General features: G+C 35.7%; 1 protein-coding gene across 1 annotated transcript; it reads right to left on the bottom strand.

Moving 5' to 3' along the window:
• Positions 1 to 39,604: 39,604 nt before the first annotated feature.
• On the bottom strand, positions 39,605 to 44,866 carry LOC148956235 (serine/threonine-protein kinase pim-3-like). The gene is made up of 4 exons (XM_089100109.1): positions 44,599 to 44,866; positions 43,161 to 43,372; positions 41,606 to 41,969; positions 39,605 to 40,541 (listed from the first exon to the last, which is right to left on the bottom strand). The coding sequence occupies exons 1-4, from the start codon at positions 44,666 to 44,668 to the stop codon at positions 40,003 to 40,005; spliced, it is 1,185 nt and encodes a 394-aa protein (XP_088956235.1). The 5' UTR covers positions 44,669 to 44,866; the 3' UTR covers positions 39,605 to 40,002.
• Between the last annotated feature and the right edge of the window lie 27,223 nt (positions 44,867 to 72,089).

The raw sequence follows: 72,089 nt of genomic DNA, 5'->3' as shown, positions 1-72,089 counted from the left end.
CCTCCTCTTTGCACTCTCCCAATAAGTTTCTATTTCCCTTAAATCGTTGCTGACGACATCCCCCCACCCCATCCGGGAATGACCCGCTTTTTGTTTGGCCTAGACGGTTGGCCGACATACAACAGACGGATTTGAAGATATATATATATATATATATATATATATATATATATATATATATATATATATATATATATATATATATATATATATATATATATATATATATATATATATATATATATATATATATATATAAAGTGGTCCAAACCTGTCAAGGAAAATTACACACTATCATAGGATTCTCGCGGTAGAAAATCAAATTATTTTTTCACAAAATCGAAAAGCTGAAGTTTTCAAGATTTCTCGGATGATGCTATTCAAATTTTCCGAAATCTCTGCATCCCCTACGGCCTTGTAGCTCATGTCTAATAACCACCATTTGCCTGTGTGAGTAAAGAGAAACACCAGAACCTTGTGCCACCACCACAGACCACATTAAGACTGTCTATTAGACTATCTGTTTAATTTTTATTTTTTTTTTTTAGTACGAAATTTGCATATGGCAATGCTGCGAAGATGACTGAACTACGGGTGCGTAATTTTAGCAAGCTTTTACTATGTTTTTATCTTTAGCCACCTTTTATACTATCGCATTTAAAACGTCCGATACATAAAGCAGCCGGTACGTTTTTGCGGGAAGTCAGAGTCCTGATTGACTTTTATTCATGGACATGATTTAACCAGACTGGAATGCAATGGACAAGCCAAAATAAAGGTTTTGGTTTACGACTGGTTGTCCACTCAAATTTGATCTTATATGAATGAACAGTAACGTTCAAAAAGGAGTTAGGAGCTCAAACTCATCTTCAGTGATCGTCACTGTCGATAAAGAAATTTTCAAAAATTGTGCAGAATTTTTTTTTTAGTTTTACTTATTTTAAAAGCCTGGTTAATTTTAAATATAAATATGCCCAAAAACGCAGGCAAGATGCATGTGCAGGAATTTGCTTCAAGCGGAGTACAACTTCGAAAAATAATTCAGAAGAAGCGAACTACACAGAAAATGTAAGATATGAATAAGAGAGATTGTAAAAATATCAATTTTTCGGGGGTAGGGCAAATACTTTCACTTTTTACATGCTTGCTGTAGACAACAGTAGAGGTAATATACAGTAGCGAAATGTTTCTCTAAACATAACACATTTCAATGCGCGCAATTTGGGATGTTTCCCAAACCGTCAGAGCCATAGTTTCATTTGCTACTTGGTTTTCAATTGGAAACATTTGTCATTGCGCAAGCGCGAAGGCGGGGTCATGACGCTTGTGTGGTTTCAGATATGAGTAAAAAATCTTCAATCGGAAGTACAGCACTTTTCGTTACTGTATATTACTGTGCTGTAGACGCACGGGAATGACTAGCCTAAATGATATGTATATTTGTATATAGTACTTTAGCCTACCTTAAAACTGCTGAGCAAAATCACGTCCGAAGACCCTTTGTCAGATGTCGAGTCTATGAGCGATTTCTGAAAATCCTCTATAACGTATATCAAATTTTTCTGTAATAATCTTAATAGCGAACATGATCTTACGGCTGAAGATACCTTGAAGACGCGTTCCCATGCCTGTTACTATTTTTAGCTAGCCATCATGACTTTTGACCAATGAGAACTACAAACGACAGGTTTAAACACCACATTATCATATTGAGCAGTTATCATTAAATTAGTAGTTATTTTTGTATTTTCAACATTCAAGCCCATTTTTGTGCCACTAAGCCGCTTTATTCTAACGACTTAATTACAAAGTAATATCGGTAAAAGAAAACGGGCTTCAAAAAATATCTGTATGTGTTTTCAAACAGATTAACGAACTTAAAAACCAAAGCCATATCGAGGATTTTGTTCGGGGGGGGGGTATTTTTTCGGGTAGATTTTACAAAAAAAACTTTAAAACTCATAAAAATTTGTTTATTTGCATTTTTGTCTCGTTTTTACAAGCCAGACTAAACATTTTGGGGCGGTTCAAACCCCCCACTGAATACAGCCTTTCTAAGAACAAAAGGAACCGTATACATTTTGGACCACTATTCTAATATCCTCAATCTGAACAAAAAAAAAATTAGGAACACTCTATTTAGACTCAAGCAGGAAAATGAAACGAGTCTAAAACACAAACGAATAAAATGCAGCAACAATTAAATCCTTTTTCTAGAACTATAATTCTATTTTAAATTCTCAAATAAGTTGGTACTTGGCCATTCATTCTGGTTTTAAGTTGGCTTTAAATGGATGCTAACTAGTAATGTCCCAAGTCTTCATTGTGCGTCCCAAGTCTTCATTGTGCGTCCCAGGTCTTCATAGTGCGTCCCAGGTCTTCATAGTGCGTCCCAAGTCTTCATTGTGCATCCCAAGTCTTCATTTCTTTGATCCCTTGTTTGATTTGAGGGGTCCCCAACTTCGAAAAACCTTATGCACCAGGTGGTACGCACTACACAGAGCACAGGTCTGCTAAGTATGAGACTAAGTGTAAAATAGGTGGCGTTTCATGGTTGGAGTATACCACGCGTGGCAGAACAGGTGGCGATCCAAGATGTACAGAAGGTGCTCGCCCCCAGTTTTATCTACCTTAACCCCCTATTTACAAGATCAAGGATGTTATTGTCATCAAGATTGGCCAATTTATCTTGAAAATTGTCTTAGAAAAAGGACTTAAAAGGAGGTGGGAATTATCTACAAGAGCCCTTTTTGTTCTCACGCATTATGGTCGAATTCTTCAGACATTCTTCAATTTCGCAGCTCTGGAAGTCGCGACACTCGCCAAAATTCCAGCCCATTTCACCCAAATAAAGATATAAAAAAAAGGAGAAAATTGACTGCGTATCGGTTTTGCGGTGTGGGGATAAAAAGGTTTTGCACTTTCTCAGAGATTAAGACTTTCTCAGGCATCATGTCTGCGGCCTCTAGAAAGAATAACAAGCTTTAAAGTTGTAGCTCCTGTCAGAGAATTTCTTCTTTCATTTTACGCAGTTAGATAATATATTTCGCAATTTTTCCACAGCTGTTGGCAAATTTCAGGATAGCGAATGTGGCCGACTTTGGGAAAGTAAGGGGGACAAAAACAATTCCAAAATACGTTTGTAGTCGCTTAATTATGGCCGTCGTCGCTTCTACACCTTGCGCATAAAACTATCAACTTTTCGGGAGAAGGAGGAAACTAAATTTAGAACTTGTTCTGTTGGTTTTTAAGCATAAATTAACCAAAAATTAGTTTTTAAGAAAATCATAAATGTATCAGCATTAATAGTGATATAGGCTACGTATAAAGTATACGGTTTGTAATAGATTTGACGAAGTCATAAAATTAGAAAATAAGATTATACAGACCGATTGAGTATAATTTATTGTTGCATAATTTATTTTTTTTCTGACATCACATAATTTCTACTCTTCAAGTTTTGAAAGTACAAATTTTTACGACTGTATAAATGCATTATTGTCAAAAAGGACGAAGCCGACTCCCAAATTAAGAGAGTTTTAAAAATATTTAGTTTTTCTTGGCTGCAGAAAAAAAACACATTTTACTTTTCAGTACATTGGGAAATAAATTTGGTTTTAAAAAAATTGCTTCTAGCATTTAATTTTTTTTTCTTTTAGTCTTTGGTAATGTTTGGGACAGAAAAGTAACTATTTTCATAGTTCATCCTAAGCTTAATACTTTATGCTATCAAACTTTACTTGTAAAAGTTCATGTCTAGACCACACCTGCCTCTCCTTCAAGCAATCAATGGCCACAGGATCAATTATATATATGATGAATTTTTTACCTTTAGGCAGCTATTTGATTTCCTGAAAATTGAGTGTTTGAAGAATTGGTGCTCTAAACAGATGAAATTAAATAGCATCGTAAAAGGCAAAGATCTTCCAGAGCAAAGGGCAACGGCGCATGGGTTGCATGGTGTATCAGAGCATGGGGGTGCAAAGGGCATCGAATCAGTGATTCAGTTGCTGGGTATTTTCCTGATGGCAAAGTTAAGTGCCCATAATTTCTTACATGTTCAATATAATGACCTTTTAGTAGCACAGCAGATACCCTGTCATAGCACTGTGAATTGACTTTGCTTGGCAACACGGGCCCGAGGGTGGATTTTCGCTTCTTCAAGGCTGGACGACCGGCCTGCTACCTGTACCTGTAAAAATACCCAACAACTGAAATATCGATTCGACGCCCTGTGAGCCATCAATGGCTATGGCGAATCTTCGTCTTCTATTTTTTTTTAGCTCAGTAGATTAATTTCTGCTTGTCGATACGGTGCCCAGGGATCAATCCCAGCCCAGCTACCCAAAAGTTGAGAAGTAGAATTGAGTGGGATTATTGTCAGTTGTCGAACCCGATGCACCGTTAGTGCCTCTAGAGCTTTTTTATCTTTTTTCATTGTATCCGTTCAATTCGTCTATTTATGGTGTTTTTCTTTGTTTTTTTTTTAAGTTCTGTCAAATGTCTGGAGCAAACTTGTGCGTATGTGCCTGTTGAAGCCAGAAGGTGTGCCATAAGGAACTTGATTTTTTTACGGGTGGTAAGCAATGGCGTATATATTCAGCATTTAGAAAGGGGTAATTCTGCTGTTTTTTTTTCAATTCTTCAATGACAATACTAAAAGAACAACAACTTTTCAAAGAAAACACCAAAAAGAATTATTTTTCAAAATATAGGAAGAAATCTTGGGGGGATAAGTGCCCCCCTCCAATTAATGCCACTGGTTGTAAGAATAAAATTCACTTCTTATAATAAAATCATTACATTTTTTCGCCGAAAACTAGTTTCATCATTAAGAATCTTTAAAGATTTTATACAAACAAAGCATTATCTAAAAATAAAATTACTTTATAAAGAGCTAATGCACTTAAAACGTAGTTTGGTTAAAAATTAACTACAGCACGTGTGCAAATAGCAGCGTAAGTGTGGTCCCCTTACCTAAATGAGAGTTACAAATTGGTTTCCTGTGACAAAACTAACCTAAAACTTAAAAGGAAAAGACAACAATTTTATTCGTAAGCTGTGGGATATGACAATTTTAAAGGGAGAATTTAAAAAGAATACTTCTTCTATGAATGTACACGTCGATCCTTAAAATTTAAAATTCAGATCATATTGCTAAAACTGGATGAGGTGTGCATGCGACGACCCATTATCATAGGCAGCGCAATCGCGCTGCCCAAGTAAAGAACGATGTTGGCACAATGTATTATTTATTTATTTTTTTTTCTTTAGAACAGGGCACTTAGTATCGAAGGAGTTGTCGTAAAAACTTCAAAAAGCGCTCATTCGATTGGAAATTGGAATGGCTAGTGCACTTTTTAATAGCCGAAAATGACTGGAAGGCAACTAACACCCCTTCCACGCCCATCAGTTCCCCAAAAACATCCAATCAAAATTTTGAGATCGCCATTTTGTTCAGCGTAATTGATTTCCAGATAGCAATTATGTTTTCGATGAGGACATTCCCCCACAGCCCTTAGGACAAGGGTTGAAAATTATGCCCTGGGGGCATATAAGATTTTTATAGAAAAAATTTTCGTAGAAACTTAAGAAATGGCTCAGTCGATTGAAAATTGAAAGTGCTAGTGCCCTTTTAAATAGGCGAAAGTGATGGGAGGGCAACTAACCCCCCTCTCACGCCCTCCTTATCCCCAAACACATTCAATCAAAATTTTTAGATTGTCATTTTGTTCAACGTAGTTAAAAGATTTAGAAATTAGGTCTTTGAGGATGACTCCCCCCCAGAGTCCTCAGGGCAAGGGTTATAAGTTATGCCCTGGGGGCACATAAGGTTTTTAAAGAAAGTGTTGTCATCGAAACTTCAAAAAGGCTTATTTGATTGGAAATTGAAATGGCTAGTACCCTTTTTAATAGTCCAAAGTGATAGGAGGATAACTAACACCCCTCTCAAACCCACCATTTCCCCAAACGTATCCAATCAAAATTGTCAGACAGCCATCGTATTTGAAGTTGTTAAAAAGTCTGGAGATCATGTTTTTGAAGATGATACTTGCCCCACTGGCCTCTGGGCAAGGAATTTAAGTTATCCCTTTGGGGCATATAAGGTTTTTTTTTATAGAAAGCGTTGTCGTAGAAACTTCAAAAAATGCTTTATTCGATTGGAAATTCAAAGGGCTAGTGTCCTTTTTAATAGTCGATAGTGATTGGAGGGCAACTAACCCCCTCTCACCCCCAACATGTCCCCGAACACATTCGATAAAAGTTTGTAGATTTCCTTATTGTTAATGTAGTTGAAAGTTCCGAAAAAAAGGTCTTTGAGAATGACAACCCCCTCACAGCCCTCGGGGCAAGGGTTGTAATTTGTGCCCTGGGGCATATAAGGTTCTTAAAGAAAGCGTTGTCCTAGAAACTTCAAAAAGGGCTCATTCGATTGGAAATGAGAAAGGCTAGTGCCTTTTTTAATGGTCAGAAGTGATTGGAGGGCAACTAACCCCTCTCTCACGCCTACCTTTTCCCCAAACACATCCAATCAAAATTTTGAAATAGCAATTTTGTTCAATGTAGTTGAAAGTTCTGGAAATTAGGTCTTTGAGGATAACACCCCCCTCCCCCCCCAGCCCTCAGGGCAAGGGTTGTAAATTATGCCCTCGAGGCATATAAGGTTTTTATTGAAAGCTTTGTCGTAGAAACTTCAAAAGGGCTCATTCAATTGGAAATTGAACAGGCTAGTGCCTTTTTTAATAGTTGAAAGTGATTGGAGAGCAACTAACGCCCTTCTCACGACCACCATTTCCCCAAATTTATCCGATCAAAATTTTGAGATAGCCATTTTGTTTAACGTAGTTGACAGTTCTTGAAATTAGGTCTCTTAGGATGACAAACCCCTCAGGGCAAGGGTTGTAATTTATACCCTGGGGGCATATAAGGTTGTCGTAGAAACTCAAAGCGTTGCCGTAGAAACTCAAAAAGGGATCATTCGATTTGAAATTGAAAGGGCTAGTACCCTTTTTAATAGTCGAAAGTGATCGGAGGGCAACTAATCCCACGCCCACCCTCCCATTTGCCCATTATGCTTAAAAACTAAATTTTGCCTTAAGATTAAATCAAAATGCACTGTGTTAATGCTAATTCGCAATAAGGCATATAAGCAGTATCCCAAGAAGGACTGAGGGTATTATGTTTAAACTTTCGGAGCTACTTCTGCTCTTAAAATTTAACCAAATCAAAACAGAGTAAGTGTGTCCAAGCTATCAAAGAAAGTAAACTTTTTTTTGCGAATGGTATCAAGTTTTCTATTTCAGGTCAACTAAAGGAGGTGTGCAGCTAAATTAAACACTACTATTTGTGTCCAGATTTTTAAAAGGGTGTATATTGTTAAAAATTGCCGAAAATTTTTCTCCAGCTTACAAATAGCAGGCCAAACTATAAAGTCTTAAAAAACGAAAAGATTTAAAGTATTATTTTCTTTTTCCCTGAAAAGGCAATAAAAAAAGAACAGAAATTCATTTAAAAAAACTTTTTACACAAATAAGTTTTTCAAAGAAAAGTAAAGAACTCCATTAAACCGAAAATGAGCAAAAATAAAATCAAATAATCTACCAAGCGTGAAACTACACAAATCAGCATCGATAAATGAATGAAACCCAAAATAAGCAGAAATTACAATAAATAACCGAGTCAAACTTAAAACGAGCAGAAATTAACATGAGTAGGGCTCAAAAGCCCCATGCCATCCCAAGGCCAGAACATAATTTGCACTTTACTGAAAAAAATACAAATGAATGTGCACTGTCAGTTTAATATGTACATATACTGATATTTAGTAATCAAAATGTTAATATTATTTGATTTATTAAAGTTATAAAAGTAAAAACATTTATATTTTTTTTTCAGTAAAGTGTAAATTATATTCTGGCCTTGGGAAGGTATAGGGGTTTTGCGCCCAATTTATGTTAATTTCTGGTCGTTTTGATTTTTACTCGGTTATTTAATGTAATTTCTGTTCGTTTTGGGTTTCATTTATTTATAGATGCTGATTTGTGGTAGTTTAACGCTTGGTAGATTATTTGATTTTATTTTTGTTCATTTTTTGTTTAATGGAGTTCTTTACTTTTCTTTGAAAAAATTTATTTTGTGAAAAAAGTTTTTTTAATTAATGACACAAAAACGCTTGCCGTAGCAAAAATATTTGATCTTGAGAAATCACTTGATTACTAGATTTTGGTTTTTACTTTTTGTTCAAACATTCTTTGATTCCAGACGTCTGGAATAGAAGTCCCAAGACTCGTCAAAATTCCAGTCCTTCTTACAAAAAAAGAAAAAAAAAGTTATTGCGCATTGCTGTTGCAATTTGTGAACATGTAGGTTTTTCACGTGCTCATTCATTATGGCACTCTGCCTACATCCTTTTGAGAAAATAGTAAACTTGAAAATTAAGGTCGCGGTTATCTGAAAGAATGTAGTGGTTTACTTTCGCCGTTTAACAGATATTGAAGATATGAAAGTTACTGTTGACATCATATTTGTTTTGATCTAAATAAAATCTTCCCTCTAGGCATGAACTAAATTCTAAGAGAATTAGGAGCATATGCTTACATAAAATTTTCGTACATTTGTCGAATGTTCGATTAATTCACTCCCCTAAAGGATATATACCATCCGATGCGCAACTCTCCAATGTTTTCGGTTCGATTTTTTTTTTCTGGGGAAGATATATATTTTAAAAGACCATAAATTTATCAAAACATCAGAAATGGCAAGTTATACATGAAATAAACCGCAGGATTTAGCGGGATGACATAGCCCCCCTTAACATTCTCCTGTTAAAAATATGTCTCTCATTTTAGGTATAATTAAATAAAAAAACAAGTTTTTTCAACTGAAAGTAGCCTAAGGAGCAACATTAAAACTTAAAACAAACAGAAATTATTACGTTTATGAAGGGGGTTGCCCCTTCCTCAACACCACGCTCTTTACGCTAAAGTTTGTAGTACCTTTAAGAGAACTTCTTATTGTTCTAATTAAACGAGCGTTGTATTTCAGGGGTCATTCTAAAAGAATGCTATGACTTTTATGTGATAATAAACCAAAGATATTGTATGTCTTCGGCTTATAGTTGTTATTAAATAAAAAAAACAAGTTTTTTCCAACTGAAAGTAAGGAATAATATTAAAACTTAAAACGAACATAAATTATTACGTAGCCTATATCTTTTGAAGATCTTTTCTTTCATTCATTTCAGTGATTTGAAAATTGCTCTACTTGTAACTTTCATTTTCATAAGAATAGTTTCGACCTATTTGACCGTTTTGTTACTATGCCTTACAAAATTAGTTCCGCAAATATCGCTAATTGAAGTTACATGTGGGAGATCTTTCCATGGAGATAATTTCTCGTGGAGGAAAGGAATTTTCCATGGAGGGGGAGCTGGATTTCCGTACACTATTTAAAAAACGATGCATAATTATATAAAAAACTAGTTTCTTCAACTGAAACTAAGAAGCAACATTAAAACTTAACAGAAACAGAAAATATTATGTATATGAGATGGGTTGCCTCTCCACAATAGCTCGCTCTTACGCTAAAGTTTCTTTTTTAACTTTTAAAAGAGGTTATTATTCTAATTAAATATAATTAGTGATTTAGGAGTCATTCTTAAGCAACTGGAACAAAAATCAAATTTAGGTTATTATAAGTTATTATTAGTTAAAAAATTAAAAATTAATATGCAAATTTCATTTTAATTATTCATTTACGGTGAGCCAAATTCAAAATCTGCATTAATTCAAAAACGTTCAGAAATTAAATAAAAAACAAGTTTTTTTTAACTGAAAGTAAGGAGAAACATTAAAACTTAAAACGAACAGAAATTATTAGTTATAAGAAAGGGACTCTTCCCTTCGGGGCGTGGTGGAGCTTTGCCAAGCGTAGCGAAACTTTGCGGCACACATGACGTTCTGAGATGTACACCAGTTGGCTGGAAGTGAGCACCTCCATCGATAAAATCGTCCTGATGGCTCTAGAATCATTAGATTAATCCTTTAGTCAGATGGACGGAAACACCGGCTATGTCTCTTTGCGCATGATCTGCTGGGCTAGAAAACTGTTTGTGTTTAATGATTAAGGCTTATCTGTATTCCACTAGGCAAAAGCAGGTTTTCATGTTGTTGAAGAAAACACATACACAGACGTCACAAAAAAAGAAGAAAAAAGAAGAGACGCCTGCGGGGAGTCCCCGAGATCATGAAAACATCCTATACTAAACACCGCCTCTTGAAATGAATTTCTTCCGAAAAAGCTAGTGTTCAGTTCACGTCCTCGGTCTCTTCTCTCCTTTCTCATAAATTCACAAGGGTGTTGACAAAATTTGAGCTAAGGGGGAGGGGAAGTGGAAACCATGACCTCTACTAAAAAAGGGGAGGCAAGACTGAAAACACGTCTATAACACCCCATTTGAAGACCCCTGAGCTGTCAGGAGTTCACCTCCTGATTCATGTCAGGAGTTTGCTGATTCTCGAGTAGAGAAATGAAGTAATTATTCTTGTTGAGTCGAGAAAAGGTCAAAATTGGCAGTAAATACGGTTGATATGCTTCTGGATCGGTTTTTCACAAACTTTTGTCCTTTGTGTGCCCGATTTGAAGTCTGTTTCTGGCATTCCCTGTCAAGACCACATAAAACCAAATCTATTTTCGAGAAGGATGGGAGCCAAGCTCGGAAAAAAGGTGAATATTATGAAGAATATAGGAAATATATGGGGAAAACCCAGGGCCGTATCCCGGGTGGGGGGATCTTGTTTAACCCTCCAAGATTTCTTTTCACCCACTCCCCTCCCCCGAACAAACTTCCAGGCACGGCCCTGGGAACTCATAAATATCCTGAGATTTTAGGGAATCCAGAACCCACCCCCCTACCCTTCTTGTGTATACTTGTCTCTGAGACAACAGAATACAACCTTTAAACCAGAACAACGCAATCCTATGTCCACAGACAACCAATGATCCTTTTTGTTGATCCCGCCACTGCCTATAGTAGTTACAATAAAAGTCTTAATTCATAAAATATTTTACGTCTTGGATGTTTGGTAAGGATTGCAGGATGTGCGTCAAGTTGAGCTATCTGAATGAGCAGTGTTGACTAACAATAAATGTCCTTGAATGCTGTTTCTTCACCTTGAAATTACTCAGGTTTCTCTTAGCTCATTTCTTGAAGCAAAATATTTTAGATTCATACAAATTAAACCCTTGTACTGAGAGAAAAACATTAGTTTTTTTTTCAAGTAAAATTTATTTTCCTCTGGTAACAAATTCGAAATGCTGAATAGCCAGTTCTATTATCTTTTTTTTGTTCAGTTTTTTTTTTTACATTATTGTTTCATTTTAAGTCAATTCTTCAAAAGTATATGTTCCCTGTCGTTCTGGCATCATAGAGAAATCTAGCATATTTAGTTTTGCCTATTCATATTTCCAATCCTCAAACACATAAAAAACATAAGAAGATAAGTGATACGTTTTCACAGTCTGGTTGAAACCGAAAAATCAGGCCTTGACAAAAAGAACTAAAGTGGTCATTAATTTTAGGGATCCTAGTCAAGGCTGTATCTAGGGGGGGGGTTGGAGGTTTGAACCAATCCTCTGAAATTTTTTTCCGACTCGCAAAAACGTAACAAAAATGCATATAAACTAATTATTGATAAGCTTTTAAAGCTTTTTTTGTAAGCTCCCCCACCCTATAAAAATAACCCCCCGACCCCCCCCCCCCAAAAAAAAAAAATCCTGGATACGGCCCTGGACCTAGCATAGTTTTGTAATAGATATGAGGCGTGATTGCACGCGTACCAGCGGTTGAGCACTGCTAGCATAGAAAACTGTAGCCCTGTTGGCTACAGTAATTTTCATATTCGCTTTTTTTCTGTATTTCAAAGAAAAACTAAGAAACGATAAAGACAAGAAATGTTGATATGGACAAAAAATCTTTTGTACATTTTTTGTACAAAAAATGTATATATTTTTTTATTTTAACTATTATGTTAGTTTTTATTTATTTTAATTATGTATATATTTTAACATTATATATTTTTTAACTACTATTCAACAAAAAAAGCGAATTTACAAATCATGGTATAATGTCTACAACTGACGACAGTAAATACTTCCTGCCATCATTCTTGTATATAAAAAAAAAAAAAAAAAAAAAAAAAAAAAAAAAAAAAATACAAGATTAACTTGTTGTCAAAAATTTAAATAAGAGTCATATTTGTTATTAATGTTTTAGAATTTTGCATTTTTAGTCTATTTGAGACCATATTGTTCGGGAGGGTGGATGGAGACCCCTGTCTTCCCCTGTTGTTATGAGGTAGCCAAGACAATCTATAAGATTAATTTCAACAACATTTATTTTTTATTTTTTGAAGACTATTCAATTTTACTGTCTCACCTCCTTGGAAGATCGTTTTGGTTGTCATTGAGCTAAGGTAAAAGTTGGATATTGATCTGATTTGGAAGTTGGTCCACAGAAGTAAATTTGAAGGTTTTTTATTTTAATTGTTGGATACGAAGAGGATCTCTCAAAGTTCGGCACTCAATCAGGGGTTCTAATTCATAACATTTTTTTTTTTTGGGGGGGGGGAGGGGCAATGATTTTTTATTTTTAGAATGAATATATATATATATATATATATATATATATATATATATATATATATATATATATATATATGTGTGTGTGTGTGTGTGTGTGTGTGTGTTACTGTCAATATCCGAAATCTGGTTAATGTCGAAATTCACTGGTGAATGTCCAAAATTCTTTTTTCTCTGCTTTGATTCAATTAGCTTTGCGAATCAGCTTTTCAGACTTATGTAAGCTTTGATGGTAAAAGTTAGGTTTGGCTGGGTTATGTTAGATTAAATTAGGTTATAAATCTCAGAAACAGGTTAAAAACCTGACCTAACCTGTCTCCACCAATCCTTGCATAAAGCTGAAAAAGTTCACTGACGACGCTGACTAAATCCAAGAAAAAAAAAGATATTTCGTACATTCACCGGTGAATGTCGACATATATACATATACAGAAGTATACATATACAGGAGAGATTAATGCCCAGTATTGACTGTTTATTTTAAGACCTAAATCGCCCAATACACTATATCCTTTATCTTATGGCTCTAAACAAGCTTTAAGGTTATATAAGTGTCCGATTGGATTTATCCCAAAGGACACATTTTTGTTAGATATAACCATTTCATTTTGGGTCCCGGCAGCAATGAACATACCAACATGCTTTGTGTCTCTATTGTTTTCAACTAAGGGCTCTGGCACTAAGCGACAGTTTCTACACCGAAAGAAGGACTTAAGCAGGGTTGCCAATTTGTTTTGTTCTATTTAGTTTTATTTTGTCATGAAACTCAACTGATTCTAAATTGAGCTTATTTGAATGTGTTCATTTCATTTTTAAAGTTTACCCTTTTTTCACAGAGATATTCACATGGGATCAATTCACTCGTTGTGGCAATTTAGTTGCTGGTTTAGATAATTTTAGTTGGTATATCAAGTCACTTCCGGAAATAAGAAAAATCCGCCTTCATGAGGCAAGAAAACAATTCAACACAACAGCAACAACAACGGAAGAGAGCAAAAAATGGATGATGTAAAAATCATCCGTGAAAATAGTGGCTATTACATTCAGCAAAAAATGTGCTGGCATTTATGGCAGCAAAAAAAAAATGTTATGCTTATAAGTTAGAGCATAATTCTTTGGAAAATGTTACTACGCAACCTTTCACTTCAGGCCAAAACATAAAGCTGTAGATATATTTTAAGATATGGACAGAGGAGGTCTTGGCCTACCCCCCCCCCCCCGGTGTATTCCCATTGGAAAATACCCCCCGGATAATTCCTACCCATATTCCCCCTGGATATTCTATATGCTTATTAGAAGATGTTCTTATTCAACAAAACTACTCAAAAATTTCGTTCATCGAAAATTTTGACTAAATAATCAAATCTTGTCCAAAATTTTCCTTGCAATCCAATATTTGAAATTTCAAACAGAAAACTGAAAAGCGGGTAGCTAATAAATAACTTCAATTTCCATTCTAATGAACATCTGGAATTATCTAGGGGGGAATATGGGTGGGAATTATCTGGGGCAGAATTTCCTGTGGAAGAGAATTTATCGGGGAATACCCTGGGAGGGGGGGGATACGCCGGCTCCCGGTCAGAGATGCAGGAAGGAGGATGAAAACCTAGGGACTAAGTCGCGTGCATCTTTGACAAAAATGGCGGAACTCCTTATTCTCAAACTCTTTCCCTCTCGCCTTTGTTTTTGAAGCATAACCTTTAATTTCTAATGGAATTTGAGAATAACTCGTGCAGCGTTTGAAAGCTAAAGACCCTTGAAATGCTAAGCTAAAAGAGGCTTGCGGTGTTCCCAGACGTGTTGCTTTGAGGATAGGGAGAATAATCAACGGCAAAATTTATAAAACTGTTCTTGATGCTATAATAACAAGAGAACAAGAACAAGAAGAAGAACAACAAGAAGAAAAAAGCTTCACAGATCTCTTTATAAATCTTTGACTGTATAAGTATTAAGCATATTTGGGTAGAATTGTTCTTTAACGAATGACACGGCCCAGGACAAGGTTTTTTGACCTGTGGTTATTGAGTGATTTTTATCGCCAAGATTTTTGCTCTTTTTTCCTTGTCAGTGAAGTATATAGTTTAAACAATACGAATTTATAAAAGAGCAAAATATTTCTTTTTTAATTTGAATTTCAAAATTATGTACTTTCTCTTTGGAATCAACCTCAAAATAATTTTATATTCAATTTATCTGTAATTCAGTTCTGAAGATTTGTTTATCTCTTCGTGCTTTTAAAGCACGGAGCTGTTTAAACATGTAGTAATTTTTTTTTCAGATGACCTATAACCCATAGGTCTCATTTATTTGCGTTTTCAGGTTATTCAATTAATTAAACCGACCGTTAATCTGTGTTAAATGAAATTTTTTCTACTTGTGTCCAGAAATTCAAAAAAAATTATAACTTCGAAGAGAGGCAGGCTCCAAGTCCCCCCCCCCCTGCGTATGTCACTGTACAAAAATTTCAAGCATTAAATTTATGAGGAATCCCCCTCTAAAACAATTCCATGGGTAGCCTAACTGCCTTAACGCCACGATAGTATATTGGATTGATGCTCTGCTTGCCAATACGGGGCCCGGGGCTCAATTCCCGCTGCCGCAAGGTTGGGCGTCAGGTCTGTGACGCGTGCCTGTGAGAATGAGCAAGTAACTGAAACATCGATTTGATGCTCTAGGCACCATCGGAGGACTATCTAGGCACCACCATTGGAGAAACGTTCGGGAATAAGTTTATCCTTATTTATAAATGCCTTATTTGAACCAAAAACAGAGGGCACAAATCTCGTTGAAATCCAGAAGGGCATCTCCAAGGAGGATCGTCCACATCAATTTATTTCAACAGATAAGGGACACACAGTGGTGGTTTTAGGGGGACAGAGGGATCACTTGCCCCGGGTGAGAAATTTAAGGGGTGCAAAATTTATTTATTTACTTATTTATTTATTAATCCACATAACGGTAAGCTAAAAAGCTTGTCGTATAAAAAAAAATAATCTAACAGTCATTCATAATCATTTTTCAATTTTGAAATTTTATTTTTATTAAAATAAAGTAGCGGGCGCAGCTAATAAATGAAATTAATTATTTAATTATTAATTAATTTATAAAATAAATTAAAAAACAATAATTAAATTAAGAAAACGATAAAATATTATTAGTTAATCAATAAAATAAAAATAAATTCAAAAATAAGAAAAATTAGACAATAATAATAATAATCAAATTAACATAAATATTGATTAAGATAGATTATTAATTAATTAATAAATCGAATTGTTAAAATAGTAAAAATTTGTTAAAATTTGACCTGCAAATTTTTGGGGAACGGTGGGGGGGGGGCGCTTGAGGAAACTAAATAGACAAATTATCTGAAAATTGCAAGTTTCTTTGCTTTTTGATAACTTTGCTCTCCCCCCTGAAACAAATTCCTTGGCATTTCCAAGGAATTGCGTAATAACAAATTCAAACCACTGGCAAATATATGTAGTTAAAAAGAAACAAAATCTTTATGGTGTACTGTACACGACCTCTCGTGACTAAATCGATTTCATTGACTTCGGCCATGCTATTACCTTCAGACTAAGAGTTTGCCAAGTAGGATTCTCAACTTATGTTGACCTTCTAAGAAGAGAGAGTTGAATTGTAAATTTATCTTGTTGGCCCAGGAAAAGAGATTCACCCAAGTCAATGTACATAAATATACATTAGGGTTTGTTAAAACCCATACCCTGAATACAGAAGAAATAGTATAGAATTTAGAATTGACATTTGTGACAGTTCAATCCAGATTGATCCGGATATGTAACGTCTTCGGATCAAACAGTTCGTGGTAACGAACTGTAAGTAAGGAGCGACCCGACTCAATATTAACCGAAACTCTAAAAAACGGAATTTTGATACCAATAGATACATTAGGTTTAGTCTTGCCCTTCAAAGGTTACGAGCCTGGGAAAATTTTCCTGATTTTCGAAAAAAGGGAGAAACAGCCCCTAAAAGTCAAGTGATCTCAATGAAAATCACACCATCAGATTCAACGTATCAGAGAACCGTACTGTAGAACTTTCAAGCTCCTAGATGCAAAAACGTGGAATTTTGTATTTTTTGCCAGGAGAAAAATCACAGTTGCGTGTTTATTTTTTATTTTTCCAGGGGTGATCGTATAGGCCCAGTGGTTCTAGAATATCGGGAAAGGGCTCATTCGAACAGAAATTAAAAGCTCCCTTTTAAGTGATCAAAAAGATTGGAGGGCAACACCCCGTTTTCCCAAAATCGTCCGATCCTAATTTTGAGATAGCCATTTTGTGCATCATAGTTTGAAAGGCCCAATAACTATGCCTTTGGGTATAACATGCTCCCCACAGCCCCAGGGGAAAGGTCTTAAAGTTATAAAATTTCCCCATTGTTTGCGCATAGTATTTGTTATTCGGATGTAGGGCATACATTTTTGGGTGGGGGGGGGGCAAATTTTCTGTTGGGGGTTTTCCATAGGGGGAATTTTCCATGGGGAGGGAAGTTTTCAGGGAGTGAATTTTTCAGGTGAAATTGTACGGTAAGGGAATTTGCCAGAATTCCTATACAAAAATTGTTTTTATAGATCTTGCATTCTCTGTTCTGCTTTAATTTTACGCGCAGAGTTACTAAAAGTAATTGCCCAAGGTAAATTTTTCCCGGGATTGAATTATCTAGAGGAAATATCCATGGGGAGGGGGTTTTTCTGTGGATGTGGGGCCAGATTTCCTGGCATTATTTAAAAAATGATCAGAATTTAAATTTAAAAAAATAAGTTTTTTTCAACTGGAAGTAAGGAGCAACATTAAAACTTAAAACGAATAGAAATTATTCCGTATTTAAAGGGGTTTCCCCCTTCTCAACACCTCACTCTCGTTCTTTGCGCTAAAGTTTGAATTTTGTCCCAATTATTTAATAATGGCTGCTGAAACACAAGGACCGTTTTACAAAAATAAATATAAGACGCTTTTTAAAAATTATTAAAAATCTTAAGCCTAAAGAGCGAGGTGTTGAAGAGGGGGCAACTCCCTTTATATACGGAATAATTTCTCTTCGTTTTAAGTTTTAATGTTGCTCCTTACCTTCAGTTGAAAAAGCTTGTTTTTTTTTAAATTTTCACCATCAGGAATAGACTTTAAATAGTGTCGTATTTGATTCATAAAGAAACTTTTTCAGAGGAAGGGAGACATGGGCCTAGTTTCACCGAAATCCTGGGGAAGGAGGGGGGGGAGAGCAAAGCTGAAGTCGATTTTCTGAATTCAAGTGAAAATGACCCTGAAAAATGAGTCATATAGTACCATAAAAGAAAATGTATAGTGATCTGTTTCTATGGATGCTTCAATTATGCAGCCGTAGCCCTATCTCAGTTTTGACAAGTTTGAAGCCACCAAGTTTCAGATGGAGGGGGCAAACTGAGGTCGGGGGCAGTTGGCCCTTTCCCCTCTGTCCCATAGCAAATTATGCCCGGAAGGGGCGGGGGAGTAGATGTGATTAGTTGCAAGCTCCCCCGCTTAAAGAGCATTGGTATACTATTAACAGGCAGTAGCATCATGTTTCAGATAATTTCCCCAAGGAATACTTGCTTGAACCTTGAGGGCTTTGAGGTATTACCGCCCTGTGAATAAGCATGCATAGCAACCATTTGTAATAATCACAACAAAACTTGAATCTTTGACCGCAAGACGGAATGTTCTTTCGACACAAAATGAAGATATTAAGCATAAGACATTCTTAAAATCCGTGAGAAAACTACTGTGCAAACTTGCTTCCAGAATCCAGACGAAAATTACAGACCGGGTATTCAAAAAGCAAACTGAAACCACTAAATTGCTGGCGATTAAATTATCGACAGTTTCAAAAGCGATAACCGACAAAGGCCAGATGACAGAAGAGGCGAAACGAAAACCAATTTGTAAACGTGAGATGTATCCACATCCAGCCCTCAAGGCTACTAGAGTAAAGAGGTGAGTATACGAATTTGGTAAAGATCAAGGAGTTACACACTTGGTCACCTTGTGTGTAAGGGTGGGGAAGGTGTAGAACCAATAGAGACTATCATATTAAGGTAAATCCTAATTCTTGATTTTGTCACGCTAGAAAGTGTGTTGAGCGTGACAGGGTAAATCCTATTTTGCCACTTGTGTTATACTTTCACTTCACATAGCGCGTGAAGCCTGATCTCGAGTCACTGCATCATTAGTGGTTTTAGACCTGATGCAGCAAGTTATAAGTCTGGTGTCTCCCTTTTGACTGGCCCTGGTTCAAAACACACTAAGTAACAACATTTCCAATGTGACATAATATCTTCAATTATAGTTGATGCATCCAAACGTCATGAATACAAATATCCAGGTTAACATTGAATTCTATATTTCGCAATGACTTTTGTTCCTCGTCTGAATTTCAAACTTAAGCGTATATCTGGCAGCATGCCATACAAAATTTGAGCCGATTGATTCGTGTATCTACCTATCGAGGTGTCACAATGTCCTCCTCGTCACATGCTGGAGAAAAATTGAATTTAGAGTTTGGCAAAGGTGAGATTTTTTTGTGTCTTAAAGCTGATCTATCACAGTATGTTGTCATGATTTGTGCCCAGAGATGACCAGAATTGTCTTGGTTTCAATCCAAACCGAATAGGTCATAGAACCTTTTTTTTTTTTTTAAGAAAATCAGCAGAAACAAAACCGTAAAGTTTATCTCCGGTGGAAGTGTTCGTATTGAGATAATGATAGGAAATTACCGTAAAATGTTCTCTTGTCTAGATTATGTGTGGCGGTTCTCATAGCTATGTTGACCCGCATATATTTGTACGTGTCATATTTATATACATGGGTTTATCATGACTGAATAGTCCTTATAAGCCTATACGCCAATTCTGTTTGTACATGGTCAATCAACTTCTATGAGACAAAACCGTAAAACAAGGCCATTTTCGTGATCAAGCCGTTAACCGATCACAATAAAGTGGCAAGGGTGATTTTCAACGGAAAGCGAGTCCGTTTCTCAAAACTATTGGAAAGTTCTTTCCCAATTTTGACGTAGTTTTTTTTTCCATGGTCAAGGAGTTAAAATATCACCTAAAACATCAGGTTTCTGTAAAGTAAACAGTAAATTCAAGGCCTAAAACGACAAGCAATTACTCTTTATATGAAATCGAACCTCAAAATGCCGGAATGCACTAAGAAAGATTTAAATAAGCAGGGGCGTCGTAACTTCTTTTACGCCGTGACACTTTTAGTAACTTCTTCTCGCTTTACGTTCATCATCTTAAAATAATTAATTTATGATCGTTTTGAGTTTTAGATTTGCTATTTACTTTCTATGGAAAACTGATGTCCGTAGTGTGGGAGGGAGAATTTTAGTTTTTTTTTTAAAGGGACACAAACTTATAGACCTTACCTAGAGCCATCCCATCACGGAGATTAAAAACCCTTGCGCGATTCCGATTTCGTCTTGGTCTGAGATCCCCACCTTTTTTGAATATGTTATAAATGTTTTTCGATATTGTACTTCTAAATTGTAATATTAGCTTCAGGTTTGCAATTTAAAGCTGAACAATCCTCATATGCAAATTTTGTGTCACACTGTGATCTTAGTCTCTAGAAATGGCTCAAAAGAGGTAAACACATGTATATTTATGGAGACAACTGGGAGCGTGTTTTGGAGGGGTTAAGGGCCCTCCTGACAACTGGGAGCGTGTTTTGGAGGGGTTACGGGACCTCCCTTGAATAGCCTACTATTTTTTGGTATTGGGGGCGCAAGGACTTGAAGGAAGCACAGACCCAAGTGCCTCGGTTTGAGACTTTCAATTATACAGATAGGAAGTTACTTTCCCATTATGCGGGCCTCTCGGGTTAAGTGCCAAAGAGTAGGCAATGATAAAACCCGTTTTTGACATGTTAACCCCAATAGAGCAGGCAATTATAGCGTGGTTTTCATTGCGTATACGATATTAAACTGTGGTTTTTTGGGGGTTTAAGGGGAGACAAGGGTACCTAGGTTAGGTTAGGTTACGTATTTAGTATATGCTATGCTTTACTCGCCCCCCCCTAATTTGGAAGTATATAGCCCAAATTTGTTTATAAACTATTATATATTCATCCTATTTTATTTTATTAGCATCAACTAAACTTGACTTTTTAGAGAGGCCCGCATAATGGGAAAGTACCGATAGAGGAAATCTTTGCCTGACTCATCAACATATTGTAACTTATTCATCTTTCTATTACAATTATTATTATAATTGAAGTCTCTGTTATATATAATCTACCTGCGTAATTTCGGCTCCTTACCGCTTGAACTTTACTTGTCATACCGTCCCCAGAAGCAATTTTGTTCAATTTTCCAGAATTTTTATCTGATCTATGGCTATTGTGGCGCATGCGGTGTTGGAGAGGTGTTAGATTGCCTTTAATAATTTTTGGCCCCTATATAAGGGTATTAGAGCTAAAAGTTGCCATTAAAGGACTCCCTCCACAACTTTCTATGCCCTTATCTTCTATATGGTGACTCCTGGGGGGAATGCAAGAAAGCCAAATCGCTCTTGAGTACACCCTATTGTGTACTAATAGGGAACAAACACGCGGAAAAATTTAATAGGATCATCTATATTTCAATTTTCGATCTTCGATCTAGGTAAAATGGTTGCAATTTGATCTACGATTTTTATCAACTGACATTGATGCATTTCTATTAATATTCAGCAAGTCTGAACTATTAAACCTATCTCCTTGATCAGAGGAATTCTGTGATTGCTATAATTCGATTTATTACTTCAATGTGACAACTGAATTGAAACATAGGTCTCAGGAAATATGCTACACATCATTAATATAAATGTATCAACATACGCATATTTTTTTGTGAGGGGGGAGAGTAAAAGCTGTCAATTATATAAAAATTTAAATGAAATTAAATAAACCTTGAATTTGCCTTTTTTTCTGCATCTCCAATTTTTCTTCTTCCAAATGCATCTCCCGTGCATATATGGGAAGGAAAACAGTTTCCCTGGGAGTCTGAAAACTGAACGTTTTCAACCTGGGTCAGGACAATCATGATTTTGCATTGAATTTCGATGAATACCAAAGAAGTATATTATTGATATGGTTCCCAGGCTTTGCATATTTATAGTTATAGCTTCTTTATTGTTGTTTTTTTCCTGCCGACTGATTGTGTTTTTTTTTTTTTTTTAGCATCGAAAACAATTATGTTCATTGTTTTGCGTCATATTTAGATTTATATCCCTGAGCAATGGCGGATCCAGGGGGCCCGCCCCTTAACGTAGTTTAAAGTAGTGTATGAAAGATCTTAAGCCGAACTGGCCAGCCATGACAAAAACCAACAAAGAGAAAAATCTAAAAAAAAACAAACAAACGAGACTGTGGCCAGTGGAGAGAAAAGAAAAGAAAGAAAAAAAAATCTCGTTTTTTTTTTTTTTTAGATTTTTCTCTTTGTTGGTTTTTGTAAAGTAGTGTAATTTACTTAATTAACGCAAGATTGCCTTACTTAAACTTGCTCCTAACGCAAGTTAATCGGATCAACCTATCTTGGGCCCCCCCCTCTAAAAAAATCCTGGATCCATCCCTGTCCCTGAGATACCAATTTTACACTATCCGTAATCCCTTTTTTTTAATAATTTCTTCTCTTTTGCGAAGTTTTACTCTTTTGATCAATTTATCAGCGATTTTTATTGTAAAAATTCTACAATGTAGCAGGCCAGATCTGTTTTTCTGTTTTATTTTTTATTATTTCCTTCTGTACAGATAAATTTTCCTCTTTTACTACAGGCAGTAACATTTATTTTTATTATGCCAAATGCACTAAATCAAGGACGATGAATGACCTGATGTCTTTATTTATAGGACGGTTTAATGGCTGTTATGCAAGAGCAAAATATTAATAAAAGTTACTTCCTTCAAGTGTTTTCTTACAGTCATCTTATTGCACATGAAATTGAATGAATGAAAATGGAATGAAGAGCAATTCAAAAGGGTGACACATGGACATAAAAATCTATGTTTTAAAAAATACCTTAAATCCCAAGAACTTGTCCAGATTTTTTTTTTTTGGGGGGGGGGGGTACATAAAACTTTAAAATACGCATGAAAAATTTTGATCGGTGACTTTGGGGGGAAAATGAGCATTGGAGGGGGCCCAATTTTTTGGTCACTTAAAAAAGAACTAGATCGTTTAATTTCCGTTCAAATGAGCCCTCTCCCGATGATCTAGGACCACTGGGTCGATACGATCACCCCTGGGAAAAAAAAGCAAACAAATGAACACGCATCCGAGATCTTTCTTCTGGCAAAAAATACAAAATTCCACATTTCTGCAGATAGGAGCTTGAAACTTCTACAGTATGGTTCTCTGATACGCTGAATCTGATGGTCTTATTTTATTTATTTATTTATTTATTAATACCAAAGTACGGTAAGCTTTAACAAGCTTGTCGCACTAAACAATTATATAAAAGTCTATAACAATGTTGATGACATAACAAAAACACACACTCTGAAAACATAATAACTTAAACATACATTAGCATACCAAACTAACTGAAACATATCTGTTAACAATTGAAACATACCAAAAAGTAAGCCTACAAAATAACTGAAAACACACTGTCGCAAATCAGCTAATACAAAAGTAAAAATATTCTCAAAATGGATTGTGATAGGACCTAGTATAGAAATTTGTAGAGGCTAAACTACCTTAGAAAGACCGGACAGTGGTACTTGCAACTATTCCCGATGGAAGTGAATTCCAAGTCTTCCACACTCGGCTAGACAAAGAGTTTTGGCCTATTCTTTTCTGTGAACATGGACGGGTACTACTGTATTCTGTAAAAGTGAAAAAGTGAGTTGGGGTGGTATTATCAATATTCCTAACAATGCGGAATGTATTTATTAGGTCGGCTCTATCACGTCTGAACTGGAGACTAGGCAACTGTAGTCTCTGCATTCTCTGGTGGTAAGGTAGATGTCTCAGGTAAGGTATGAGTTTGGTGGCCCTACGTTGTACTCTCTCAACCCTTTTCTCTATCTCTCTTATTAAGGGGATACCATACTGATGAGCAATACTCAAGTAGTGGACGTACAGTGGATACATAAAGTGAAATCAGTGAATGAAGATTAAACTTAGAAAAAGTTTAAACTTAGAAAAGTTCTTCATTAAGATTCTATGACTTTTAGGGGATGATTCATCCTTTTTTCGAAAATTAGGCAAATTTTATAAGGCTCGTAACTTTTGATGGGTAAGACTAAACTTGATGAAACTTATATATTTGATTTCATATCAAACAGTATTGTGATTTCATATCAAACAGATCGTGGTAACGAACTGTAAGTAAAGAGCAACCCGGCTCAAAAGTAACCGAAACTCTAAAAAACAGAATTTTGATACCTAGATCGAAAATTGAAATATAGATGATCCTATCAAATTTTTCCGCGTGTTTGTTCCCTTTTAGTACAGTTAATTGATCATGGCCAGTTAAGTACCATCCTGAAGACTAATGCAGGCCAGTCCTCCTTCTCCTCATTGCCATCACAGGTTAAACAATATGATAAGTTAAATCCAGCAAAACACAAATATTTAAAAAAAGGGAAATAGCGCAAATGTCTAAAAAATTTTCCAAAGGCTCTCAGAGGTTCTTCTAAATCGAGACGAAAAGCCTTCATATACCAGGGACAGTGAAAATGTAATCTGACTGTTTGGATCGATTAAGTGGAAACTTTAGGAGCAATCGGGAGCCTCATTTTTAATGAATAAGATCTTCATCTTAATTTTTCGGTAGTAGCAGGATCCAAATTTAAAAAAGAAACATGGGTGTTAAATCAGTAATTTAGTTCATAATTTATGTTTAAAGCAATTTAGCTCATAGTTTCTTTTATCCGTAATATTTATTTTTTCCATTTTGCAGGGTATTTTTTTTCCTTTTTTTGTGTTCTATGAGTGCTTATTTATCCTAGATATAAATTTTTGCCTATCCGGCACAGCTTAATTAAAACGGTTATCTATATACAAGGGTAATTTTTAAGATCTCCGGTTGGCTAAAGTCGGGTGAGATATAAAAAAGAATGATTTCATTCAGGAGCGTATCGAGGATTTTTGATCGGGGACGGGGGGGAGGGGGAGAGGTTAAAAAAACTACAACACCCATTAAAGAAAATTTATATGCATTTTGTTACTTCTTTATGAGTTGGACAACCATTTTGGGAGGGGGATTTCAAACCCGATTACCCCTCCCCAGGATACGGTCTTGATTTTGTTACCAAGCAAATTGTGCAATGGTTTCTTTTCTACATAATTGGGCATTTATCATATTTGTACCTTTGTAACACCCTCTTCATAGAATTTTGCCACCAATGATTTCGAATGGGTTGTGAGGATTTCTTTGAGCTCCTTGTCAGTTTGAAGGTGCTGCCGCGCAAGCCACTTCTTCAGTTCAAGGAAAATGACAGCTGATAAAACTTGCGTTCATTGCGGCACGCCGGGAACGAAATGACAGTGACAACAATAGATGTAAACAAATTTTCCACAAAAACCCGAAAATTCAATTGTTCTTTAAAAAAAAAATGGTAGCCTATATTTTTTGTTGAGTTCATGGAACCGGGAACAGAAATTTTTATTGCCAGACTTTACAACACCTACTGAGAGCTATTCAAAACAGAAAATGAGGAGTCCTGACGTCTAGAATTGTTCTGATCCATGACAACCTTCACCCTCGGTTAGGGAGGGGGAGGAGGTTCAAACTAACGAGGAGCTAAAAAACGTCATAACTGCCTTTAAATCTTAAATGGCGAGATATTACCCCCAAATGAAATATCTAGTATTACAAAGCTTGTTCACAGATATGACAAATGCATCAATCTTGACTGTGATTACTTAAAGAAGTAAAAACCATTGTTTTTCATATTTACCTGTTTTTGCTTTATATCCAATCGAAGTTTAGAAAAAAAAAAACAAGAAAAAGAAAATTACAACCCTTGTATCTACGAATCAATTTTGAAAGTCAATTGTCTCTGTGATAAAATAACGGACTGTCGAAATAAAATGATCTATAGGTCTGCACATAAAAGCGTTGGTACCTTTTTTTATTGCTCTTTGTACCAAAATGGTATGTTTCTTTTTGAGTTCATGCAACCAGGAACAAAAAGTGTTATTGCTAAACTTTGCAACACCTACTGCTTATTCAAAACAGAAAATGAGGAGTCTTGACTTCTTGAATTGCTTTGATCCATGACGACCTTCACCCTTGGTTTAGGGGGGGTCAAACTAATGAGGAGCTAAAAAACGTCATAACTGCCTTCAAATCTTAAATTGCGATATTTTACCCCCAAATAAAATATCTAGCATTACAAAGCTTGTTCACAGATATGACAAACGCATCAATCTCAAGGGTGATTACTTATGGAAGTAACTTTGATTGTTAACTGATAATGAAACCATTGTTTTTCATATTTACCTGTTTTTGCTTTATAGCCAATCGAAGTTTAGAAAAAAAAAACAAGAAAAAAGAAAACAACAACCCTTGTATCTAAGAATCAATTTCGAAAGTCAGTTGTCTCTGTGATAAAATAACGGACTGTCGAGATAAATGATCTACATGTCTACCAAGGCCGCATCCAGGGGGGGGGGGGGTTACCCGGTTTGAACCCCCCCCCCCCCGAAATTTTTGACCGACTCGAAAATAAGTAGAAAATTAGTAAAACCTAGGTAAAAATCAGTAAAATTAGTCGAAATCTGAGTCAAAAATTAGTAAAACCCCCCCAAAAAAGTCAAAATTAGTAAAACCCCCCCTGAACAAAAATCCTGGATACGGCCCTGATGTCTACACATAAAGCGTAGGTACCATAATATAAGCCCTCAGTAGCATCTCCATAAAACCGCTTCTATCTGGTTCCTATTTCTCGGCGAAAAATACTGTGAAATTCTCAACTGCCATTAAAAATCGAAGTTGACATAACTAGTTGATGCAGGATAAATTCAGTCTAAGCGATTACACATTAGCTTATTTTGACATGATTCACGTCAACGCAAAGCTCATTTATATTTTTTAAATTAGGCATAGTGGCAAGCCACGCGCGCCCAAATTAATCTTAGGAGGGAGCGAGCTCTTCTCCAACGCCTCTCCTCCATAGGTAAATTATGCAAACAGTTAAGGAAATAATATAATTTACTTTAAAAGAAAGAATAAAACATTTCCAGCCATTAGGCTCACAAGAGGCCAAAAGAAACTGTAATGGCAAGAACAAACAACAACAATAATTTAATCAAAATTCGCCCAAATCTTTCCATTTGGGCGAATTGATAAAATTGATAAAATAAAATTGATAAAAAAAAATTGATAAAATTGAATCATAAAATTGATAAAAAAAAATATGGATATTGCGGAGGGTGGTATGAGCCCAAAACCCCACCTGGTAGGATTATCAAGAGAAAGATAGAGGGAACTTAGGATGATTAAGAGGGAGATAGGAACCCCCCCCCGGTTGTCGATCCTGGCATTACATGTTTCTTAGGCTGAAATGGACGTTACAAGTTCAACAACTTTTAACTTATAATCGATTAAATTTTTGTCTCAAGCTGCTTATGACTTTTTTTTCCACTGAATAGGAAACTAAAATCCGTAGAGATCTGTCCTCAGTCCTTTTGAGAAAAATTACGCGATAGTATACAACCAAAACATGTAATTGCAGGAGAATGATCAGTGGAATAGCTTACTTTGTTCAATGAGGGGTGTCACTATGACAAGCCACATTATTTGCATTGGTAGAATATCAAGAAAAATAAGAGGTTCCACGATAAAAATTTTTCCCTGGACTGTCACAGCTTTTGACGTTCCTGGATAGGTGTCTGTTCAGTAGTTATCTATGCAATCGCATATTGCTAGTATCTCAAATTCATTTTTTTTTAACGTTGTTTGCTTTCCTGTACTTTCCATCCTAAAATATGTGAACTCTACTTGTTTTTTTTTTTTTTTTTGTTACACTTTTTATATCTTCACCGTACCCTCAAAATGATTTGTGTAAACGATTCACGGGGTACACATTTAACATTCATTTTTTCAGAAGTAAAGATACATATTTTAATTAGGCTGTAAAATGTTTTTTCCCATTCGCATATGGCGTTTCAGTATTCTTAAAATGCTTCAGTTAAATTTTCTTGAACTTGTTATGAAAATTTGTCTTTTTTCTACTGAGCAATACCTATAATACGGGCCTTTGTCTCCTCTTTGAAATGGTTCCATTGTAACTGAACCCCCGTATAACCGAACCCCCGTGCAACTGAACCCCCGTACAACTGAACCCCCGTGCAACTGAACCCTCGTGCTACTGAACCCTCATGCAACTGAACCCCCTTTAACTGAACCATCGTGCAACTCAACCCCATTTAACTAAACCCCCGTGTAACTGAACCCCCATGTAACTGAACCCCCGTGCAACTGAACCCCCGTATAACCGAACCCCCGTGCAACTTAACCCCCTTTAACTGAACCCTCGTGCATCTCAACCCCATTTAACTAAACCCCCGTGTAACTGAACCCCCATGTAATTGTAACTGTGTGTAACCATGTAACCATGTTACTGTGTGTTAACAGAACACATGCGATGACCGAAAAGTGATGAAAGAGAGGGGTAATACCGAACCGAACTTTCAGCTGCTATTCTCGGGAGACATCTGACAGTTTATAAGTGACCATGAAATCCCTGTGTTGTTTTAAAGTTACTTTTCTGTGAATAGGCAGCATGGCGGTAAAGTGCACCTGGTGACGATAAATCACACCAGTCCAGTTTTTGTCAGGAAAAAATTACTCAGTGATAATTTATTGCTCCCGCTAGCATTATGCGCTTCTAGGTCCGGGCTTAGGGACCTAGTGGTAAATCCAGGCCTGAGCGTGGACATATTTCCTTTTGGTGAATTGACTTTCTCTTTAAGCACTCTCTGAAAGTTCCAATTTAATACACAAATCCCTTTTTGAGACATGCCATTTTGAAAATCTGTATGCACATAGTGTCTTTTGATTTAGTTCAAGTTCCACCTCAAATGCCTCATTCTGTCAAATTTTCAACTTGATATGCGTAGCCTTAGTAGTGGTAGTTTAATAGTAGCAGAAGTCGTAGTAGGAACAGTAGAAGTAATAATTGTATTGAATTAGTAGTAGTAGTAGCAGTACTAATGGCAGTAGTAGCAGGTAGATGCCCCAGAAGTTTCATCTTGATACGCTAAGCTGTTCCAAAAAAAATTGCTGATACACCTGTATCAGCAATGTGTATGTTATTGCAAGTTACCAATTGTTAAAATTTAAGGTTTTTATCAGAAGGGATGATCGTAAAAACTTTGAAGGAGGCTAATTCGATTGGAAATTGGAAGTTCAAGTTCAATTTAGAAGAATCAAAGGTAATCACAGGACAATCAGCCTTTCCCTCTCAACCGACATCCCCCTCCCCAAATACATCCGATCACAATAAAAATAAACATTTTGTTCAAATTAGTCCGAAGATCAAATAACCATGCCTTTTGGGTTAACAACCCCACCAGCAGCATCTGGGGCATGGGCTGTAAGTTAAGCCAGTTGCTCATTGCTAACACATAAGGTTTTTGCAGAAAAAAATTTGTATGAACTTTGGGGGGGGGGGGCTCATTCGATTGGAAATCAAAATTTCCAGTGCACTTTTTCAGAGTTAAAAGTGATCGGAGGGCTTCCACCCCACCGTATTTCCCCCCCAAATACATCCGATCCAATTTGTGGGACGGCCATTTGATTTAAAACAGTTTAAAGGTTAAATAACTATACCATAGTTAAATAACTATGGTTCATAACCCTATTGTGTTTTACCCAATGTAAGTACGGTGGTTGAGTTGCATGACGGTTCAGTAGCACTAGGGTTCAGTTGCACAGGGGTTCGGTTATACGGGGGTTCAGTTACATTGGGGTTTAGTTAAATGGGGTTGAGTTGCACGGGGGTTGAGTTGCATGAGGGTTCAGTAGCAAGAGGGTTCAGTTGCACTGGGGTTCGGTTATACGGGTGTTCAGTTGCACGGTGGTTCGGTTATACGGGGGTTCAGTTACACGGTGGTTCAGTTACACGGGGGTTCAGTTACACGGGGGTTCAGTTGCACACACACCCTTTGAAATGTCACTGTTTTCACTATTGTGTTCTATAATACTTTATATTACGCAAGTAACTCACCCATTTGGGCCTTCTTTTTATTTAGCCCCTTGCCCGAAATGCTAAGCCCCTCTTGCAAAACATTCACGCGCTTGGGCATAATTCTTAAGGAAGATTTGCATGCCTTTTTATCTGCATCTTGATAATGCGTTAATGACACACTGAAAAAATGTCGTTATGCAATCAAGTGGAAGCAGACAGGTGTAATATTATACCCGTTTCAGGACTCCAGTAAGTTGGGAATGTATAGTATAACTTAAGTTATGTAATTACTTCATGGTGCAAATTTATATGCACTGATTGCTTGGTTACAAAACATACAGATGTTTAGTCATAACAATTTTTCATATTATTTGAATTCTGGTCATACCAATATTTATCAATTGCAACCAAGGTACCTGCGAAATATTTTCCAAAAGCAAGAGGAAGAAAAGTTTAAACAAATCCCATAGCATGACACGTGTCAACCTTTAATTTAGTTTATTAAAAAAAAATACAGTTGATGTTTCATGGGGACTGCTACCCCCTACTTGTAATCAACCAAATTATTGCAAAATTGGGTACTCTTCTATTAACTGGACTTTTATATATAGTGCTAGTTTGGTTAATGCTAATGAAATAAAATAAAATAGGATGACTATATAATACTTTAGAAACAAATTTGGGCTATATATTTGCACATAAGGGGGGGGGGGCAAAGCATAACATATGTTCAATACGTAACCTAACCTAGGTACCTCTTTCCCCCAAAAAAACAACACTTTAAATATCGTATACGCAATTAAAACCACGCTAAGAAATACCCTGGTAGGATTATCAAGAGAAAGGTAGAGGGAACTTGGGATGATCAAGAGGGAGATAGGAAACCCCCCGGTTGTCGATCCTGGCACGACAAGTTTCTTATGGTGAAATGGACGTTATGAGTTTCACAACTTTTAACTTATAATCGATTAAATTTTTTTCTCAAGCTGTTTATGACTTTTTTCTACTGAATAGGAGACTAAAATCCGTAGAGATCTGTCGTCAGTCCTTTTGAGAAAAATTACGCGATAGTATACAAGCAAAACATGTAATTGCAGGAGAACTGCACTAAATTTCTTCCTTAAATTATGTACTTTGAACATTGTATTTATCTACAGCGGAGTCGTGCATCATCCCGTTGAAAAACGGATTTTTCAACGTGTCTCGAGTTTGAGATATAAAAAGAGTCCAGCTTATAGAAGAGTACCCAAAATTGACTATCCAATTGCGTAAGATGTAACTTATATGGGCACGGAAATATGGACACGCGCCCTGGGAATCTACTTTTGTGTTACATCTCAAAGCCAGAATACGGACCGAACCATTACTTTTCAAAAACTACCTAACTAGTACAAAATAAAGAGCTCAAAAGAGAGGTAATGTAACATATTCATAGTCATTTCCTTGAATTATGTACATCGAACAGGTCCAGCCCTTGACAGTTGACAGGGGGGATGATTTTTTCCTGGCATGGAAAAAAGTGCAACAAAACCTAAATAAAAACAATTTCAAAGTGCAGCGTTTAACATTAAACGACTAGTCTACAATGTGTCAAGTCTAATAATATTTCGCAAGTGATCGCATGTCTTTGGATGACCATATATGAAACATTCTTCCCAAATTCTTCAGGGGGAGGGACAAATTGCATAGAATGGGTTCTTTTATCCGAAAAAAAGTGTAAAGCTTGATCAGAATATAACATGTTGTGCTTCAAATATATTCTTTTCTTCCCGGTGGGAGGGGCCAGCTTTATTTCTTGCCTCTCTCGTGGGACTGTTTGCCTGGTCCCTAGTATATTGATTTCTTCACTTTTAAAGTTTACCTGCTATTTCAGTTGGAAGTATTTGTATATACCATTCAATTTAGGCCGTTTTTATGCCCGTAGTAAAGTAAATTAATCAGGAAGTCCCACAATAAATCAGTGATGCAGCTTTGATACGCCCACCTGACGAGAAGAAGCTTCAAGTCCTCCCATTTCAAAATAGAAAGATTTTCTCGAATTCTCATATTGTCCTCCTACTTTGGAGGGGGGAAGGTTTGACAGCCTCTCGCCAACTGTTCTTCTATACGGGCCTACCATATTTTTTGATAGGGGATGAGCGCATCCAAGACCGTATCCAGGGGGAGGGGGTACCGATTTTGAACCCTCTCCCCTAAAAAAATATTGTCCAACCCGTAAAAATTAACAAAATGCATATATACATTCTTGATGAATATTTTATAACCACCCTCCCCGAACAAAATCCTGGTTAAGCCCATGAACGCATGGAATGCTATTCAGCAAAACAATTTTTTTAAATTACATAATTTTCTCGACAGACAATTGCTGTAAACTTTTTTTGGTTATGTAAATGTCCATTTCAACATACAAACTATTTGATTATATAAGACAACCACGATACGTAAACGTAAATCTTTGTTTACGTTTATATTAATAGTTTCGATATTCGCCTTAACGCCTACTATGATCTAACCATAATTCTGTTTATCCGAGTCAGCCCAGGTGTACAAGAGAAAAATCTTATGATTAGAAGGAATATCTTATTGTTTACGAAAATGAATGATATTTTGCAAAACAGGTCTTAAAGAATTATGCAATTTTATTGACAGACAATTACCTCAAGTGTTTCGGCTGATTATATAATTACAAATTTCATCATATAAGATCTATGGTTAAGACAACAAGGACATATAAATCCCTTTTTCAGCGGATATTTTTGATATCTAACTTTTACACCTACTATAATGTAACCTTAAGTCTATTTATCTGATAGGTACACAAGTGGAAAATCTATCAACTAGGAGGAATATCCTACAAGCGTTGGCAGCATTAAAAGAAACTATACCACTATTCTGAATAAAAATGTAACACAAGAGATTAATTTGACCCATCTAAACAGCATGTTATAAGAATTTGAGGTAACCAGGCCCGTATCCGGGATTTTTTTCGGGAGGGGGGAGGAGGTTGCAAAAGAATTGTGTTCGAGGGGGTACAACAAAAGCTTTAAAAAACGCATCAAAATTTTGTTTATATTCATTTTTTTACGTTTTTTACGAGTCAGACAAACATTTCGGGGGGGGGGGGTGGTTCGACCCCCCCCCCCCCCCCCTGGATACGGCTCTGGCGGTAACCAGAAGAAAATTTTTCATAAAATAAAACTTGAATAGAAATCCGACCCAGAAAGGAGGAAGTAAAACCATGATGTTGCCAAAAGTTTGTTTTGTACAGAAAAATTTCCAAATGAAAAGCACGGCACCATGGACTCTAATTGTACCGTGGTGGCAACGCTTGATCCTGCTGGTTGGATAAAATGGTCCATAGCTATTGAATGCGCAAAGGGAGTCGGATCGACCCCTCGATTGTGGGGTCTTTTTTTTAGAGGGACAGGTATTAGGTCCATCGCCTAATTTTGTTGCAGCGGGGATCAAACCCTGGGCCTCCTATTGCTAAGCAAAGCTTCAATCTACTGCGCCACCGCAGGGTATCTTGCAATTATCAAAAATGAAATTTAGATTTTAGAAGAAATTACTTTTCCTGGTAAAAACGCTTAGGAGACAAATTTCATCAGTATTCAGGCTGAGCTTCTGGGCCAAGACCTCGAGTATCAAGACAGTCTTCAAAATTCCCCATGTAGCTCGCCTGTTTTGCGTTTTTTAGAGTTAGCCCCCAAACAAATGTCTGTGTAGTCTTCTAAACCAAGGACTAATCCTCTTGAGCCCCTTCGTGCATACTAAAGCATGGATTGAGGAAAAATACATCATGAAACCAAAAGGCAGTTCGAAAGTATACAGTCGTGCAAACTGGTGGCGATAAAGCAAAACCCATTATGACCGTTTGGTACTTATGTATTATACCGTATTTTATCTGTCTGTATTAAGAAACAATTAACTACTTACAGCTCATTGGAAAACAAATGGCAGGTGATAAAATAAATTGGAATTATATAATTTGGGCTATATATTTGCACATTAGGGGATGGGGGTTAGGTTAGTTTAGGTCGGGTTACCCACCCCCCCCCTAATGTGCAAATATATAGCCCAAATTTATTTCTAAAGTATTATATTTTCATCATGTTTTGGTATTTTGAAATTAGGTTAAAACTAACCTAATTTCATTTCTTAAGTGTCGGCGGTATAATACGTAAGTACCGAACATTTTTCAAGATTTTGGGTTAGCTATCATTTACATTTCTATTCACCCTTTTGTGTTGATTGGTGAGGACTGAGAACCCATAGAAGAATCTTTTTCGCTATTAAAAATCAGTATGTGTCCTCACTTTTTGATGTGTAACCTTGCAACGAAATTACTGATTTTCAAAACTTGTATTATTGTTCATACTAAAGCTGTTGTTTTTTTTAATGGAGGGAAAAAATCAGCTACTTTTCGACATGATCTCATATGCCATAAATAAAAACAATCTTACTTTTTTATTTGAAAAACAAAATGATTTCATATTTGTAAATGTTTTATAGATAACAGTTTGTTATTCTTCCTTTTTCGTTGTTTATCAAATTAGACCACTATATAATTATATCAAATTAGACCACTATATATATATATATATATATTTTGTTATATATATATATATATATATATATATATATATATATATATATATATATATATATATATATATATATATATATATATATATATATGTAATTGCTAAAGGAAGAATGAATATTATATATTAGCCCTTCTTTGAGTTTAGGTGGGAACCCATAATTGTACTAAAAAGGGGACCCAAAGCCCCCGTCAGGTTAATGGCTAATTTTTTTTTAATTGCAATAAAATCGTGCTTTAAACAAAGCCAGACAAGGCCGCACCCAGGATTTTTTTTTTTTTCGAAAGGGAGGGTTTAATCATTTTTTTTTGGGGGGGGGGGGTTACGCAAAATTAAACAAAAAAAAACGCATGAAAAATTTGTTTATAACCTTTTTGTTATGTTTTTATGAGTCAGACAAACATTTCGGGGGGCGGGTTCAAATCCCCCCCCCCCTCTCTGGGTACGGCCTTTTTTTAAACATTCAGTATTTTTCTGTGTAAGTGTTACCGTCACTGTCCGAAATTGGCGAATGTCGACATTCACCGGTGAACGTCCGAAATACTTTTTTTTTTCTCCTTGGATTTAGTCAGCGTTCCCAGTCAACTTTTTCCGTAATGCATGGTTTGTTGATGACAATTTAGGCTAATTTAGGTTTTTAACCCATTTCTGATATTTATAACCAAATTTAACCTAACCTCTTTAAATTTTGCCACCATAGCTTGCATAAGACTGAAGAAGCTGACTTGCGCAGAGAAAAGGAATTTCGGATATTCAGGGGTGAATGTCAACATTAACGAGGATTCGTACATTCACGGTAACATTGATTGAAATATTTATTTTTGAATGCAAAAAAAACAAAAACAAAAAAACATCAGAATTTTTTTGAGGGTTAGGACTAAGCTAGTTCGGTTGTCTTAAGGATGTTACTGGGTGAAATTTTACTACGGAACTGCTCTATTTTGCCAAAAAATTCATGCGGTTGGTAGCTTACTTAAAGAATTGCTTTCCTTATAAATTTGAATCGTGAATTATAAGTAAGACTTTTGTATACATAATTTATTGGAAATGACCGATTGATTATTATAGTTGAAACTTAGGGAGAATTGATTTTCCGTTTTCTACGTTCACATTGGCTCGACGCTACCGGAAAACCGCCTGTAATTTAGCTTTTGGTCCTTTTCTTTAGAAAAGGCTTTATTTACAATGATACACTATCAAACAATCAAGAAACAACTTTATAAATCTACATATTAAAAACAATATTGACATATTGTTGCTTTTCATTCTGATATCGATCGGAAAGCGGGGAAATTCCACTGGGAAAATACTATTACTCATTCCCTAATCAATTATATTTTTCGTTTCGCTCCACTCTCTCCATCCTTTCCTCAGTAAAGGAAAATTTACATTAAAGGCGTATAATATTGTCTATAAACATGGACAACATAACAATGATACACTGTAAAAAAAAATGATTTACAACAAAATTTTTGGCAAAAAAAGATATCCAATTTTTCTATTGGAGTTCTGACTTGCTTATTGAATTCAAACAAGCCAAAAAAAATCCAATTTTTCTATTGGAATTGTGACTTGCTTATTGAATTCCAGCAAATTATTGAAATTATTAAGATTTATGCACTTTTCAGCAGAAAAAATGTAATTTTCAACGCAAATAGGTTATGTTAATCAAAATAGTTTGGACTTCAACAGTAGATTGAAATTTCTTGAATGTCATATTAGATTTTACTATGGGACCATCGAAGGATGAATGTTCTCAGGGGGAGGGGATGGTTCCACGGGGAAAATTTTCTAAAGGATGGAAGTTTCTAGCCGAGAGAAAATACTTCGCAGGAGGGGGGATTTCCTCCTCCTCTGATATTAATCCCTCTAAAAGGGGGATTTCGCAGGAGTGGGGATTTCCTAGTATCTTAAAGTATATGGACAGTGTGAACCCCACCCCGCCCCCTAGTGTGCATATATATATAGCCCAAATTTGCTTCTAAAGTATTATCTGTTCATCATATTTTGTGATATTTCATTAGGATTAGCCAGAAAAACATATGTATATATATATATATATATATATATATATATATATATATATATATATATATATATATATATATATATATATATATATATATATATATATATATATATATATATATCATAATTCTATAAGTATCATAATTCTTTTTGGTAGTTTTCAGATATATATATATATATATATATATATATATATATATATATATATATATATATATATATATATATCATAATTCTATAAGTATCATAATTCTTTTTGGTAGTTTTCAGAATATATATATATATATATTTATATATATATATTTATATATTATATACAATATATATATTGTATATATATATATATATATATATATATATATATATATATATATATATATAGTTCTATCGAAAAACAACAAAATTGCCCCCCTTGAGTTAAAAAATACATTTAGCCCCCCACCCTAATTCCACCGAAATGAAGTCTCAAAAATACCTATAAGGTAGCAAATTTTGTAATATTTAAAATGAAAATAACCATTTTTGATTATCTGCAATCCCGCCCATTGCGAAAGTTCCTTAGGACTTGACCCCCTCCCCACAACCATGTCCCTTAATATGTATTTCATATAATTCAGAGAATCTCCCAGTGGCACCAACCGCAGTAGCGATAGGCGTATGTACCCTCTACAAAATTGTCCCCTCCCCCTATATTTTGAAAAATATATTCCGCTTCCCCTCTAACTTACATGAATGAGTGCCACTAGAATCCTCATTAAATCTTATTTTTTTTATTTAGTATAAAGTTTGAATCATTATATCAGGAATGTTGTTCAATAAGCAACCTTCTTTCAAAGCCTTAATCTATTTCAGATATTCGAATTCAGCTGAGATGGTCAAAGTCTAATGAGACTCCAATTTTCAACTAAATACTCCACAGTAGCCTATTTGGTCGGGTAATTCAGAACTATTCAATTTTGTCAGACGGACGAATGCCAGACCCAGACGGTCAGTCTTGAACAACGCGGGTGGAATTTGAGAGCGGTTTTTTTTGTACCTTTGAATTCCATCTTAAAGGGGGGCATAGCCAATGATACGGCGGGAACTGAATCCAGACACATTGCCGTCTCAAAAGATCCCGAAAAAAGCGTGAGCAGTCTACAAGTGTTGATTTTTAATTTTCCTTATACAAATCTTAGCCCTTTCTTTCTTCCTATTATTATCCGTGTGATTAGCTGATATCTTTTAGGAGCCTGTGTCGATGAAATATACAAGTTTACTTCTAGACCTAAGAATATGTATTTTGAAATTCGAAAGAATGGAATCAATTCTATAGGATATGAATGGTAAAAAAGTCAGCCTTCTAAATTCTTTAAAAAGAAGCGGTTTGTACAACGATTGCTTTTTAGATAAACATAAAATTGAAACAAGCCGAAAAATCTACCGAAATTGCAGTTTGCATCCAGATTTGAAAATATATATTTTAAAATACAAAAGATATTTTTTTTAACACGTAAATCATAGAAAATTCTGAATTTTAAAACCTTTAAAAGCGAAACGGTTTATCTAACAATTGTTTTTTGGATAAGCGTTACAGTATTAGAAATCAAACGAGCCAAAAAAACACCAGAGCTGTAGATGAGACGAAATACATTTGCAGTTAGTGCCTGCTGCCAGGTTCAAAGTACTGAGGACATCAGAATAAAAACACTATTAGTCCCCCCCCTCGGGCAAGGGGATTCCAGGATTTTTGTTCGGGAGGAGGGCTAAAAAACTTAAAATGCACCAGAAATATGTTATATGTATTTTTGTTACGTTTTTATGAGTCGGACAAAAAATTCAGGGGAGGGGGTAAAACCTAGTAACCCCCTGGAACCATCTTTTGGTAGGTCGTTTCAAAATTATGAAGTTTTAAGGGTAGCATTAAATTTCCATTATGTGCGGTTGTATAAGCTTCCACTCAACCAATAAAAAAAAAAAAAATCATTTCCAGTCCTTGGCAGTTTACTTTTTGGTAAATTATGTTATACGTAAGAGGTAGGAGCGAAAACAATTCTTTTCATGGAAAAACAAACAGAATAACTTCCAAAATTGGCATACTCAAAGATACTTCAATTACCTACGACAATTCTTACCTGGCGCTAATTTACAATGTTCATTTTTAGGGCATAAACAGAACGCTCTCAACTTTAACTTAGGTCTTCCCACACCAGCAGGCGCAAAAGACGACAACGGTGCCTCTCAAGGGCTGCAGACCAAGGATCTTCTATTAACGACCTGAACAGTGCAGCATTCTTCTCCAGACATCGTCTTACTTTGGCTTGTTGCCGTCCACACTTTCTGATAGCGAGAGAGGCCCAGCACCACATATCGTGAGGAAGGCGACCTTTGCCTTTGCGTATCGCTATAGACTAATTGCAATTTTATCGGCCACGAGCGGCTGTTTCATTTTTTTCCACGGATGAGAACGTTTGTAATCGTGTCAGTCCAATGGATTCCAAGGATGCGTCTGAGACAATTGTTCTCAAACCCCTGCATTCGTTTTATCTCTCAAGTTCCCTTAGAGAACAAAAGTATTGGTTATTTAATTACAGTCCTTCGAAATACTAATTCAATCCTTGAACTGAATAAGTTCAGAACCAGTGACTCCAATTCACGAAATTTTTGGTTATTTTGATTTTTTTTTAATGAAACACAAAAAGATATTATTCAATGAAAATACCAAAACCAAGATATTTTCGAAAATCTAGGGAGATAGGGGCGAATCCCACCGAACTGGCGTAACTGCTCAGAATAAGGAGCATCATTCTTGTAAAGCCACAGTGTCTCTACCTTTTATACTTTGTTTTACTTTATCTGACTTTAACTATTCATCACTATGCGTTTCAGGAGCATATTTGTTACTAATACATCAATATAGAGAGTAGTCTGTATATGCTTGATGTGAGGATTTTCTTGAAACTTGGCTTTATAACTTACTTTCTGGAGTTAGACTTCTTTTAATATACAAGGTGAAGTTTAATCTTCCACCTATCCAAGAGCGCAGCCAGGAAATCTTCAAAGGAGTAAGGGTCAAGCAGGCCTAGCACCAAGAATTAGACCCCATGCAGGTCCTGTCCCTGTTTCACCCTAAATTATAAGTACACCTGAGACAATCTTATAAAATCAAGTCTTAAGACAGTATTTATATATTCATGGGTCGTATATTTACAACAGCATAACAAACAATTTACAACTCGGCAGGTCAGATCATATTATTGCAGTGAAATGCATATAATTTAGTCAAAAAACGCATACTACCGATAAATACTAACAAAACTAACTCATAATTTACCGAATTTCTGATATGTACCATTCGTCAAACACGAATAATTTGGAAATAGTCAAAGACGAAAATATAATTTAACCAAATAAAACTTTGGTCACGTCAAAATGAATTTTGCTCGGTCTGAAAAAATACATGATTCTAAATAAACATAATGTACATTAAAATATGCGACTAGACTCAACAAGAACGCCACAATTCGGCAAAACAACATTATTGCACATGCCTAAATCCCGCAACATACACTACATTCAAGCCAACATCAAATAAATTCCTTGTCCTCTAAGGAATTTGCAGTCACAACCGAAGGCCGGGAGCACATATGCGTATACACAGCAGGAGATAAGAGGTTCATAGAGGTGGCATAGCTATCTCGACTACATGAAGATGCAGCAGAGCTAGCTTCACTACTTGACGCTGATGCATCGTGCACTGAGTCACAACACCGGCGAGTTGGCACAGGGATTGTGGGCGTGGCAGTACTTGTTGCGGCCAAGGCACATGCCAGATTATCTTTCACAACAGGGTTGAGCCACGGATGGCTTAGAGCCTCCTCGAGAGTGATCCTATCAGATGCTTTGTATTCGAGACACCGAGTGATCAAGTCTTTCACTTCATTAGATAGTTTACGTTTAGCACGGGTAAAATCTGGGGTTGCACTCATTATTTGATAGTCAGATTCAAAAGGAATATCTCCAACAACCATATCGTAAAGCAAAACACCCAGAGACCAAACAGCAGCAGGCTTGGCGTGATAACGTCGTAACCGTACCCACTCAGGAGGTGAATAAACTCGAGTTCCTATGAAAGAAAGAAATCATCATTAATTTGATAAAAAGCAAACAAAAAGGGACATTAAATCCTTAAAGTCGAATAGAAAATATGTTTCCAAAAAGATTACACAATGAAAGTTCAGAAATCATCTATATTTTATTGCAATAAGGAATTCGGTTCTTTTCACTAGGTCAAATTACACTTGACTCCAAAGGTAAATTGCGCATAAAATAAATTACATACAACTTACGCAACAAACGTTTAAAAGTATTTATATTTTGCAATAACGCGGAACTCGGTTATTTTTATTTTCAGGCCACCGTAAACTTGACCTCAACAAATGATGCAGCGAAATTCGCAGCTTAAATATCATTGGTTAATCTATCAGACAGCCTTAAGGTGAATCAGAATTCCCCGACCAGAAAGTACCGCTTCTTGGTATTTGAAATTAAGTGAAGGCAAGAGAACCTGTAAGTGGTCACCGTCCTTGCCTTGAGCTTTGGCGCATTCTTTAGGCACTAAAATGATGTAGTGATACGTAACAATAACAGAAACCGGATTGGGAAAAACCCGATCTGTCCAAAAGTTGAAGAAATGATTCACTATACAGGTCATACAACCAAATTTGGTTTTTTCTTAACTCCACGTGTGTAACTCCACGTTGTGTAACAGGGCATTTAAATGTTTGATTGACAATCAAATTCGAAAAGCAAAACAAGATCTTTTTCACAAATTAATATTGGTACATAAAAAAGAAATAAAAAAAAACCTATGAGAATGAGAGTCTAAAAAATTGATTCATTTTAAGTTGCAGGTCAAGACCAAATTTGGCTCTTTTCTTAGTGAGTATAATTTCCATCAGTATTGTGCAATAGGACATTTAAATAGTTTGATTGACATGAAAAGTTAGCTTAAAAATCAAGATCAGATAAGATTTTTAACAGCAGGGGAGAGGGTGAAAGGGGCACGACAAGAAAAAATTCAAAATTGGCCAATTTCCAAGAAATACCCATACTAAAAAATGCACCCTCCGCGAAGAAGGCTTTCGATTATTGTAAAAAACGAAAAATGTGTAAATAAAGAGAACTTACCATCAAATTCAGTGTAGAGGGAGTCACGCAGAAAATCGCCAGAGCCGAAATCGATGAGCTTCAGCTGCAATGTTCTCAAGTCAACGACCAAGTTTTCGTCTTTAATGTCACGATGAGTCACTCCGTTTTTATGAACGGCATGGATGGTCTCGCAGACTTCGCGGAACATTTTGGCTGCCATTGACTCTGGAAGTGCTCCTTTCTCTGATATGAAGTCAAAAAGGTCTTGAGACGTTTCAGGTCTTTCGAGAATCAGGACTATAGTGTTCCCCAAATCGAAGTAATCCAGTAACCCAATACATCCTGGAATGTGTGAAACTCGGAGCATCAGGGCTACTTCCAAAGGAACTTGAACACCATTTACCTTTAATACAAAGGAGCAATAAAGCAACAAAACCATAAACTTCCTATAAATTCAAACAATTCAGGTAAACTCCCTAACTATATTTGTTACTAACCCAGATTTTGTCTTTGTTGCTAAGCCGTGAATGAAATTGGGAATGTTATCAACAGGGGGTTGAACTTGCACTTCGGCGGGTTTGTGCAAAGAAAGAAACAAAATAAAACCCTCTTTAAGGTTCATTAGCATCATTTCCCTAAAATAAAGCTAATACACCCACTTGATATGTGACAAAAATTCTTTAATTGGACAAAAGAAACAATAATTTCTGCTTGGACCACAGATTTTGACAAATAAAGACTACACTAGAATTTCAATCAATGTTATAATTGCTCTATTTTTTTATCTATTGCATTTTTAAGTAGATAAACGCAAAAGAAAGAGGGTAATTATACAGTTTCAATTATTTCTTAAAGAATGATAAGCAACCCAATTATTATTTCATTTTTAATGGCATAAATTGATTTAATCTTTTACATTTTAATTTCAGTTTCATCAGTATTGCCATTTTATTTAAATAGCAGTTAATTGTGTGTATTTTTTTTATTATTAAATTCGAAAGTAACTGGAAAAAGGTGAAATTTGAAACCAATTTAAACCAGCTAAATCAGATTTTTAAAACGCTTTCACGTTAACATTATATGAAGTTTGGAAGCACTTGTCAGTTTTATATTTTATTTTTTACGAAAACAGTGATTCTGTCAAATTACCAAACACAGAGAACAGAGAATTAATAAAAAGAACAATCAAAGAGAGGAAATGGGGAAACAGGAGCATGCAAGTATTTGACAAGGAAACTACAGGAGTGCTCATCCATGAAAAATAAACTAAAAAAGGCGTTATTATTTAACATATACTATTAAATAAAAAAAATGAGAGTACAAAATATTTTGGAAGGATTCCAACAAAATCCAAACCACCTAATTATATATACAGTGATCCAAACAGACGAATTGTAAAATATAAAAACATTGTAAAATCTTGATATTTCGGAAATACATGGGGAGGGTATGAGTTAGGAGCCACCCTCCCGGCTCAATGCAAAATGTTAAGTAATACCTCCCTTTTTGTAAGTTGTAGGAGATCACCTCACCCAAAAAATGACGAAATTGTTAAAACTCATAAGTAAATCTGAATCATAGAAAAAATTATTACCTCTGACCATGCAGTGATGGTTTGTCTCCTGATATGCTTGACAGCGACAGGTAAACCATCCATGGCTCTATGGCCTGCATAAACTGTTCCGAAACCACCACGTCCAAGGACTCGGCCAAGACGGTAGGAGCGTGTAAACCTTTCTGCCTCTGCTTCAACTGGCATCCGAGGTTTTATGTCCAAAACAGCAGTAGATTGTTGGTAGTTTTCTCCTATAATAAAAAAAAAACACATTAACTTGATATAATACCGTTAGTCTATAAGATAATCCTAGATATTTACTGGCAAAGTATGTTCATAAATAGGCTACTTAAGTATCCTATTCAAAGTTCAATGCTGTTCTTTTCATAATAAATCGTCTTTCAAAATGTTATTAATAGGTTCATTTAAATATTCTTCTTGAAATTTAGGCCAATACAGAATATTATATAATACAAGATAAACTACAGCATAAACTTATTTGTTGACTTTTAATTTAACATCAAAATTTGGTAGCCGTATAAGATTCAGCTAGTATTTTGGGAGAAATTGGGAGAAAGTTTGAAAGCTACTTTTAGGAGAAAGCTACTTTGCTGAATATTTCAAAACCAAGACATATGGTTGAATTATACGAAAGAAGTTTTAAATGCTTAGACTTGCCTCAAGTACGTGGTAACTTCATTTTACGTCGACTAAATAGGCTATGCTACAGAAATGCTGAAATTAATACAAGTGAAAAATACTGAACCATGAGAATCAAAGAGGTTAATACAGAAACCTCTAATAGAGCAAGATGTGAGCTCTTTTACAAGACTAGACTAGTCAAAACTACAAGATTTTTTTGAATCCCGAAAATACCAACAAATATTTGGTTTCTTTAAATAGCCTACCAAAATTAGTTTAGTAAGTAGCTTCATTGGAAATATAGGTCTACTTCATTCTAACTGATAAAATAGGAAGAACAACAAAACTATAATCCCTATATTTTAATATTGCAGCACATTTTACCCCCTCCCCCTTTATATTTTAGAAATGGCCAAAACCCACCTCTGCTCCTATCCCTTTTCCAGGATACACTAGGCTAATGAAATTGTCACTGCTATATCCAACTAAGCAAATACCACCTCAATGAATGGATCACCAGCCCCTCCACCATGTAGGCTAGGCTACATGCCTACGTCCAAAAACAGGGTGAAGTTCCAAATGAGGGACCCCGCTATCTTGAAAAATAGGTCTAATAAACGTCGCAGTCTAGGCTATCTCAGCCCTTTCATTCGATAGCCTTTATTTAGGCCTATTAAAGATTATTGAAAATTGGTCCTGGTATAGCCTATCTTCTAAGAAAATAGTCAAATTTGGCTTTGAATCCAACTCAAATGCTGAGAACTTGCTTCTCCAGATTAAGAAAACACTCTTTAGTAAAAACTTACATTTGTCTAAGTTAAGAAACTGAACTTACCACCAGCTTTGAATGAACTTGCTTCCTCCCCAATAGTTGGGACACGACTTGAACTAGCTGCCGAATGCATAATCCTAGCAAAATAAATTCACTTTAAATCCAAAAATATCCTTTTATCGTCAATTACTTGTAAGAATTCACTTAATAGACAATTGTCATTTCAATGTAATAATAACTGATGTATCCTTATTGGACTACTTTCATGAACTGAACTGTAGCAACGAAAACCGCTGAATAGATTTGAGTATTCGCGCCGTGGGCAAGGCGCTACTCTATTCTCGGTACTCCGGTGTCTCGTATCAATGGGCGGAGCCTATTTACTTCCGGACACTAAGACAACATATTTAAAAGTTCTTTCATATAAAAACAAAACAAAAATATTTTTTTATAATTCTAAAAAAAAACAAAATGTAACAAGAGTATAAATAAGGATTTGTATGAAGTTAAATACTTGAGCATTCGTCGGAGTAAGGTGTTAAACTAGATTTACTAGAAACTATTTAGCGCATGAAACATTCTTTCACTTAAAGACAAAATAATAACCTTGTTTGATAGTAAAAATTTTATATTTAAGAACACATAATATTAATTATTATCAAAAAAAGAACTTATATTTTCAAAAAATAGTGAGTAGTCAAAATGGATTATATTCATCAAGAACTATTTAGCTAGCGCATGAAGTAGTTTGAATGGACTAGAGGCATTCCCACGGCAACTGAGTGGAAATTTGAAAATGTCTCGTAGTGGGTGGTAAAGGGTGGGGGAATTGTTACGCCTCCGTCTGCATACCAGACAAACGGCGGGAAATTATATATTGCTTTTTGGTCTAGGAAAGCGGGAAGATGGGGATGGTTATTTAGGCGGGAGAGTAGTCTAAAAATAGTAACCAATTTTGCACAGTTATGAATGGTCAATAAAAATTCTTCGGTATCTATTGAGTTAAGATAAATATCCTTGACTAGACAGGTAATTTGTTTCGTGGTTGAATAAGAAAGCTTTGCTGAATTGTTTAGAGGAATTAACTTGAAAATTGAACTTAGCTATAGGGAAAGAAGTTAGGCTATAATATTACCTTCTTGGAATTGATCTATTGCAGTTTATACGTAAACGTTCTTAGAAATGTACTTTGGTGGATGCGTACATCAGCGTCAAAAATAGAACTATCATATGCAAAATTTAAGAGATAACTGAAATATGTATATTTTTGGGGGAATACATGGACCGGAAGTCCCCCTTTCGTCCGCGCGTATGCCTGAGTACGACTATATCAGATTAACTTCAAACAAAGGTCATTTAACACGAATATCAAATAACCGTTATTATTCACATCGATAAAATAATTCCAAGAAAAGCATAGGGTTTGACCCCATAAACATCCGCAGTTGCTCAGAATGGGTATTTAATACCCACCCCCTGTCCCTAAAAAAATCAAAAATATAAGAAAGTACATCGTTTTTGTAACATTTGGAAAAAACATTCTATTTTACTAGTAAAACAGCTTTTCAAATCTTTGGAAACTCTGTTGGGGACCCAGACCTACCCCAAGCATACCGTGTTATTGGTTTTTCTATTTTTGTGATTTTGACGAATTTTGGACTCACTGTAGTATCACTGACTTAGTATCATTTTCTTTTTTTGAGCTTGGAAACTGCTCCGTGCCCTACCATTCTACCCTCTCTCCCATCCCTAATTTTACACCTGTTGAGTTCTGAGGCAGATCGTCAGACAACCTTTTGACTTTTTTAGGTAAGGGGGTGTTTTGTTCGTCCCTGGTTCTTCTCTTTTTTGGCGTTATCAAGACAGATTTTTCACGGATATCTTTATTTTCATATTGTGGGGGCTCCACGTTTCCTAGGAGTGAGTTGTATCAAACTGGTTATATGCAAGAGCGTTTCTCTTGCCGTTACGAAAAAACCTCTTTCTTCCCGGTCTAGCAATGCCATCACTGATTTCGTGAGCTCTACCCAGTCCTGAAGAATGGCGTGCCCGGTTTGGTCCTTCGGGGAAACTTCTGGATTAAAATTACGAGTTGTGACGAAGGAACAGCTAGAAAGCGTCGGCAAATAACTATTTTGCTTAGAAGAATCAGTTATCTCTGAAGAATGGGACACATTTTCTTCTTCGTTAAAGGTTTCTAAGACAGGGATGAAGGTGAAGTTAAGTTTATTCAGCTTTTGACTTTTCGGAAATTGCAACCATAGTGTCACTTACGGTTGCTTTGCCACATTCTTTTATTGTCTTAGACTTCTTCCTCGTAACACAGTCACCTGCAGAAACCAGCTTCTGACCTTCGATAGTCTCCGGATTATTGGGTAAGAGGATAGATGGCATAGTATTGAATTTAACTTTCCGATATCTGCTGTGAAGACCCTCTTCCTCACAAACAAGGTCTGGTGGGCCAAAATGGCGGTTGCATACATTGGCATACTTCTTTATATAAGTAGGTTTTCTCAAAATATCCTCCCGGCCACACACTGTTAGCCATTCTGTTGCCCTGGAAAATCAAACGTAAAATTTAGCGGCTGAAATCTTTGAAATGTATAGCTAAAAATGTATTATTTCTTATAGTTCCCCGTTAGAAAAAAGTCTTAGAAATATTTTGGAAATTTTGCCGTAAAAGGTCTAAGATTATACAGACTCAGCAGTAAGAAATGCATTTTATTTATTTTCTGGTAAACAAACTGGAAGAATATTCTATAATAGGAGCTTTTCTAGCGTAAAGCCCCGTAAAATTTTGGATCTGCAACTAAAATGTGTGATGTCCTTCAATTTTCTAAAAATTCCCTAAGAATTTTACGAAAAACACTTCTTAACAGACGTTTGGTATTTTCTTGGATAGGGCTATTGTGGCAACTTTTACCACAACAACCAATAATTAGAACTCAAGTCCTAAAATTGTTCTCAATCAGGAACCCTTATCGCTATCTAAATTCACAAAGTGCAAAGATTTTCAAACAGAGGTGTTTATTGTTTGAAGTTCAGGAAAGGTCTGCCCATTTCCTATGAAAACATTGATTGAAAACAAAACTAGTTTTATGTAGGCTCTCCGCCAAAACAGGTAACTAAATTTTTCAAATATCACAGGAACTACAATCTGAGAAAATAAATATCACGACGTGAAAAAAAAATGATAAACTATCCAGTTGCGGATCCAGAGGGGGAGCGAGGGTTACCCCCGTAAATTAGTCTAAAGTAGTGTAATTTACCTAATTAACGCAAGTTTGCATTAATTAAACTTGCTCCTAACGTAAGTTTGTCGGATCAACCTATTTTGCGCCCCCCCCTAAGAAAATCCTGGATACGCCCCTGAAACCATCACACCTACCCCACCAGTTATTAGAAGAAGAAAAAATTACTTATTTTCACAAATTTCATCAACCCCCCCGCCCCCTTTTTTATAAAATCCTACATAGGCCGATCAGTTGAGTCCACCTAAATAAAAGATTAAGTCATAATTTGTATATAAATTAATTAATACCAGTGAGATGGGACGCATGCAAACCACTTGGCTGGCTCACCAGGTTTTTTTCTGCTTTCGCAATTACGAATAATGCACTTGGTAACCATTTCTCAGTGATTGACGATAACAGACTAATCCGCTAAGGCAGAAACAAGTGGGAGGAGCTTTTTGTTCGCACCGAGACCGAAGACCAGAAATTATCTGCGATAAGCTTACTGTCTATAAACTGTGCACTGTACATTGTAAATGTGGACAACTGTACGTTGTAAAGGTGGTTAAAAGTTTCCAGCGAAGAATGGTCCGACAGACCTCTTAAAAGTTGAAAATTTCTAGACCTTGGATGGTACATTTTTAGTAAGAACACTAATTTTAGTAGGACTTCTTCCATGTGTGTAAGTATAGCCGTAAAGTGTTGGCAAAACTGCACGCGACCACTTCGTGCTATTTCTATCGGAAATATTGCCAATTTTTGCCATAAATAATATTTAATCACTCCATTTGGCGATATTTGATAGCCTTATTATGTCTGGTACCGTGTTATAAGAATAGGAAAATTGTATAGAATACTCCACATATAACGTCTAAGTTAGCCTTTCTACACAAAGGACTGTCGGAGTCTATTATTTCGAATTTTGAGTTATTTTCACGATCTTTTCCCATGTTCTTCAGCTAATTGTTTATCATTTCTTTTTTTCGTTATATTTCTTTAGTTTAATTTAACTTGTATTTTATATTGGGTTATAAATAAATTATTATTACAGCAATGCAACTTTCCAATGAAAATAAAACTCCCAGTTTTTCCTCGAGATCATTTCCTAAACTTTTAGCCCTTTTAACTCTAACCTTAACTGACAACTAATTGTAGCTATACTTGATCGTTCCAGAAGCTTAAAATTAAATCAGGAGTGAGTGGGTTAAAGGCCCTTGGAACGAGGAGTTATGCAATAAAGTTAACTCTAACCAAGTATTTTATTTTGGGGAGGTGGTCAGTAGCTTTTTTTTTATCACCAGGGTACTTCAAGCAGCCCATCTATGTGGAAAGGTTTTTCTAATGATGTGAAACAAAATAAAAATAGAAGAATGTAACTGTAGAAAAATGAAAACTTTATGTCAGTTCAAGGTTCAAGGTTTAATTTTAAAATATCTGTACAAAATAGACGGACAATACCCTGAAAGGATTGTCCGACTCGTAAAACAGTAATAAAAATGCATAAAAACACGTTTTGGTGGTTTTTAAGTTTTTTTTACCCCCTCTCCCGAAACAAATCCTGGATACAGCCTTGGATCAGTTTACAGATAGTTTTTTACCTTTTTTCTTTCATTTTCTTATTTTTCACATGTCTCATTATATTTATCCATGCTTTCCTTTACTATGAGTATTTGTAATTCTGTAACTATGGCTATCATTATTCACAATCTATAATAATATAACAATTATCAATAATTACCATTATCGGTAAAAAATACAATAAAATAAACACATTTTATAAAAGTAATCATTATTTATAGTTATCTATAATTATCCGTAACACTAGAGGGTTAAATGTGCTGTGAAGAACCTAGATACTTTATTTTTATGTGGTTATGGGCTCCTCGGACACGCATAAGTTTTTAAAGCCTCTTGTTGTTTTGTAATTCTTTTCCGGTACTTAAGCATTAGATGGTCACTTCTATATACTGCTAAAGAAATCAAGTTTGGTTAATGCTAATGAAATAAAATAGGATGAATATATAATAGTTTATAAACAAATTTTGGCTATATATTTGCACATTAGGGGGAGGGGCTAAAGCATAGCATATATTAAATACGTAACCTCACCTGGGTACTTTTCCCCTCAAACCCCCCCCCCAAAAAAAACAAACAAACAGTCTAAATATCGTAAATGCAATGAAAACCATGCTTTGCATAGCATTTCTCTATAACGGTCTCTTGCAGTTAACACCTGTTTTTCGTGACTGGTTTCCTTGCACAATATATAAAAGTGACCATCTAATACTTAAGTACCTCTTTTCCTTAATAAAATTTAATTTGAAATTGGATAATATGTATGTTTAATCTTGCCCTGGTACCTTTTTGTATGTTTTCATCACTGTATATAAATAATATTATATTTATATAGAGTAGTTTTAGTTACTAGAATTGACTTTGTGTTGCCACTATCAACAATTTAAAAAAATTAATCTTATACATTCCAGTCAACATGTAATAGAGAAGTATTTGTTGATACTCTCATGAGAGAGAAGAGTTAGTCAAGAGTAGCTGAGGGTCAACTCTTGGAAACAACCTCAAAGTTCATCCGTGAGTAAAGAAAAACTACAAACTGTTTAAAATATCCGGACCTTTCCTAATATTATTACCGCATTCCTTTATTTACAGCAAATAGGAACAATGAACCCTTGTAAAATCTGCCCAGTGCCTTGTTTGTCTACAAATTCCGAGGTTAGCGAACTTCACCCTCTCTGTTTTGATCACGTGATTACTACGTCTACGTTGCTTTGGCGGGATTCTGTCAATCCAGGTATAATGAACTTGAATGAACGGTTCATCACAGGAAAACACAGTGATGTTCATGGAATGGCTGCGTGACTTCCAAGGTGAAACTAGGTGACATTTCCTTTATTTTTAGATGCATAGTTTTATGGCTAAGGTTTTGTGCTGACCTTTTTAGGTAATTATCATTCACCATACACCAGTTGATGCACATTTGACTTTTTGTTCATTTGAAAGTTAATTATGATGATTTTGTCGGCAGTTGAATGTAGGCTTCATTGGAATTTCTGATAAAGAAGATTAGTCTTTTTTTTTCTTTTTTGTTTTTGGTAAGTAATTAGAAGAGTAGCTATTTTACTTCCAAGCTTTTTAATTTATATTATCTTGTATCTATTGAGCTGAGTGGTTTGAAGAGATGGCATCAGGAATACACTTCAGCGGAGGCCAGCATGATCGTCCCTGTTGCTGAAAGTTCCTAACTTGGGTTCGGTGAAATGAATTTATGCTAATCAGTTAGAATGTTACTCGCTTTTCTGTACAATTATTATTTTCATTTAGTAATATTGGGAAGATGCTCGGGGGCAAGGATTTATCCAAGATTTTGTATGGGAGGTGAGAATTTACAAAAAAAAACTTTAAAAATGTATAAAAATGCACTTTTGTTATATTTGTATGAGCCAGAAAAATATTTCGGTGTGGGGGGGGGGTTCACATCCGGTACCCTACCCTCCCCCCTGTATATGGACTTGCTAGGCGGAGAGGAATTTATGTCTCCTCGGGAACTAGCGTCATTCTGTTGGTATAATTTGAATTCAACAAAGGACAAGGCCCCAATCCAGACTGTTAGAAGTCTTAGGACACATTAGGATAGACCTTTCGGGAGGGAAAAACCCCTATTCAGGCTAAATAAAAAATAAGATAATATTCGAAAAATGAGGATATATTCTTATAAATTGCAACAGTATTTTTTCAGTCTTGCCATGCCTCAAGGCAAATTCTTCCTTTTTGGAAACTGTGGCTCCCATTGACGAAAATCTTGGGATGGGATGGGACAGAATGTATTTTGTAAAATCTACGGGAAGGAATGTTGCTTGTTTCTCGATTTTTTTTTATGGAAATACGAAAAGGTAATTTTCAATAAAAATCCAGAAAAGGTACTTTTTAATAAAAATACAGAAAAGGTATTTTTCGACTGAATAAAATGAAAATACAGAAAAGTTTTTTTCGAAATGTTGAAAATTCTTCCTTTTCCAAAACAGTGGCCCTAATTCTCAAGAATCTTGGGTGTAGGGGCTAAATGATATTCAACACTACACGCAAATTTGTTAGTTTCACTCGCTTCGTTCATTGACCAGTTCTTAAAAAAATTGTAGCACCACTAGTCGAATGCGTGATTGTGAACTTGTTTTTTAAACATGAATATGCATCTCTTCCACTCTATTGAACTACTAATAAGCAATAGAAAGCAATGTATACCTTTAAATTATATGGATACTTTAGATTAGATGGAATTGTTGTTCTGCTGATAGGCAACTGTCAGTTGATATAGAATGTATAAATATAGATAGATAGAATTACTAATAAAATATGAATACAAACAGTTACAAAAAATCACGTATTTAGCCAACGGACAGCAGGGTTCGATTTGTCAGCTTAATACATAACATAAGACTTAACACGTATATTGAACAGTTTGGCCCTGTCTGTCCCTGGCTCATTTACTTGCTCTAAATAGGCATGGCGCACCTTTCTAGATTCCAGGAAAGTAAGTTCTTAACAAAATTAAAGAGAAGCCACATGTTGGATTTTGTTTCGGGGGGGGGATGGGCAATTCAACTGAAAAAAGCTTTAACTGTTTTGTTTTCTATAGAAACATTAAAGAGAGGGCACTTATCTGTTATAGCTTTTATAGTTCTGGTATAGTTTTTAAGAACTGGTCAATGAACGAAGCGAGTGAAACTAAACTAAATTTGCTTGTAGCGTTGAATATCATTTAGCCCCTACACCCAAGATTCTTGAGAATTGGGGCCACTGTTTTGGAAAAGGAAGAATTTTCACACCCAAGTTTTTCATCTAAGTAGAACCGGTTTTTCTGACCATGTATGGAATTCATTTAGTTTGCGATTTATATTGATAGAGGATAGTGTCTGACCATGGATGTTAAAATGAAAATTTGGTTAGGTTAGGTCAGGTTAGTTCCCACAATTTTGTTAATAAAGTATTATATTTCCATCATATTGTGGTATTTTACTAGGATTGAGCGCCAGAGAAACCGGTTCTACTTAGATGAATAACTTAGGTGTTGTAGCTATAACATATAAGCACCGAAGAAAGTTTAGTGAAGAATATTGTTTTAAATACTTACCGGTTAAATATAATAAAATTTTGATTCAGGTGCTAGTCAATTGTCTACAACTTGGAACAAATTTGAAGGATCTTAATTTTACGAATAGACTGTGAACTTGCCCACTGAATAGATTAGGACATTTTCTTTTTAGGTGCAATAATTAGGCTAAAGGGAGATTTGCTTAATGGGGGAAATGGTAAGCTGCTACTGGGCATCCTTAGATCAATGACTCCTTGACACACATATGCAATAAACAATGTTATTTTAAAAGGTTTGGTTAATGCTAATGAAATAAAATAAAATAGGTTGAATGTATAATAGTTTATAAACAAATTTGGCCTATATATTTTCACATTAGGGGGTGAGGTGGGGGGTAAAGGATAGCATATATTAAATACGTAACCTAACCTAGGTACCTCCCCCCCCCCCTAAACCCTTAAAAACAACAGTTTAAATATCGTAGACGCAATGAAAACCACGCTATCATTGTATTACTCTATAGCGGTTAACCCGTCAAAAACGCGTTTTTCATGACTGGTTTCCTTGTAAAGGCCCATATAGTACCCAAGTACCCATTTGCGTAAATGATCTTACAATGAGCCACACATATTCTGTATTCTGTTCGATATTCTGCTTTTTCATATATATACACATGCATATATATATATATATATATATATATATATATATATATATATATATATATATATATATATATATATATATATATATATATATATATATATATATATATATATATATATATATATATATATATATATATATATATATATATATATCGTTAACGTAACGTAGTAATCGTTAACGATCGTTATCAATCGTTAACGTAGTAATTAAAAGGAAGAAAGGAATAATGCTCAGAAATTTAATCCCTGAGTGTGAAAAGGCAAATTTTCAAAGAAAGAGTTTAACCATGATCCTCCTAAACAATGTCATATTTTTTTACCACACCATGGAAAAAGAAATCATATAGCGATTTTCCGAATCTGATTCTTTTCCGAAGTATTTGGTTTTTCTTGGTACACGGGAACTTTATTATGGAAGTTTGCTGTGAAAAAAAATGTTGAAAAGCATTCGGTGGTGCTTGTTGAGTATCCAGTAAACACGCGAGAAGTGAAGTTTGGCTAATGCTAATGAAATAAAACAAAGTATGATAAAAAGGTACTGATACATTGTATATAACACACAAAAGAAGTCAAGTTTGGTTAACGCCAATGAAATAAAATAAAATAGGATGAATATATAATAGTTTAGAAACAAATTTGGGCTATATATTTGCAAATTAGGGGGTGGGGGTAAAGTATAGCATATATCAAATACGTAGCCAAACTGAACCTAGGTACCTTTCCCCCCCCCTCCCCTAAGCCCCAAAAACAACAGTTTAAATATTGTAAACGCAATGAGAAATCACGTTTTGCAATCCATTTAGATAACAAATACCCGTTTGACAGGTTTCCCTTCAACCCCAAAAACCTAAAGTTTAAATCTTTGTCACGGAGTGAGCAATACCTCACTAGCCAGCGAAAACCTGTTTTTCATATAGCATCTTTGAGATTTCGATGCGGTCTTTCTTCCGTGTTTACAAGATAAGTACCCATTCGGTTCTATAGTGTTTCTTATGGAGACTCAGCTTTAAAAGCGACATTTTGGGTTTGGCTCTAGCCCCTTAGCCGCGAATGCATAGTTTCCAATTCTCCAGAGAGGGGTTAGGGTCCATAGTTTGAAATAAACTGTGCCTGAGTTGGTGAAAATATAATGTTTTTGGATTCTTGGGCATATTTTCACCTTTTTTATGGGATCCAGGCCCTTGAATCCTTTAGACTACCACCAGTACCACATATACCAGTATTCTTATTAATGCCTTTCCTTGTCACCATTTAGTTACTGTGGCGCACTTACCCTCTCTTGTTTTCCACGGATAAAAAAGACCAAAACCAGGAACTGACAGCTGTAAGGAATTCAGAATGTTATTTCGTCGCTGATACAGAACGCCGTCTCAACTCAAACTCCATTGTTAGAAGTTTGAGAAGTTTACACTTTCACGGTGAAGCATTTGGCATATCGCTAACTTTTGAGTCGGAGTATACTTTTAGACAAAAATGAGGAAAGTAAAATCCCTACCTTAATTTGTGAAAAATATGAAAAACATAGAGCAACCAATAAAATCTCACTTGACATTAAAATTTACTGAAATTGTGTGAAATATGCCGAATCTGGTCTAGCTTGGAAATACACTACGGGTGGAAATACTGTACCAAAATATAACAAGATCTGACACAATTTTACAAGATAGATCCATTCTGGAATTGGGCTGGATTTTAAATATCTGTCAGTAAGGATGTCATTATTTGTGAACTAAGAGCTCCCCCCCCCGTGATGGCCATTTGGCTGTAATTGACATTTCGACTTGGTCCTCTACATCCCAAGAGAGTGCTCCTTAGCATGTATATGAAAGCAGTTTCAAAGAGGAACCAATGAAGAGTAAAACAGCTTGACTTGTCACAGTGAGATTAACTTGTCACAATTTCGGCTGTCGATTTAAACCTGACCTGGCTCGCCCTGAATACCCTTGTTTGACATGTAGTAACTACTTTGTTTAGTCTTTGAAACTATGTCTATAACTATCTAGACAGGGTACTTGTCTGTTAAACGGAACACACCCAATAAGTGAAGTTAGGTTAATCCTAATGAAATATACCAAAATTGATGATAATATAATACTTTAGAAACAAATTAATGGAAGCTACGACAAAGAATTGTGGAAAGCAGGCCGCGCAGAACGCATTATATTAAATGGCTAGCTTAACCTAACCCTAACCACCTCTATATATTAAATTTCTAATAAAAATATGCATACATCATATTTTCTCACTCAAAATAAGCAAATCACAACCGATCCAGGAAGGGAAACCGGTTTCTGCCAGATCTTACACAGCCCAACTCTGGAGTGTTCCATTTAAGAAAGTACCCTGGACAGTCTCTGAAGTCACGTGAATTGAAAAAGTAACTAAACCGGAAGAGATTTTACATCATTTACTCACTGAACCCAGCTCACGGCAATATTGGGGGAGGGGTAAAATGTATTTTTTGAAATCTAGGGGTAGGATTCTTTGTTTCTTTTTTTTTTTGTTCTTTTAATGAAAATACCATAAAACAAGGCATTTACAATGAAAATACAACATAAGTTTTTTTTTCAAAATCTAGGGGGAATGCTTCCCCCTCCTCAAATGACGCCGCTGCATTTAATAAATGCAAGCTACTCGAGGCTGTATTCAGGGGGGTCAGGGGGTTTTAAATCACCCTCCACCTTGTAATGTTTTTCTAACTTTTAATTCTTAACAAAATGTATATAAACAAATTTTGGATGCGTTTGTTAAGTTTTTTTGTGTGTTAAACCCCAGAAACAACCCCCCGCCCGCCCCCCAAAAAATCCTGGATACGGCCCTGAAATTACTTTCATGGTAAGTTGAAAACTCATATCGAAAAGTTGTTGTACCATATGGGTAGCCTATTTACCTTCGTATGCCTAAAAATTTCTAAGACAAGCATCATGTCAACGATATTGTGTTGTCCTTGGTCTAAAAAAAGGTATTCTTGGACTTGGACGATTGAGTTGATCGGAAAATCAGAGAAAACACTGGCCAATTCGTCCCTCCTAAAGTCACGTATCTGTATTTCCATGTACTGGACTGCAATTTCAAGCTACGTAGCCTTTTTTGCATGCGAAATTGAAATCCTCTAGAAGATAAGTCGTCATCAAATCAGGAATTTTCTTTGAAGAATCGTCTCATTAGTTGATTGTCATGTGACAAGGCACATGACCAAGATAAAAAAAAGATAAAAAAATCTTCAATCTATAGGAGCCAATTTTTGTTGTTAACTAAAATGCTGCGCTCAAGACCCCTAGTCCTGGAATAAGCGTTCAGCAAAATACGTCTAAAGGTAAAAATATGCATCTCTGTTGTTTTAACCCATGCTTTTAGCTTTGAAAGTATTCATAAAGTGATCACACACAGTATATTCTTGATATACACAACTTGGCAGGGGCGAATCTCCAGCATTTTTATTGAGGGGGGGGGGGCAAGACGGGTCCATATCTGGATAGTCAAAGGGCATGGGATGTATACTATTTTTTCCGTATTATTGGCGGGGCAACTGCCCCCCTTGCCATCCCCAAACGACGCCCCTGAACTTGGGGCATCTAAATCTATTTCCTTCACCTCTGTTTCCGTGCCTATAATCGGTTTATGTTTACGTCCTCGAAGTGTACACATCGATATAGTTGGTGATGCCTTCCACAGAAGAGGTCTTCGTGTTAGGTCTTTTTTGATTTTTTTTTATATTAAATCAGGATACCAAAATTTGTCATTTTTCAAACTTCCGTCGACCCCCGAAATGCTACAGCTTTGAATAAGTTCCTGTATACGGTTTTGAATAGCCTATAGGTACGAAAGCGTCTGGTGGGATATTTGACGCACATTTTTTCTATGACTGTCATAGGGCCAGCTATAAAAAAAATCCTTTTAGGTTTCTGACCTATAAAATGACAGTAAGATTTCTCAAGAATAAGACTAAAGATAAGTAAGTAAAAATTACCAGACCAAAGTACGCCTAAAAAGTGGGTGCTCAAGCGAGTACCATTACTACTACTACTAACAACTCACCGCAGCACAAAGGCACGTAGAGTGAACTTAACTACGCAAGTTTCTCCTCCATTTGCTGAAAATGAAAAAAGGAATATCGAATTTGTTTTACTTATACTCGACATAAGTCGGCCTATAAAATTGTAAGATTTTACGATCCCTAAAATCGCAAAATTTTTACGATTTTGCCTAAAATTTCCTGTAAAAGGCTCATCAAAATAATATCCGTGTCAGTAAAGACTCCAGGAGCATACCCAGTCAAAGCTCTAGAGAAGAATTCAAATTTTTCTTCTAGGAAAGAGGGATTAGGTCAGCCGCTTACTCAGTGGGCCTCCCCCACCCCAATCTCCAAATTTTAATGGGTACTTGTGTGTTACACGCCACTCACTCAAGTCCTTCATTTAATTAAAACCTGTTTCTTTGACGCTCCATCCGGTACTGGTGCATTATATGGTCCCTTTTAAAAAGTCAAGTTTGGTTAATGCTATTGAAATAAAATAAAATTGTATGAATATATAATAGTTTGTAAACAAATTTGGGCTATGTACTTGCATATTTGGGGGTGGGGGTGGGTGTAAAGCATAGCATATATTAAATATGTAGCCGAACTTAACATAACCTAGGTACCTCCCCCCCTAAAGCCCAAAAAACAACAGTTTAAATATCGTAAACGCAATGAAAACCACGCTTTGCATTGCATAACTCTATAGCGGTCTCTTGAATTAACCCGTTTGGCGGGTTTTTCGTGACTTGTTTCCTTGCAAAGGCCCATATAACGCATCAGTACCCTCATTCCTAATGAAATATCACAAAATATGATGAAAATATAATACTTTAGAAACAAATTTGGGCTATATATTTGCACATTAGGGGATGGGGGGGTGATAAAATATAGCGGGTCTATATGCAAAATTTGTTAGATACCATTATTCTGTTTATTATGAAGTAAGAATCGTTTTCTAACTTTAAGCTGTCCAAATACTTTACCCCCATAATGTGCTAATATATAGCCCAAATTATATATTTCCGATTTATTCTTTCACTTGTCTTTGTCTTGTCTCACGCTAAGCTGAAAGAAACTAACGAAGAAACCGGTTTGTTCTCGAGTTTTACACAGCGTTAACTTTTAAGTGATTGGCGAATAATATTCAAGTACCTTTTAATGATTTTCACATCATTTGTTGTATTTTCATTTAATTCGCCTGCTGAGGCGTTTCTAAAGATTGTCTAGGTGGCAACCATGCTTTTAATGACTGAAGTAGTATTTTTACATTTTTCCCCCGTTTGTTCCAAGCTTTTAATTTAGGACATTGAATTTTGTTCTAATTCTGTTGCCATAGATTGCTGAACAGACTATAATACGCATTCCAAAATTCCTGTTGGATTGAACTGTTGAATTTGAACTAACGCATTGCACTTACTGGCGCCTAATACGAATCACCTCTGTCATTCCGGCTTCCCCCGTCCAATCTCCAAATTGGAAGGCTTTCTCATCATTTTATATATCTTCCTGTAATTTGCCTGCTTTTGCGTTTTTTCGATTATCTAGGTGGTAACCGTGCTTTTAATGGCTGAAGTAGCATTTGTATCTTTTATTCCAAGCTTTTAATTAGGACATTGAATTGGGTTCTAATTCTGTTGCCACAGATTGCTGAATAAACTAGAGTACGCATTCCAAACTTCCTGTTGGAATAAACTGCTGAATTTGCACTATCGCATTGCACTTGCTGGCGCCTAAGATGAATCACCTGTCTGGTTCCGGATCGTCGCTTAGTTAAGAGTCTGCCAAAATGAAAATGCCACGAGAGTTTTGAAATAGATATCCTATAGCAGTAGATTTAAATATAAAACACTAATGGCCCAGTTAAGTTCAGTTTATGCATAGCCTATACTGGGATGCCAAATGGACACTTTTAGAGGCTTTTGGACACTTTTTCACTCTGAGGGACACGGGGACACTATTGGGTAAAAAGGCAGCTTTTTGAAAAAAAGGACACTTTTCCAAATCAAAAACCAAATGTCCTAATTTTCTTCTTTTTTTTTATAAATACGGCTGCTTTTAATTTTTACTTTACTTTAAAGCTTTGGTAACGTCTTGGGGATTTTTCTTATAGATGTTTTTGCGCACAGGTTTTTCGGCACCTTTTTCACAGGTTTTGAAAATTCATAGTGGCAACCCTGTATATTGGCTAATTTTCTAGAGGGACACTAAAAGTTTCCCTTTTTGGGTGATTTGGACACTTTTGTCCCTAAAAGTTTTGGCAACCCCGAGCCTATATTATTGTTCGCCCAAATTTAGCAAATGCAGAGCTAAAACCTTATTTGAATATAAAGCTTTTAGGGATCGTCCTTGGTGTTAATAATTGAACTAAAATAATTTTTGGATCTTACCATTATTGGGGACCTATTATAGTCATCAGGCTGTTGAACAGACCATGGGAACTTGCCTATGTTTCTATTCCATCTTGCGTGTCTTTAATATCTCCCAGTTTGGTTCAAACCTGAAAATAAACCTGATAATATTTAGAACCACTGATTAAAGCATCTTTGGGTATTTATGTATTATATCGACCCCACTCAAGCAGTGAAATTAGGTTAGTCGTAATAATATATACCCAAATATGATGAAAATACAATACTTAAGTAGCAAAATTATGGAAATTACAACAAAGAACTATGGAAAAGCAGGCCGCCAAGAACGCGTTATATTCAATACCTAACCAAAGTACCAACTCTATGTATTAAATATTTAATTAAAATATAACTATATTGTAGTTTATCTTACTGTGTCTAAGCTGATGTCTCCGAATGCAGACAACCAAACCGGTTGTATACAGACAGATCAGATCAAACTTCTTGAATGGGATCGCTATAATACATAAGTACCCAGCTTTGCACAGGGGTATAAATTGTAAAGTGACAATGGGGATATACACCCCCTAGATTTTTAACCACTCTTGATTTCGAAAATACTATTTTTTGGCATTTTTATTGTAAAATAGGAATAAACAGCAAAATCATCCCCAATAGATTTTGAAAAAATAGATTTTGCCCCTTTATTTCCGTAAATTGATCCCACAGTCTTTGCAATAAAAACGAGATATAATTCAGGCATAGCTTATAGTTAATGGGTACTGTTGCGCTTAATGGTACACACGAAAGAAGCCAAGTTTGGTTAATGCTAATGAAATGAGATTAAATAGGATGAAAATATAATAGTTTAGAAACAAATTTGGGCTATATATTTGCACATTAGGGGGGGGGTGGAGGGTAAAGCATAGCCTATATTAAATACGTAACCTAACCTAACCTAGGTACCTTTCGCCCCCTAAACCCCCATAACAACAGTTTAAATATTGTAAACGCAATAAGAAATCATGGCTTGCGATCCATTTATCCATTGCAAATACTCGTTTGACTGGTTTACTGTAGTTTTTCCTGGTACAGTCTATAGCGCTGTGTAGGATATAATGCACAAGTACCAAATAATCTAATAGTGATCGTACTTGTTCTGCATTAAAATTAAGTTAATGGTTTGTCATAAAAAGAGAGAGAAAAATCCCCCCCCCCAAAAAAAAACAACGAATGAAATGTATATTGTAAGCATTATTTTTATAACTCCTGTACACTTGCTGTTTGTTCTGCGGTTGTGGTTAGACTGCATTAGTGCGATTTACTAAGTTTTTTACACGTGTATTTCCTCATTGTGTTACTCAAATTGCGAAAATATAGAGGTTTTCTTGCCTGATAATAGTAATCCTGTTGCCAAGCGTCTGAAAATTGTTCACGAGGATAAAGCTACGAAACGCCACAATCTGAAAATTTAAATTTTGGAGAAATTCCGGCTGACCAAGCGAATTGAAATGTTACTTTTGACTTGTTTCGTGACACACTGTCACAAACATGTTTTTATTTCAAAATGATTGAATTACAGATAGAATTTTCTTCGTTAAATCTCCGTTTTTATTAGTTATTAGCGATATTTTAGTGGTTCAGCTGCCAAATCAATTAATTGCATAGAAAAAACGACGAAATTGACAGGGAAAATGTTCCCTTCTTTCGACTGTATTGTACTGATCATTAGGGAAAAATACAATATCCAGAATCAGCGCCATATCCAGGATGTTTTTCGGGGGGGAGGAGGGTTACAAGAGTATTTTTTCGGGGGAGGGGGGGTAGACAAAAAACATAAAAAAATTGGTTTTTATTCATTTTTGTGACGTATTTACGAGCCAGAAAAGCATTTCGGGGATCATTTACAGGTTAAAGCAGAATTTACGGGTTAAAGCGTGGTGAACATCTTCAAGTATATTTCAATGAGGCTATGCACCTTTATCCTATGCTCCCTTTTCACATACACTATATTATCGGCACGCTACCATAAATTTATTACCAAAATAGATTCTCAATATGCAAGCGTACCACCACATATCGAACGAGAATGTTACAAACAATGCTGATAGATATTCAAACAGTTTTTCCGGTGTTCAACTGCTTCAAACACCAAGAGTGTGTTCCATGTTCGGCAAAAATTCAATAATATTTAGTAAAAATTAAATTTTTCGTTCGTGATGAGCGAATTAACAGATGGAACGATCTAAGATTAACTTAGCGTCAAATTTTCGTGGATACGGTTAACTAACATCTTTGTGTATTCAATTCTGCACAATCCTCATCAGACTCAGGAAAGTGGAGGCAAATGACCTTTCTAGTGACAATTAAACTATTGATGAATATTAAAGACTCAATACTCATTTTTTTGTATTTTATAATAATAATAATTATAATAATAATAATAATATAATACAGAAACGTAGGTCACTACTCATTAAAATTACTCATATTTTAAGGATCAATTACAATACGGATTGAGGCACTAGTTAATAAACCGTTCCAGGTTTATTGTACAAATTAAATTGTATTTTCCACTTGGAACGCACACCTAGAAATAAACTTTTGTCGGTGGCACTGAAGAAAAATAGCAGGGTGCTCGCGATTGCACATGCTCTCTGTAGCCTAGGATAAACATAATGTCAGTTGTCAGTTGACACTTCTGATGACGCACCTTTAAGGCAATGTATAAAATAAAATAGTATATTGTGTTATGAATGGGTGCAGTTCAGTGGAGTAATTTCGTCAAAATCCTGGAGGGGGGGGGGGAAGAGTTGGAGCCAATTTTCCCAAATCAAGTGCAAATGAAAATGAAAAATGAGACATACCATACCATAAGGGTAAATAAAAGCTAAGAATAACAGAACCGGTTTCTCTGGATGTTTGAACTATGCAAGCTTATCTTAGTTTTGACTCTATTTTTTGCAGAAACTAAATTTCAGCCGGGGGGGGGGCAAACGGAGGTCTAGGGGGCTAACTGAGGTGCGGAGAGGGGCTTGTCCCCTCTTCCCAGTAGAAAATTACGCCCCTCGCGCAGTTTACAACAGTACACACTTCTTGACTTTCTTAGGGTGTAAGTCAAAGTATCCCTGTTAGAAGTCAAAGCCATGTTTTTGGTGGTGACTGCTGCAGGTTTATTACCTTTACTTCTTAACTTTGTCCAAAAGCCTCTTAGTTTTGGTGCTTACAAAAATTGTTTATTAAACTTTTTTTTGTATAAGCTTTTTGCCATTGTTTTTTTTATACTCCTTTTGACACTGTTGTCAATAGTCCTTTTTGCCATATGATAATACCCATCCTTATTTTTAAGAACATGTTTAGGTAAATATGTTGCTACAGATTTCTGCCATAATAGGCATGAAGAGCGCATCTTTGGTGTTGTTTACTTTTACCCATCTAACTAACCTTGAACCTGAATGGAAAAGCCAAAAACTCATTGAGAAATTAGCTGAAACTACGTTTAAATAAGATAAATAGATAGATAGATAAATTTATTCACACGAAAGCCCAATTGGGCCATGGTGACATACACAAAACGAGCAAAAAAAAATAAAAAAATAGCAACAAAAAATAAACTGAAAAGACACTAAAACTGATTGTTTAGGAAAATCATCACGATACCTCATACCTACCCGGACGAACTTTCTATATTATATATATTTAAGTAATACCTACTTCTCAAAATTTCCAAAATCCAATCTCTTCCTCCGACCTCCCTACCAAATGTTTCCAAGCGCAACTCTATATTCCCCTACATCTCTTAAGATATATCGGTACTTGGGCATTATATGGGCACTTCTAAAAAGTCAAGGTTGGTTAATTCTAATGAAATAAAACAAAATAAGATGAAAATATAATAGTTTATAAACAAATTTGGGGTATATATTTGCACATTAGGGGGGGGTTGGTGGTGGTGGGGGGGGGGTTGGTGGTGGGGGGGTAAGCATTGCATATATTAAATACATAACCTGACCTAACCTATCCTATCCTAGGTACCTTTTTCTCCCCCTAAACCCCCAAAAACAACAATTTAAATATTGTAAATTCAATGAGAAACCACGCTCTTCGATCAATTTAGATAACAATTACCCGCTTTACGAGTCTCCATCACTGCATTCATTCGACTGTCTATAGCCGAAGTACCCATAAATCATGAAGGGATCAGACTGATCCGACCAGTATATGGAGTCATTAAGATATTTACTACCAAAAGTAAGTTTTTGTTAAAATACACATTTTGCGCTGAAAAGGGTAGTCAATCGACCTGATTTTGGTTAAAAAAAAAATGCCGCATACAAGGCCATCCAGGATTTTTTTCGGAGGGGGTTTTACTCAAAGTTTTTTTTCGGGGGGGGGGGAGGTACAAAACAACCTAAAAAACACATAAAAAATTTGTTTATATCTATTTTGTTACATTTTTAAGAGTCAAACAAACATTTCGGGGGGGGGGAATCAAACCTCCCGCCCCCCCTCTGGGCATGGCCTTGGCCGTATACCAATTAGAGGTCATATATAATTATTGAGTGTCAAGTGTCTCGCTTATTATTGTCTCGAATAGGTAAAATCCAAATATATGGCTTTAGCCCTTCATTACAATGATACACATGGCCTTTTGCAGCAAACCGCAGTAAAAAGAAACACATTTCCTTTGTGGCAAAACGCAGAGGCCTTCGAATATTGAAGGATCGCAACTCACAAGCATAGGTAAAATAAGCAAATTTGAAATCCAATGTAAAATTTCCTGTCACCTATTGCACAGATAAATTTAATTGCAGACATCCATTTTTTCGGAGGAATAATTACTTTTCCGGACACTTTCTTCCTGCATGGATATTGATATTTCATCCACAAACTTTTTTTTAAATTTTCAATCCCCCGTTTTCCGGGATCCTTTCTCTGGATACACGAGCTTGTGAGAATGTATAGTAACCAATGGCCTCTGGCAATTTCTTGAGAAACCTCTGGTCTTTCTTGTGCCCCGGGCAAAATAGTAGTGAGGGCATTTCAAGTTCAAGAAAGACCATAGTAGATTCCCATAAAATTTCTAGGAGACCCTGTTTCTGGAAAGCCCATACAAGATTCCCGTGATGTCACACGACACACCCCTGTTTACAGATGACGTAATTTTGTTTCAGTATTTCCATATGATTAATCGGAGTATAGTTTGTATAATACAAAAGTAGCAATAATAATGAATTCTAAGTGAAGCTCCTAGTTCCTCACACCAGCGCATTGCGGTCCCTGTTTCTACCGGGCGGCTGGCAAGATTCCGACAACATGCCCTGGCAAGATTCCTGGAATTTCAGGTGTTTCAGTATTTTTTATATGATTAATCAGAGTGTAGTTGCTGTAATACAAGAGTGCAGTAATAGGGAATTCTAAATGGAGCTACTAACCCACATAACAGGTTGCTGGAAATCTTGCCAGCCATCGGGTGGCTGGCAAGATTCCCGCAACATGTCCCTGGTTCCTGGTAGTCTATTAAAAGGATCACAGCTGGCGAAATCCCCACGACACACCCCCTGCACTCCAATTAAGTCACACGACTTACCCCGTATTAAACGGTCGGGTATAATATGGATGACGCAATTAAATGTAACCTCGTAACAGGGCTCATGGGAAATCCCCGATTGTATCTTAACGACATCACACACCTTATTTGAGGTCAGCACACACCTGGGTCTTATGTAATGACAGCGCACTTATTACGTAATGACAGTGCACACATCACTGTCACATAATACTTTTTATGATTTTTTTTAGCCGAAACGTACAAAACATTTTTTCTTTCTTTGACTCCGCTAGGACTCGAAAGGTCTGTTTCCTTCTATTGGAACAACGCTCCAAGCAAAACGACAAACTTCTATTCACAATATTCTGTATCAATAACTTCATTCCAAAAATAATCTATTGTGCGAAGCCTGAAATTTCCCCTTTTTCGAATGCTAGAACGGGGTTTTTACTGCCGAAATTTGGTACGTACTTGGAAAACATACATCTCAAGAGACAATTGCTCTCAAAGTATTTTTGTAATAAAGGAGAAAGTCATGCTTAAATTATGTAAACACCTAGCTAATTTAAGATTCGTCCAAAACAATAAATCGAAAGGATTAGGGTTATTGTACATACAATTTTTTTAATAAAAACAAACTTACAACAATATCAAAACAAAGAAAATACAGTTAGAAAAACACAACAAACAAAAAAACGTGAAAAAAGGCTCATAAAGGATCGCAATATAGGCAAAAAGAACCGTGTATAATAGGAAGACGGGGGCCCTAGCAATCATTTCCAGGGGGCGGGGTTGATATTAGACTTAAATTTAAGACATATTAAAACATTTTAACGAAAATGCCCCGTTTCTTTGAGCCAAAACTATGAATATTTCAATCGATCGTGACAATACGCCCCATCCCCCTAGCAATCATTTTCAGAGAATGGAGTTGATATTAGAGCTAGATTTAAGCCATATTAAAAGGTTTTAACTAAAATATTCCCGTTTCTTTGAGCCACGACTACGAATATTTCACACCATCTTGACGATACGCCCCACCCTCCCCCTAGCAATCATTTTCGGAAGGTGGAGTTGCTATCAGAGGTAAATTTAAACCATATTAAGAGCTTTTACCGAAAATGTATCGTTTCTATAACTGGGATGTTAGATTTTAGTCCTCCTCTCCCGATAAACTCTTTTAACACATCCCACCTTATCTTTAAGCTGTAGAGTATTCTAGTCCAAGGCAATGCACGCCAACCTGGCAAACTATGGATGGCAAATGGCACAATTTGGCACGGTCATTATTCCAAAGGCATTTACAGATATTTTCATAATCCAAATATTCTTATAACTCTAATCAATTATGTTTCAGCAATGCACACTCAAAGTGATGTCCCCCTGGCAAACCACGTCACCGTGGCAAACTCTGGATGGCGAACGACACCCTTTGGCCCCGCTCAGCGTTCCTAAGACACTTTTTCAGTTTTTTTTCGTTTTAAGAATATGCTTTCAACCCATTGATTCAAGCTTTTCCTGAGCCTGGACTCTCATAATAACCTCCAAGTCCCAGCAATTCTAAGACTTTGTAAGCAATTGCCTCTACGGTAATATACGGCTACCCAAATGCCCCCCCCCCCGCAAGGCGCATATTATGACGCATAAGGGACTCATCCTTTTTTCTCCTTACTTTTTTCACATACCCTTAGAAGGACAATTTTGACTAAGGACATACTGGCTTATGAAAACTTTAAACAATTATCTACCATATTTTAACATTTGTTTCATATTTTTAATATTTTTAAGGGCTTATGCCCCCGAGGTCTGAGAATTTTAAGATATTATTAGTAGTATGCGCCTTCTGGATTTGCCGCCTTTATGTTCCTTCCTGTGTTATTTGCTTGCCTTATGTTCCTTCCTGTGTTATTTGCTTGCCTTATGTTCCTTGGTACCTTTCCAGAGCATGTACTTATGGATTTGAGTGGATTATGTTCCCTCCCATGCTATTCTAGGAGCTTATGTTCCTTCCTGTGCTATTACAAGGGCTTATGTTCCCTCCCATGATATTTTAAGGGCTTATGTTCCCTTCCATGCTATTCTATGTTCCCCCCATGTTATTCTAAGGGCTTATGTTCCCTCCAATGCTATTTTAAGGGATTATGTTCCCTCCCATGCTATTCTAGGAGCTTATGATCCTTCCTATGCTATTACAAGGCTTATGTTCCCTCCCATGCTATTCTAGGAGCTTATGTTCCCTTCCATGCTATTCTATGTTCTCTCCCATGCTATTTTATGGGCTTATGTTCCCTTCAATGCTTTTCTATGTTCCCTCCCATGCTATTCTAGGAGCTTACGTTCCTTCCTATGCTATTACAAGGCTTATGGTCCCTCCCATGCTATTCTAGGAGCTTATGTTCCTTCCTATGCTATTACAAGGCTTATGTTCCCTCCCATGCTATTTTAAGGGCTTATGTTCCCTTCCATGCGATTCTATGTTCCCTCACCTACTATTCTAGTATATTATGTTCCTTCATATGATATTACAAGGGCTTAAGTTCCCTCCCATGCTATTTTAAGGGCTTATATTCCCTCCCATGCTATTCTAGGAGCTTGTGCAGTCAGAATTTGTAAATGTATATAATTTTTTTTCTTTCCGTATTTTCAAAAATAAGGTAAATTTTCTCAAGCGCGTAACTTTTGATGAGTAAAACTTAAATTTGTTTCTAAACTATTCTATAATAATCCTATTTCATTTTCTTTCATTACCATTAACCAAATTAACAGTATATAAAAGAGTGCTTATAACACAGAAGTAGCAAATAGCTTATCATACTTTTCTATAGATTTATAAACCCTACCTGTAATTTCTCTTTTAAGCAAGATGTTTTCTAATGCAAAGATCCATTATTTCTTTAAACAAACTCTATATAAACAAATCACTATTGCACAATTGATGGTTGAACAAGCATTCTTAAACTGGGATGTGTTTTGCACTTAGCTTTGTGCGTATTTAATCCTTTATCAAAATAAGCCATCGGGAAGGTTGAATATTAATCCGACAGGTATAATTTGAATATTAATCGCTCGTTACAAAGTAGGTTTCAAATAACCGAATGTTTTTATCTTAGATGAAGAGAGATATTAACACAGGAAAAAGGATTCTTAATAATTTAAAATGTGACAACACAGTGTTATCAAAAACATTATTTGGACGACACCGTTTTGGACATTTCGGCGAAACAGTTAGAGACATTTTAAAAGATGATTTTAGAATGTGTTTTTTCGAAGTTCATTTTGAATTTCTGTCGTGAAATGCAAGAGTTGGAATATTTCAGTAGTGTTTTGTCGTGGTTTACCTTGTCACAGCTACATTCTCATGATTTTTCAAAGTTCATTTTGAATTTCTGTCGTGAAATGCAAGAGTTGGAATATTTCAGTAGTGACTTGTTGTGCTTTACCTTGTCACAGTTACATTCTCTTGATTTTTCGAAGTTCATTTTGAATTTCTGTCGTGAGATGCAAGAGTTGGAATATTTCAGTAGTGTTTTGTTGTGCTTTACCTTGTCACAGTTACATTCTGTTGATTTTCATAGTTCATTTTAAATTTCTTTCATTGAAATGCAAGAGTTGGAATATTTCAGTACTGTTTTGTTGTGCTTTACCTTGTCACAGTTACATTCTCTTAATTTTTCTAAGTTCATTTTGAATTTCTTTCGTGAAATGCAAGAATTGGAATATTTCAGTAATGTCATGTCGTGGTTTACCTTGTCACAGCTACATTCTCATGATTTTTCAAAGTTCATTTTGAATTTCTGTCATGAAATGCAAGAGTCGGAATATTTCAGTAGTGACTAGTTGTGCTTTACCTTGTCACAGTTACATTCTCTTGATTTTTCGAAGTTCATTTTGAATTTCTGTCGTGAAATGCAAGAGTTGGAATATTTCAGTAGTGTTTTGTTGTGCTTTACCTTTTCACAGTTACATTCTGTTGATTTTTATAGTTCATTTTGAATTTCTTTAATTGAAATTAAAGAGTTGGAATATTTCAGTAGTGTTTTGTTGTGCTTTACCTTGTCACAGTTACATTCTCTTAATTTTTCAAAGTTCATTTTGAATTTCTTTCGTGAAATGTAAGAATTGGAATATTTTAGTAGTGTCTTGTCGTGGTTTACCTTGTCACAGCTACATTCTCATGATTTTTCAAAATTCATCTTGAATTTATGTCGTGAAATGCAAGAGTTGGAATATTTCAGTAGTGACTTGTTGTGCTTTACCTTGTCACAGTTACATTCTCTTGATTTTTCGAAGTTCATTTTGAATTTCTGTCGTGAAATGCAAGAGTTGGAATATTTCAGTAGTGTTTTGTTGTGCTTTACCTTGTCACAGTTACATTCTGTTGATTTTCATAGTTCATTTTGAATTTCTTTCATTGAAATGCAAGAGTTGGAATATTTCAGTAGTGTTTTGTTGTGCTTTACCTTGTCACAGTTACATTCTCTTAATTTTTCAAAGTTCATTTTGAATTTCTTTCGTGAAATGCAAGAATTGGAATATTTCAGTAGTGTCTTGTCGTGGTTTACCTTGTCACAGCTACATTCTCATGATTTTTCAAAGTTCATTTTGGATTTCTTTCGTTGAAATGCAAGAGTTGGAGTATTTCAGTAGTGACTTGTTGTGCTTTACATTGTCACAGTTACATTCTCTTGATTTTTCGAAGTTCATTTTGAATTTCTGTCGTGAAATGCAAGAGTTGGAATATTTCAGTAGAGTTTTGTTGTGCTTTACCTTGTCACAGTTACATTCTATTGATTTTCATATTTCATTTTGAATTTCTTTCATTGAAATACAAGAGTTGGAATATTTCAGTAGTGTATTGTCTTGGTTTGCCTTGTCAAAGATACATTCTCATAATTTTTCGAAGATCATTTTTGATTTATGTATTGAAATGCAAGAGTTGAAATATTTCAGTAATTACTTGATGTGCTTTACCTTGTGACAGTTACATTCTGATGATTTTTCAAAGTTCATATTGAATTTCTTTCGTAAAATGCAAGAGTTGGAATATTTCAGAAGTGTTTTGTTGTGCTTTACCTTGTCACAGTTACATTCTCTTGATTTTTCAAAGTTCATTTTGAATTTCTTTCATTGAAATGCAAGAGTTGGAATATTTCAGTAGTGTTTTGTTTTGCTACCTTGTCACAGTTACATTCTCTTGATTTTTCGAAGTTCATTTTGAATTTCTGTCGTGAAATGCAAGAGATGGAATATTTCAGTAGTGTTTTGTTGTGCTTTACCTTGTAACAGTTACATTCTGTTGATTTTCATAGTTCATTTTGAATTTCTTTCATTGAAATGCAAGAGTTGGAATATTTCAGTAGTGTTTTGTTGTGCTTTACCTTGTCACAGTTACATTTTCTTAATTTTTCAAATTTCATTTTGAATTTCTGTCGTGAAATGCAAGAATTGGAATATTTCAGTAGTGACTTGTTGTGCTACCTTGTCACAGTTACATTCTCTTGATTTTTCGAAGTTCATTTTGAATTGCTGTCGTGAAATGCAAGAGTTGGAATATTTCAGTAGTGTTTTGTTGTGCTTTACCTTGTCACAGTTACATTCTGTTGATTTTCCTAGTTCATTTTGAATTTCTTTCATTGAAATGCAAGAGTTGGAATATTTCAGTAGTGTTTTGTTGTGCTTTACCTTATCACAGTTACATTCTCTTAATTTTTCAAAGTTCATTTTGAATTTCTTTCGTGAAATGTAAGAATTGGAATATTTTAGTAGTGTCTTGTCGTGGTTTACCTTGTCACAGCTACATTCTCATGATTTTTCAAAATTCATCTTGAATTTCTGTCGTGAAATGCAAGAGTTGGAATATTTCAGTAATGACTTGTTGTGCTTTACCTTGTCAAAGTTACATTCTCTTGATTTTTGGAAGTTCATTTTGAATTTCTGTCGTGAAATGCAAGAGTTGGAATATTTCAGTAGTGTTTTGTTGTGCTTTACCTTGTCACAGTTACATTCTGTTGATTTTCATAGTTCATTTTGAATTTCTTTTATTGAAATGCAAGAGTTGGAATATTTCAGTAGTGTTTTGTTGTGCTTTACCTTGTCACAGTTACATTCTCTTAATTTTTCAAAGTTCATTTTTGAATTTCTTTCGTGAAATGCAAGAATTGGAATATTTCAGTAGTGTTTTGTCGTGGTTTACCTTGTCACAACTACATTCTCATGATTTTTCAAAGTTCATTTTGAATTTCTGTCGTGAAATGCAAGAGTTGGAAAATTTCAGTAGTGACTTGTTGTGCTTTACCTTGTCACAGTTACATTTTCTTGATTTTTCGAAGTTCATTTTGAATTTCTGTCGTGAAATGCAAGAGTTGGAATATTTCAGTAGTGTTTTGTTGTGCTTTACCTTGTCACAGTTACATTCTGTTGATTTTCAAAGTTAATTTTGAATTTCTTTTATTGAAATGCAAGAGTTGGAATATTTCAGTAGTGTATTGTTGTGCTTTACCTTGTCACAGTTACATTCTCTTAATTTTTCAAAGTTCATTTTGAATTTCTGTCTTGAAATGCAAGAGTTGGAATATTTCAGTAATGTCATGTCGTGGTTTACCTTGTCACAGCTACATTCTCATGAT

The sequence above is a fragment of the Artemia sp. Qi Xiang Cuo genome, chromosome 1 (genome assembly GCF_049724085.1).
Source record: "Artemia sp. Qi Xiang Cuo chromosome 1, ASM4972408v1, whole genome shotgun sequence".
In the NCBI taxonomy this organism is placed as follows: Eukaryota; Metazoa; Arthropoda; class Branchiopoda; order Anostraca; family Artemiidae; genus Artemia; species Artemia sp. Qi Xiang Cuo.
Note: the sequence above shows the minus strand (reverse complement) of the source record. Positions and strands in the feature narration are given on the sequence as shown.

Bases quoted from the DNA above. Each gene is read 5' to 3' on its own strand.
- LOC148956235 (XM_089100109.1), bottom strand. From the start codon at position 44,668: ATGCATTCGGCAGCTAGTTCAAGTCGTGTCCCAACTATTGGGGAGGAA. The intron at 41,970-43,160 runs GTAATAATTTTT...TTTGTATTAAAG, and splicing joins CCATCACTGCATGGTCAGAG to GTAAATGGTGTTCAAGTTCC. The intron at 40,542-41,605 runs GTAAGTTCTCTT...TTTCTTTCATAG, and splicing joins CCTCTACACTGAATTTGATG to GAACTCGAGTTTATTCACCT.